At 51.3% G+C, this 70271-nt stretch overlaps 2 protein-coding genes across 5 annotated transcripts; one reads left to right on the top strand and one right to left on the bottom strand.

Annotated features, from left to right (window-relative positions):
• Positions 1 to 2016: 2016 nt before the first annotated feature.
• BNIP3 (BCL2 interacting protein 3) lies at positions 2017 to 13140 on the top strand. Its single transcript, XM_036923775.2, has 6 exons — positions 2017 to 2224; positions 8603 to 8753; positions 9170 to 9254; positions 10583 to 10689; positions 10762 to 10911; positions 12294 to 13140. The coding sequence occupies exons 1-6, from the start codon at positions 2179 to 2181 to the stop codon at positions 12337 to 12339; spliced, it is 585 nt and encodes a 194-aa protein (XP_036779670.1). The 5' UTR covers positions 2017 to 2178; the 3' UTR covers positions 12340 to 13140.
• A 7511-nt stretch (positions 13141 to 20651) lies between these two features.
• PPP2R2D (protein phosphatase 2 regulatory subunit Bdelta) lies at positions 20652 to 54752 on the bottom strand. 4 transcript variants are annotated; one of them, XM_036923733.2, is made up of 10 exons: positions 54306 to 54445; positions 54133 to 54225; positions 38861 to 38958; positions 35109 to 35274; positions 34595 to 34707; positions 31660 to 31837; positions 28619 to 28783; positions 26800 to 26969; positions 26636 to 26727; positions 20652 to 21191 (listed from the first exon to the last, which is right to left on the bottom strand). In XM_036923733.2, exons 1-10 carry the CDS (start codon positions 54310 to 54312, stop codon positions 20912 to 20914), a joined length of 1362 nt encoding a protein of 453 aa, XP_036779628.1. In that variant the 5' UTR covers positions 54313 to 54445; the 3' UTR covers positions 20652 to 20911. The 4 variants fall into 4 exon arrangements, with proteins under 4 accessions (XP_036779628.1, XP_036779620.2, XP_057362475.1 ...); XM_036923725.2 differs by lacking the exon at positions 38861 to 38958 and having other exon boundaries at positions 54306 to 54739; XM_057506492.1 differs by lacking the exons at positions 34595 to 34707; positions 35109 to 35274; positions 38861 to 38958 and having other exon boundaries at positions 54306 to 54752.
• Positions 54753 to 70271: the final 15519 nt, after the last annotated feature.

Raw genomic sequence — 70271 nt, 5'->3', positions numbered from 1 at the left:
TTCCTGTTAAGGAAGGACAATGAATGATTAATGTTTAATTGAATGATGATGATATCAAATTGATTTGGTACTTAGCAGTCTTATATACATTTAAAAGTGTTATGAAAACTTTGATTAAAATGACAATAATTACAGGATATCAGAAATAACATCTTTTGCAATTTTCACATTTCCAGTGCCAAACTTAGATGTATACTGAAGTGTGGATGAGTTTTTTAAGACTGCCGGGGGGTAAGGGAGCACAAAAGCCTGATGATCAAAGCCTGAAAACCAGCACTATTTTCTCAGGCAGAGAAGGGAGGTGTCAGGCCAGGAGGAGCAGACCTTCAGTCCCCAAATGTTCTTTCCCAGATCCCACTTGTGGCTCCTGGGGATGCTGCTGGGCAGGCTGCCCCCGACCAGTGAGGCCTCAGCCTCTCCCTTGCATGGGGTCCTCCAAGGGGTGGACCTTGCTGGGAGTTCCAGAGGGCTCCACACGGGGAGGGAAATCCATGCTTCAGGAAGAAAGAGTTTCATTTAAACATTTCCAGGTAACTGCCTATAGAGACTTTAGACGGCTTATACAATTTATAAGTTTTGGTAGTCTTAGCAGGCTGCAGGATGTGACAATACACAAAATTCAGTTGTATTTCTATATACTAGCAAGAAACAGATGACATTTAAAATAGTAATTACAACATTACAAATATGAAATTTAGGGGTACACTTGGCAAAAGATGTGCAAGCCCTGTACACTGAAAACTACTGAATGTAGCTGTGAGAAACTGGAGGACGCCCAAATAATGGAGAAATGCACTGTTTGTGGGTTGTTCAAAAGAAACCCACAGGCCCAACATGCGGTTGCTTCGGCGAGGCCAAGTCACCAGACAAGGCTTAATGCCGGACCCAACTGCCGGTTCAGCCTCCCCAGAAGGACAGTCAGTTATTGATAAGGTGATCTGTCACTCAAGGATATAAAATGAGAGATTCTCTTTGGCACCAGGACACGTGTGACGTCCTTTTCTTTAGCATCTCAGATCTTACGTAAATAAACGTAGCCCTTTTCTCTTCCTTGCCTGATGCCTTCGCACACAAGGAGACGGAAGACGGGACCCTGGCAGCTTGCTCCGGAAAGGCCCCCCTCCCACCCAGGGGCCCCGAGGCCTGGGACAGGCGCTGGAGAGAGGCGTGCTGGGGCCCCGCCCCGGGGTCTCTGCAGCGTCTGCGGGAAGCCGTTTCTGCTTCTTCCCTGCCGGTCAGGGCCAGGGATCCCTAAATGCTCAATGAACGAGAACCGAGGGTCACCCCGAACTGAAGCAGGGCGGCAGCTCTGCACCCCGCAGGAGCCGCAGGCCGTCCACTATTACCTGGGTTTGGCAAGGACCCAAAGGCCAGCAGGGAAGGGGGCTTAGCGGCACTGGGGGCTGCAGTGGGCGATGGGTCAGGGAGTGCTTGGCGTTCTCTGCTTGCTCCCCAGCTGGAAGCAGGGACGGAAATTGGGGAGCTGTCAGTCATTGGCCAAGTCCTGGCCATTCGGGGCTGAGGGTCACAGGGACGTCGTGTGGCTTCCTGGGCCAGGAGTTGGAGTCAGTGGTCTGCCGTCCTGCAGGTCCGACTTGCAGCAGGGCCCCCACCCCGGAACCCCCACGCTGGTCACCGCAGGTAGGCGGCCTGAATTCGTCTGGTCACTGAGGGTGAGGGCTCGGCCACCCGCCCTGGGGGGCCTGGCCGGCGCTGAGCAGCGGGAGTCCTGGGCTCTCGGACAGCGCCCGCCCCGTGCACGCGCGATCCCGCCCCGCGCTTCAACCTCAGCCGCCTGCAGGGCCCGCGCTCGCGCGCCCCCTCCGCGCGCCTCACCCCGCGCTCGCGCACCCCTCTCCGGAGCTACCCGCCCCGCGCACGCGCGCCCTGCTCCTCAGAGAGGAGGGCTCCTCCCGCCCCGCTCACGCGTCGCACGCGCCGCACGCACCCCGTGTCCCGCGCACGCGCAGGCCCCGCGGCCAATGGGCGACGCCGCCGCTTATCTGCCCGGCGTGCGCCGGCGCGCGTCAGTCGGTCGGGGCCCTGGGTTGTCGCTGCCGCGGGTGCTGGGCCCGCGCAGGTGCTCAGGTGGCCGTGCGTCCCCTCGGCGCGTCCGCGTCCTCCCCGACCCCGACCCGCGCTTCGGCCCGTCGGCCGCAGCGCCTACCCTCCGGTGCCATGTCGCAGAGCGGGACCCCCGGACTGCAGGAGGAGAACCTGCAGGGTGAGGCCGCGCGGAGAGCGGGGGAGGTGGGCGACGGGAGGGGCTGCGGACGGGGCGGGTGCCGGGGCCTCCGGGCGGCCGGGCAGGGGGAGGGCGGCGTGCCAGGGGAGGGTGCCGGGGGCCTCGGTCCGATGCCATGGGGCGGGTGCCGGGTCCTCCGGGCGGCCGGGCAGGGGGAGGGCGGCGTGCCGTGGGGAGGGTGCCGGGGGAAGCCAGGACGGGCAGGGCCTGGGCGGGGGAGCCGGAGCCCCCCGGGACGGCTGTCCGCTCGGCGGGGTCTGTGGGAGCAGCGCCTCAGCGGGAGGCGAGCCGGGCTGCGGGCTTGGCCAGGACCCCTACGAGCCCGGACGTTCCCCCCAGGAAGTCACACCTGCCTGAGTCCCAATCCCTTCTTCAGGGCCACGTTCTATTTAGTGGTTTGTAGTTCCGACCAGTGTTGGTTTTAGCGAGCAGGAGCCTGGTGTCGTGGGCTGAGCTGTGTGGGCTTTGATCTGAGGTCGCTAATGTAGGCGCGTGGGTGGTGGCGGTTAGGACCTCCTCAGGGAGGCGGGGGGGTGAAGGTGGCGCGGGTGGTACAGGGCACAAGTCCACGGCTGCTCTTTAAAGCGTAAGACTTGGACAGCCTAAAAAGTGGTGTTGGCATGTGATTTGTTTTTCCAGTTCATGTGCCGCTTGACCTACGGGTTAGTTCCAAAACAGTTGAGAATTGATTTGCGGGTTAAAAAGGTAGCGGGACCCTGTCCATCGGGCAGCCTCTTCGGACGGCCGGTGCTCCCGCGCGCACCACTGGCCCTCTGCCTCTGCGTCTCTGGAGCCCCTCTTGCAGCCGAGGAGACCAGGTCAGCCCCGCCGCGCGGCCCCGCCGCACAGTCAGCGGGCGACGCCTCGGGACCTGTCCCCCGGGACTTGCCTCAGGAGAGCCACCACCCAGGCCCGGCCTCTCCGGGCCCTGGGAGTTGGACGAGGACCCGGGTGGCCCTTGAGCTTTGTATTTTCTGAAGCAAGAGTTCAGCAAAACGAGCACGTGGATAAGCTTTGGACAGGACCCTCTAAACATCCGAGGGCGGGTGTTTGAGTTTAAGATTTAAAAAATTCTTATTATTCAGATAAATCTAGTGAGCTGCTAATTATTTTTCTTGTTCCTTGAATCAAGATTTCAGTAGGCAAGATGTAGTCCAGTGTATCATATAACATTCAAAAACTACAACCAGATTAATCCTTAATTTCTCCTTAACGTTCAACATGGACCCTTTGAAAGATGAGGAAGTAAATCTTCTCAAAGGGCTCAAGGGTGTCCTGTAAGCCGCCGTCAGCCTCCCTCTCCTGACTGTGGGGCTGCTTGTCCAGCGCCGTGCCCGCCGCTTCAGGCCCAGTCCCTGGGCGCTCTGAGTCCTGCGGGCTCAGGCAGCCGCTCCTGGCTGGCACCAAACTGCCGAGTCACCGACCGCGCAAAGGGACCATCGTGAATTTAAAGACTTTTCTCTTTTGCTTATTCTATAAAAAGATGTCGCACACTGAGTGGAAACTCACATTAAGGGCTCTCTGGGCCCTTCTCCTGAGTGTACGTGCTGTGGGGCGCTTGCTCACTGCCCAGCCGGAGGGTGGGAGGAGTCACTGGGGTCACGTGAGGCCGCACAGCTGCCCTGAGGAATGCGGAGCCGGGCATGGACTCCTGGCTGGGCAGCACATGCCCTGTCTGCTGTCTGATTTGATTACGTCTTGTTTACCTCAGAACCAAGGACTGAGAAAGCCTTGGTGAGCCAAACCCACAGCCATCAACAGACATGTTCCCCTGTGCTTCCGTCTCCGGGGTCAGCTGGCTTCCCCCAGAGTGAACAGCAAGGTTGTCGCCTCTCTGTCCTCTGGCCCACTCTGGTCAGAGCTGTTGGCCAGTAAGATACTGTACATGCTTTTTTTACCTTCAGATTCACAACTGATAAAATGCGGGAAGGAGGTGGAATTTTGTGAGGACGCTGTCGCGGTATCCTGGGCACAGGCCCAGTCCCCAGGAGGGCCCGTCCTGAGAGCACCAGTCCCACGATGCTCTGCCCCCCTCACTGCTGCCCGGCAGGATGCAGGCCAGGTGGCTTGTTGGCACAGGCAGCTCGCCAGGGGCTAAGGTGTAGGAAGGGAGACAGTTTGTCTCAGGGAGCAAAGCTGGAGGCTGCTGCATCTTGAGAGGGAAGGGGTGTCGACATCTGGATCCCAGCCCAGCCCTCCCACCGCACGTGGTCGCCATGAGGCCCAGAGGCCCACTGAAAAGTGGAAGTCAGGAAGGCCGCTGTCAATGGCTCTGGAAGGGGCTCTCCACGAAGAGCCTGTGGGTATCTGGCGCCTAGAGGACGAAGCCTGAGACAGGCAGGACGCTGTGCCCAGCGTGGCAAAGGAAGGGTGAGGTTGACCGGCCTTTTTTTAGGAACCTGAATTACCTACCCTGGTGACTTCATGTTCAAAGTCACTTGTCACTCAAGTCTCTTCTTTCTGCCCAATCTAACTTGAGAAGCTTTTAAAAATAATTTCTGAAAGCCCACCTCTCCCATGGAGGAAGCCCAAGTAGGGTGGTAGTTCCCTCCAGGCTGAGCAGCTGCTCTGCCTTAGGCTTGACCTCTGGGATGCTATGCCCCCTCCACCAGCCCTCTGTTGGGACTTTTGTCCATTGTTGTAGTGGCTGTTTGATGCCTGTCATTCCGCTGGCCAGTAGTTTTCAACCCTGGCTGCTTAACATTGTCTTATATAGCTTTCTCAAAATGCATGCCGGGTTTCACCCCAGCATGTTGTGGGTGGTGGGCCAGCCTGCTGCGAATAGGGAAGAGCCCCCTCGGGACAGCAGCCTTTGCTCTGGGAACACAGGCAGAGGGACAGGGATTCCCTGGGGCCCCTCCCAGTGGGGGCGGGAGCTGCAGTGGGCACTCCATGTCACCCACCTTGTTAGAGATCTAAGGGACTTGCTGTTAGCAGCGTAAATTATAAGTAAGTGGGGAAAGTGCAAGGAGAGGAGCTTGGAGTTGGTGTGCGGGCGCCTCAGCGGCATCGCCAGCCTGGATACCAAGTCACCAGTTATCTCTGACTCCGAGAAGTTTTCTAAGACTGTGAAGCAACCTTAATCTCCATCTCTCTCGCTTAAAAGGATAGGCGATCTTAATCATTGCAAGATAAGATTCATGGCACCCTTTCCTTCCTTTTCCAGGAAGTGTGCTTTCCCTACCCCGTTGCTGCAGGTCAATAATAAAACTCTTGTACTTAAGTAAATCATTCCCTAGAAGATATTGTGTGGACTCAAAGCTTTTGCTGTGGACCCCCCAGAATGGCGTTTTTTTCTTTCTCAAAGATGCTAGGGCTTTTTATGAGACCATTTTAAAAAGCAAATGCTTGTCTCCTTGGAGTCTTGAGTTGGCCCTTGTGCTGTAATAAAAACATACACACCTGAAACTAATGTGACATGTCAGTTATATGGCAGTTTGAAGAAGTGTGTTTGGTCTCTGTTCCTGATTCCCGACACAGCTCTGAAGCCCTTGGAATTAAGTGATAGGGCCTAGTTATTTGTAAGGAGCTCCTTTGGAACACACCTGAGCCCAGGCCAGCGAGTGACCAGGATGGGGCCTAGGAGCCTGAGGTGGGGTTGACCAGAGAGTGGGGGACTCAGTGTCTATGCCCAGAGAGGGGCTGCAGAGCAGGAGGGTGGCCCGGGGAGAAGCAGGGACGCTCCACCTGTTCCCCAGGCTGCCTGTGTGGCTCCAGTTGGCTGCTGCTGACTGGTAGGTATCCTCTGTGATAAATCAGTAAATGTATGTAAAGTGTTGAGTTGTGTGAGCTGTTGTAGTGAGTACTGACCTGGGGGTGTTACAAGCACCCCTGAACTTGTAGTCTGCCAGGCAGGAGGCTGGGTATCCCACTTGCAGTTGACATCTGTGTAGGGAAAGTCTTGCGGGACCCGACACCAACTCCAGGTAGTGTCAAGTCTGAATCGTTGAATGGTCATTCAGTGCTGACTGAATGGGTTATTGGTGTGGAAACTACCCCAGTATGTCATGTCAAAAGAGGTATCAGAAAAAAGACCCCACCACCCTAAGGCTCCATTTATATCAGATGCCACAGTGACCGGCGTGGCAGGATAGCTTAGTTGAGTGAACTGAGGCAGGCCCAGAGTCTGAATGATAGGTGGAGCCTGGAAGAAGGGAACTGGGCCCATCTCATGCCACGGGGCCAGAGCTGGCTTGCTGGTGGCTCAGCGGCACCGTGAGTCCCCGTGAAGGAGGGAGGGCCAGTGCAGGGCTCTCAGAGCTTCTGTGACGGTGCGTCAGGCCCAGGAGGATCAGCGCCCCTGGAAGCACGGCTGGCAGCCTGGGTGAAGACTCACGCGGAGGGCCCGGGAATGGTGGTGGGCTCCGAAGTTGGTGCAGAGGAGGAGTGGCCTGGGTGTTTGCCGTGAGCCCTGGACTCTCATACAGACTGGCGTTCCTGTGCCTCAGGGAGGTGCTCATGAGGGCCTGGGCAGCATGAAGCAACTTGAGAGGTTACAGAGAACAGTTGTGCTTTGAAACCCTGGGATTGTTTTGTTAGCAGCTAGCCAGGGGCTTGTGACTGCAAGTTTGTGTTCACTCCTGGGCCTCGGTGTGCATTCTCTGATTAACAAGGCATACTTGGCCACAGGCAGCTGTTGACGGGGGCCAGGACTGCCAGAAGAGATGCCTGCTGAGTGTGTGGGAGGGCAGGCAGCCTGCCGGGGCTCCAGGTAGCATGGACTGAGGAGTGGGCGCCTGTGCCCTACCACGTGGGGTTGTAGTGTTGTGTTGGCATAAGCAGAGAACAGCAGGGGGCTGATGACATTGCAATAAATCAGAATGACTGCAAGCCCCCGTCATGGGGCTTTTCTGGCATGTGGATTTTGTCTTCTGCCCTCTGCCCTCACCCTCCTTCCTGTGCCCATCCTCCATGTGCCACCAGAGTGCTCAGAAACAGATGTGTGCTGAGCAAGCTCGTTTCTGACAGGTGGTTGCATATCCATGTGGATGAACCTGACCCGTCTGTCACTCCCATGGGTCAAACCCAAGTCGACACGAGCATCCAGACAGCTCAGGTTGTGGAGAGGAATATGGTAGAATGCAAGCCCCATACCTAATGGGCTTCATGACCTCACAGGAAGAGGTTGGAAATCTGGAATAAAATCAAGAGTTTAGGTTCCTTGGGAGATGTTAAGAGTGAAATGGCAGGTCACAGTGAAAGTTATGTGTAACACATGCAGTGAGGGAAGGCTTGTGTCCTGGAATCTGAACTACAGGCAGGAGGGAAGTAGACAGCTCAATAGAAGGGGAGATTTTTGAATGGCTAATTAAAAAAGATGCTGTCCAAATGGGCAGTGATCATAGGAAAAATTGTTCCACCTCACTAGAAAACAGAAATGCAGAATAAATCGCACAAGATACCAGCACGGAATGGGTAAATTTAAAGACTGGTGAGAGGTGTGAAGAGACAAGACCACTTGTGTGCAGTGTGCCAGTGTGGCTGCGTTGGGGAGCGGAGGCCCTTTCTGGGAGCATTGAACATGCACGTTACCTTTAAATCCGTGAGCCCACGCCCACATGTCCGCCTGACAGAATGCGAGCACACAGCCGCCAGGGAACATGAGGAGAAGCTTCATAGAAGCCATCGTAGCTGCCCCGACCTGGAAGTAAGCCACACCTAAGAGAAGGGGCGAATGATGGTGCAGCCGCGTGGGGGGGCAGTCCGTGTGGGGGCAGCCGAGTACAGTGCTCAGCTACGAGGATGAACCCACAAAGCCCGTTACACATCACACTTTGGGGTGTGTAACAAATGTCAGTTTGTAGTTCCAGGAAGAAAGTGCTGAGCTCACTTCCTGTAAAGACTTGGCCAAACGAGTACTTGGGGGTGACCTGCTCCGGTTCATCATCTGATTTAGTCAGAAAGTACCTTTGTTCCTTTCACAGCACATTTGTCTGTTTCTGATGTAAGTAAATACAGAGCAGCTTTTACAGGTGAGCTTTATGGGGCCTCCAGGTCAGAATGATGCTGGTATGTGGAAACAGGTTGGTAAGAGAGGGTGTAAACCTCCATTTGATTTGTCAGTCCTCTAAGCTTTTGTTGACCCTCTTTATCCCCTAAGAGTTCAAAATGTCACCCTGATCAGTTAGGCTCTGCTGGCCCATCAGGTCAGCGGGCAGCAGCCCAGCCTCAGGAAGGCCGGGAGAGGCTCAGCCCTGGGCGCCCGCGTCAGGCACCGTCACACAGGCCCCGAGACAGTGCCGGGGTCGGGGTGCAGGCCCGGGGCACGGCCGTCATGTCCCAGGAAGGTGTGTCTTCCGTGTCGGGACCGGGCTCCGGGGCCGCGGGAACGTCCAGCTCTGCTCTCTCCCCCGCCAGGCTCTTGGGTCGAGCTGCACTTCAGCCACGGCTCGAACGGGAGCGGTGTCCCTGCCTCGGTCTCTCTCTATAATGGTGACCTGGAGAAAATACTGCTGGACGCCCAGCATGAATCTGGACGGAGCAGCTCCAAGAGCTCTCACTGTGACAGGTGGGCATGAAGGCGTGACAGCCCGTGTGCTGACGAGGTGTGTGGGCACCATCATGAATGCCCGAGAGCCACAGCCGGGCCAGGTGCAGGAGTGGCTTCTCAGCTTACGGGACGGCGGGCCCCTTGCCCTGGTGGGGGTAATGACTGGGCTTGGTGTGGGCAGGGGCCCTGCGTTTCTGCTCTGCCACCCCGGCTGGCTTGTCGAGCCACTGCACCTCATACTGCCAGCGAGTCATGGCCGAGTGGGTGCCCAGAGGTGCTCCTGGGGGCTGTGCCCCACCCAAGACTGCTGGGCTGGTTCCTGTTGAGCCCAGCTGTGAAGATGGGACGGTGTGCCCAGTCTGGTGCTGGGTGGAGGGAGGGCCAAGGGCAGGTGGGTCATGTGCCACGTGTCTCCTTCCTCCACCACTTCCCAGCCCGCCTCGCTCACAGACCCCACAGGATAATAACAGAGCTTCGGAGGCAGATTCCCACAGCGTCGGGGAGAAGAACAGTGTCCAGGTGAGCCGGAGCGGGTGTCCGTGAGCTGTGGACGCAGTTCAGGCTTTCCATGTAACTGAGTTTGGGGTTCGGGTGACTCTCGCCTCCTTTTAGACTGCGGGGTAAGGGCATCTATGCCATATGGCTTCATGGCACGGAGCTGGAATGGACTCAGGTTAGGGCTCCAACACGATGGGCCATCCCCGCTCCATAGGCCATCTGCGGACGTGGCAGGGTGGAAGGGGTGGCTAGGAGCAGACCGTGGTGGTCTGTCGGCCGGTGAGGTGGGCCCTCATGCCCAGGCTGTCGGGGACAGCCTGGCGTTTCCTACAGGCTCTGTGGGGCCCTCTGCCTTGTGGCGGCGCTGACTGTTTCCTCACGAGACACTGTAGCTCCTTCCAGAAACCAGCCCCGGGCATGCCAACTGGCATGTCGGGGGTTTAGTGTCAGGAGCTAACCTGGCTGGCTTTTCTCCAACATCTGCTCAGCCAGTTTTTAACGGGTCTTCTTCTGTGCCAGCATTGTGCCCCTTGGTGGGGCCACAAGCCAGAGCCTGGCCTGCGAGGACGGGTGCCTGGGTGCTGCCTCCCCGCCACCGTGGAGGAGCTCAAGGCAGCAGTGGCCACTCTCGCTTCATCCTGTCTGCTGGCCCCATGCAGAGGAAGTGTGTCCCTGGGTGCACATTAGGGTTGGGGTGACAGGAACAGGCGGTGCTTCCCCACCCACTTCAGCCTGTCTCGGGAAGCAGTCTTATGGTCAGTTCCCTGCAGGGGCACTAGGTGTCCTGCCACGCTCACCATGCAAACAAGGGGCCCCGTCAGCACACCGAGGCTTCTGGACCCCACGGGAGCCCCGAGCGGGCGCCACCCCAGCCCCGGGCAGCCGCACTCCTGGCATTTGGGGTCCACGGCCAGCTTGGGTATGCCCAGGCATATGGTTGGTTTTGGTGTACTGTTGTAAAGCATTTCCAGAATTTTAGTATTTCCCCCAAATTTTAAAAAAGGAATTAAATGCTCAAGTACAGAATCTTCTGAGTGCAAAGTAGAGAAAAACAACTATAATCCTACTTCTAAAGGCCCTTTGATGAATGTCTCACGTCATCTGAGAAATGCAGCGGAAATGGCGAGGGGCGCGGCGTCTGGCCTCTCCGGCCCGCTCGCGTGAGCGCCTTTCTCCGGGCCTGCCTGCCAGCCCTGGGGGCCTCCCCATCCACGCTTCCTCATGACGGGTGGGCGCACGCAGGCCTTTCGGGAAGCGGCGCCCCTGCCCCCTGGGGAGGAGGCCCGTGCGAGGCAGTGCACCCCGCCGCTCCCCGTGCTGGCTCACCTGCCCTCGCCTTGGCCCCGCAGTCCGAGGAAGACTACTTGGAGAGAAGGAAGGAGGTGGAGAGGATCCTGAAGAAGAACTCGGACTGGATCTGGGACTGGTCGAGCCGGCCGGAAAATGTGCCCCCCAAGTGAGTGCCGCGGCCCAGGGCCCCCACCCCGCCGCAGGCAGTGCGGCCGCGCTCACTGCGTCTCTTCCCCAGGGAGTTCCTCTTCAGACACCCGAGGCGCGCCACCGCCCTGAGCATGAGGAACACGAGCGTCATGAAGAAGGGCGGCATCTTCTCGGCTGAGTTCCTGAAGGTGTTCCTCCCGTCCCTGCTGCTCTCCCACCTCCTGGCCATTGGACTGGGGTGAGTGGGGGCCCGCTGGACTGGGGTGCGCGGGCCTCGGGGCCCGACCCCGTAAGCCTCAGCCTCGGTCATGTCCTGTGAGGTGTTTCCTGCAACATGCTGTGGCTCATGCAGCATGAGCCTGCCCAGGTGCTCCCCATCCTGGTCAGGAGGCTCCTGCCATGGGTGGGGCGGGTGGCCTCCTGCCTCTGTGCCGCCCCTCCTGGGGGACAGGGCGCTTGCTTGCTCAGCAGTGACACAGTGACAAGGCCTGCAGTCCCCAGGGTGCGCTCCACCCCCACCCGTGGCCTCTATAGTCTTGGCCACAGCGGCTGTCAGGGTGGGCTTCCGGTCAGGAGGACTCCCCTTGGGGGCACTGAGGGAATCAGGGTGGAAATGCCCTGGTGCCCAGCCTCCCCTTTGCCCAGATCAAACATGGAACATGGAAGGTAGAAGTTCATGGGTCTTGCAAGGTTAATAATGCCCACCTCCAGCCCTGTAGGGGGGAGCACGGGGCTGCCCTCCCTGACGCCAGCCGTGGACTGTAATTCTTCCTCCCATGGAAGGTGCTCCCTGGGTGGGCCAGAGCTCCGAGGTACATGGCAGTGTCCCTCTGCTCTGGCTCCTGGCCAGTGCTTTTCAGGGTTAGGGCTCACCCAGGGCATTTGTAGATGGTGGTTTCTGGAGCTTTCTCCAGAACCAGCAAGTCAGATCCTGGGGGCAGGACCCAGTGACCTGCATCTTCAGCCTCCATCCCTGGATAGGCTCTGCCGTCAGCCCTTGACCAGTGTCCCTGCCCTGCACCCTTCCTAACAGACTTGGAAAAGGCCTCCAGGGGCCTCCATCGCTGTCGGGATGGAAGCTCCCACAGCAGGCCTGCAGGCTCGTTTCTGCCCCCTCCCCGCAGGCCTGCTGCTCCTGGGGCCCTTTCCTGGGGTCACACCTTCCTCCTGCCCCTCTTCAGGCATCAGCTCGGGCCTCTGGGTTCTAGGTGCCCCTCTCGCCACCCCCCAGCTTAGACGGCTGTGCGCAGGGGCTTCATGGCCCAGCAGCGGCCTTCGTGAGGCTGGTGGTGCACTTACTATGGTGTCACCTACCCTGGGGCAGCTCCCCCAGCCATTCTCCTCAGCATTTCTGGCCGGCTGGTCCCTGTGTGTTATGGCAGTGAGGACACTGCACTGTCACGGCACTGTGGGACTCGTTCCAAATGACATTCCTGTGAAACACATTGATGAAGAGTAAAACTGACTTAATGGGAGTCCACTGATATCTTCATCACAAAGTTTTTTAAAACAGGTGTACGATGGCCAGTCCCCCGTGTAAGGTATGACCCCAGCCAGCTGCCCTGGCTCAGCTGGTGCCCCAGGAGCTCACATTAACTGCCAATCGCTTTTTCTGTTAAGGATCTATATTGGAAGGCGCCTGACCACCTCCACCAGTACCTTCTGAGGAAGAACTGGAATCTGGCATTTTTCGCCTGCGGGGCTTAGCGGAGCTTGCAGCGCACCTGGCCAGGGAGCTGTCCCGGTCCTGGGGCGGTGCACCGTTTGTGTGTGCTCTGTAAATGCTGTGTTCCTAACTTAGTAAAATGAAAGAGAAGACACTAAAATCATGCTGATCTATACTCATACCTATGGGATCAATGAATAAGCATGCCATACTGATTAATATCTACTGTAATAATTTGGTAGTAAATTTCCTTTGGATATTAAAATATCTTAAGTATAAATAATTTTAACATACTAGTCATAATGAATGTAGTATTTTAAGAAAAACTGTCTGTAACCTTAATTCAGAAGCACTTCCTATTTCAGAAGAATGATGCTGACAGTAAAATGATCCATAGGAGGTTGTCCCCAGTACATGCTGTGGCCTTACATTCACACCACTGTAGGGCGGACGGTGACGTGGGTGCAGGTCGTCTAGAGACTGTGCTGAACTCTGCCAGTTCTTTGTTACGTGATACATGGAACCCACGGCACAATACGGACTCTGCTGTGCCGCTGAGCCCCGAGTTGCAGGGCAGTGACCTCCGTGCTCCCCGGCAGTCGGGAGCCACCGTGGCCGGGCAGCCCACCCAGGGCGCCCACCGGGCTCACTCCTGCGTCACCTGTCACTCGAGACCGCTGGGTTTCATCCATGCTGTGTGCTCACGTTTTGTGTGCTCTTAGAAGCAGCTTCATTAAACAAATTGGTAGCTATTTTGAAAGACTGGAGACAGAAAAAAATAAATCTTTGCCAAATCCTTCAGAGATGACTGCATTTACATATGGTTCAAAATGACTACACCAGGACTCTTCATCTTCCCTGCAGCACGGCTTTTCAGGGCTGCCACTTGGTGCACCATGTGTGCGTGCGTGTTTCACTCTTCCACGCTGAATTCTTATGTTAAAATAAATGTCACATTTTAATTTTTTAGAACATTTGTTTATATTGAAACAATTATCTTGTAAGTAGTGGCTTCCAGCCCTTCTCTTTGGAGGCAGCTGGTTGAATGGCACTGAATTGACGTTATTTACCCGCTAAAAAAGACAACCTGTGAGGTCAGGTGGAATCACCCTGCCCAAGCAAAGCCCCCTTGGTTCTTCGCGGAGGTGTCTGTCCGTCATCAGAGATGAAGGGCCTCGCTCCTCTACTGCTTCTGGCTGGAGCGTCACGACCACGGGGGCCACACTCAGCATGTCTGGGCAGAGTCAAGTGTCTGCAGGACGAGCAGCGGCCCCTGAAGGGGCCCCTCCAGCCATCCAAGCCATCGCGCAGGCGACTGGGCGGCGCTCTTCATCAGTGGCCCCGGCTGGACTCTTGAGACTCGCTGTCAGGAGAGGGCTTCCCGTCAGTGAGGGGAAGGCCAAGACTCAGGTTTTCTAGAGGTTTCTACATAAGACTGGTATTACAGTGGCCGTTTTATTAATATGAAATAATTCACTTAAAATACATATTTTTTTCTTTCAGTAGGATAATAGCAGTATAGTAATCAAGCTTTTCAAATAGCCCATTTTGCTGTTAATAGGAATAATGCCATTTTACTCACTGAAGAGCAAGTTGACAAAGGAACATAATCCAAACAGTTTTGGTCATAAAGATGAAACTTGGCTGCTCCTTTTAAATGCAGTTTCCTGACCCAATGCTCTAACCGCAGAGTCTGACTTTGCAAATGGGGATATGACCCTTGTACCCTGCTAGAAGGAATGTGTGTTCAAAAGAAAAGTACCTTAAAAAGCCATACCTGCCTGCTCCAGGTGGCCATGTCTAGAAATTTACCCTGAAGAATAAACCTTAGAGTAGAAAATGTGTATGTGCAGGAACATACCTAGTGTTTGTAATAGTCATATATTAAGTACAAGACATTTGACCTACACAGAGGCTGGGTAAGCTTGGGGCTTCCACATAAGGGAGCACCACACAGGTTCCTCAAAACAAGAACCACAGGAGTGTCCAAGGCGCGGAAGTACTGGTACTAAAGCTTAGGGATAGTGTGGAGCCGGGCAGTTCCACGCCGCCAGGAGAGGCATGCCCGGGTCCCTCCCCTGGCCCCCGACTGCTCGTCATGCTGGGCCACTTGCCTGGCCTTGATTGCCAGTGACTCCTGTCCCAGGCTGTGAGGAAGTCCCCCTTGTGCAGAGACCTACCTGGGGAGGGCGCGTTGGTTACGCAGGTGGGGCGGTCTCTCTCAGATGGAGATCCTCTGGTGAAAGGCAAGCTGCCCCAGTTGACACCATTAAGAGGAGATGAGCTGAACCTCTGACCCCAAGGTGCAGGCTGGCGAACAAAGTGTTTGAAAAATAAATACATGGCATGTCGTTTATGCAAAAAAGCCCAAAGGAAATAGGAAACTTCATTTAGGCAGCAATAGGGGTGAATGCGGCAGAAAGTGGTGGCTGCCTGCAGGCAGTGCAGGTCACACTTCTTGTGACTCAACAGCAGCAATACTCCACGTTCAATGCCAAAATCAATTAAAAATGAACACCTGGGGGATCCCTGTGGTGGAACACAAGGGAGCCCCGTCAGGACGTGACCGAAGCAGAACTGAGGGAAGGCGAGGACCGAGGGTCACAGCACGCGGGCTGCGCACGCGAGGCTCGTGAGGGCGAGCCTGGGCATACGGTTGCCGCTGGGCCTGGTGCTCCTGAAGGCACGGGTGGGTGTGCACGTGCATGCTGCGCACAGTGAGGGTGTGTGGCACGGAGAGCCAGGTCTGGGGGACAGTGAGCATGTGGCCCATGGTGGACTTGAGCTGGAGGTGTTCACGATGCACCGTTTTAAATGCAGAGACAATAGAAAAATAGAGGTGTGTGTGTATACCTTTATTTCCTAAACACATTCTTTAAAAAATATATTCCTAAAAATTAAGGAAAATGTTTTTCAGCTCTGTTCAGTGAAAGGACATAGGAACAATGACACGTCAATAGCCATGAGCCAGACCAACGTTCCAGATCCTGGTTTCTAACGCCATTCTCGGGGACCCAGGGCTCCTCGGGATACGGGCCAACTGCAGGGCAGGGTGGTGCTCATCTGTGGTACGGGGACGGGGTGCTCAAGAGATGCCGGCAAGGTGGAAGGACACAGAAGCCAACCAAAGGAACTCACAGTGGCGCGAACCAGGACAATGGGGACAGTCACAGTAGGAATGGCTCTTCACCCCTAGACAAAGGCAGGTCCCCACCAGGCCACACTGACAGAAACCCAGTATTATGTAAGGGATGACAGAATGAGTCACCACCAGGCAACACAACTGCTGAATCAAGTGGTGGGGTTCTGACGGGGAGTGCAGGCTCACTGTCTCCCCACAGAAGTCACTACAGAAAGGGCGAGGAGAGCCCGGAAGAAAACCCAGGCACGTATGGCCGGTTAACCCAAAAGGGCCAGGAAAGAACAATGGGGAAAGGGCCGTCTCAACAAGGAGAGCTGGGAAGGTGACCCCTACCTCACACCACACACACAAGGATTAACTCAAAACAGGCTGAAGATTGAATGTAAGACCTGAAACCTTAAGAACAGAAAACAGGTGGTGAGCTCCTTGACACGGGTCTTGTTGACGACTTTTGAACCCAATGCCAGAGCAACACAAACCCATGTGAACAAGCAGGATCACATCAGGGCAGGAAGCTACCCAGCAAAGGAAGCCAACCGAGTGGGAGGGCATCTACTGAACAGGGTAGCACATTTGCAAATGGTGTACCCATTACGGGGCTACCATACAGGATCCACAGAGAACCCTACAGCTCAACAGCAAAACCCCCTAACAGTCTGACTGAAAAAGAGGAGATCTGGACAGATATTTTCCCAAAGAAAACATAAATCCCCATGTTCACCACAGCATTATTGACAATAGCCAGGATGTGGAAACAGCCTGAGTGTCCGTGGATGGACAAATCATGAAGATGTGACACACAGTGAATATTACTCAGCCATAAAAAATGAAATCTTGCCATTTTTGACAACATGGATGGACCTAGAGGGCATTATGCTAAATGAAATAAGTCTAACAGACACTGTAGGATCTCACTTTGATGTGGAATCTAAAGACAAAACAAGCTCACAGAGACAGAAGAGACAGGTGGTACCAGAGGCAGGGGTGGGGCAGTGGGAGTGGGCGCAGGGAGTCCACAGCCAAGAGGATGGTATGTGTGGCATGGCCACTGAGCTAGAAACACTGTGCTGCGTATTTAAAAGCTGCTGAGAGTTAATCAGAATTCTAAGTTCTCAACACAAGAAATTTTTGACAGATGGTAGTGATCACAATATATTCAAATATGGAATCGTGTTATACACCCAATATATAATGTATGTCAGTCTGAGCTACACACACACAAGAACCACCATTTCTATTAAGAACCATAGTTATACCACATGTAGACCTCAGATTTTAGAGAACAAATTTTCCTGTGAAAGGTAGGTAGCTCTTGGAGTCAATGTGTTTCACCCTGTGGAACACATTTCTGAAAGATGCCCCAAGGTTTCAAAAGGCAGTTTTCTAAATGAACTCTGAGGCAAACGAGTGCACTGTCTTGGGACACAGTCATCTTGAAAGTTGCCGTAAACCCGACGGAGCCTCCCAGCTGAGGGGAGGGATGCAGGGACCCCCCGCCAACCCTGCGCAGAGCTGGCGTCCCCCCAGAGTCTTGGCCCAGCCACCTCCCCGTGCCGCCTGGTGGGGCAGCCACGCCACACACCTGTGCAGTCCTTCTCACCTCGGGAGGGGCCTGGGCTCTGCGTCCCTGCAGATGCACCAGCATCCCGCATCCGTTTGAGCTGCTAGTATGGGAGGAGCGCCCCGAGGGTGCCGGGCAAAGGGCTACAAAGCCCAAGGCCTGAGACTTGCCAAACCGAAGATTATCCCACTACCAGAAACACCTTCAAACCACCAGATGGAAAACAAAAACCGAGGAAGCCACCTCCAGTTACTCACCCAGACACCGACGGTGATCTCTGGAGAAATCACGGGTTTCGGTTCCTCACTGTGCCTTCAACCAGCAGCGGAGTGAAGAGTAACAGGACGCCGCCTGGGGGCGAGTGCTGGAGTGGCCGCAGAGGCCTGCTGGGGACACGCGGCCAAGCCTGCCAGCTCCGTGCTTCAAAGCCCGAGCCAGGTCCACTGGCCACATGTGACCTCGGCCAGCCCGCTGCCCAGGCCCTGCTCGGCATGACTGCCCCTGCCTCAGACACGCAGCTCGGGGGCTCTGCCTTCAGTGGCACCACATGTGGAGGGGGAGCGGCCAGGCAGGAGGCAAGCCTCAAGCAGCCCCAGGCCCAGACGACACCAAGCTCCACACGCTCATTTCTTTCCCTCCTCACAACTCCGAGGACACTGCGCTTGCTAGACTATCAAGGTCAAGCTCCGGGGTGTGCAAGTGGCCCCTGCACCTGGACGCACCTGCTCTGTCATCTCTGCAGGTTCAGATCCAGACCCACCACCATGGCCGTGCTGTGTCCACCTGGGGCCTGCCACGCTGGCTTCAGGGTGGTGCTCAGCCCAGTGCCTGCATGCCTGCACCGAGCACCCGGTGCCAGGGGCTGTTGCCATCCATGCCAGTCAGACCCCACTGCTCCCTATGGTCAGGCCTGTGTGCGTGGCAGGGAGGCGGGTGCTGCCCTTTACCGGAATCTGGTCTGCACCCAGCGACAAAGCCTGCAGGACCACACGCACAGAGAAGCCCAAGGGGGTCATGTGCTCAGCTTCCTGGGTGGCCTCCAACCTGCACACAAGCCCCTTTGCACCAAGGATGGGACCCAAGGGAAGTGTAGTCCAGCCTGGCCAGGCAGGTCTGAGCCGACCACACAAACGGGCCTCCCCCCGTGGGCAGCAGGCAGACCCCTGAAGTTCTGCCTCTGGCCCCTCCCAGCCCCATGCCTTCGTGCCGGCTGCCTCTCCACCTATGCCCAAAGGCCGGGCCCTGGTTACCGTGGCAGCTCATGCCCATACTTTCCGGGACTCTCCTGGCAGGAGGACAGTTCATGATGGACATGTTCCCTCCCTGTTAACACCCTCCCTGGGATCCTGGAGCAGAACCCTGCCCTCAGACCAGGGCTGAGCACAGCCCGGTGTCCTACGGGCAGCAGGCACCAGTGTCCCTTCACCCACAGAGCCCCGGCCCACTGTTGGCCTCCCGCTCCTGACCTCGGTGCCACCATCCTGCTGGTGACGCTGAGGCTGCTAGTCTGTGGACATGTTTGCAAGACAGTCAAGTGCCAATTCTGACATTCTGCCCAACTGCTTTATGCAGTCTTGCAGACAATTCCTTGTACAAATGCAATGCTAGCAACACAGGGCCCTCTGCTCAGCCCAGCCAGGAACTGGACACACCACGCTGGCCAGGTGACAGCTCTGGGATGGCCTCTGGCCGTGGAGAGCATGGTGGTGTTGTGGCCGTATGTAGGTAGAACAGACGGAGAACGACATTCACCACGCTGCCCCGTCACTAATGCCCCTGATCCATTATGATGCTTTTTAGTCTTGTACTGGCTTACAGAAGCTCAACTTTTCTTTAAGAAAATCGCAGTCTAAATCCACATGTAAACAAAGCTGGTCTTAAGAGCGTTGAAGCTTCAAGTAATTCTAAGGAGCACAGACTTCTAAGAATGAGAACAGTTCACAGAATTGACCTTCAGGAGCAAGTAAATTTCTCAAACCAGAGAAAAGGGGAAAGGTTTAGAACCTTTTAGAAGAAAAATGACAGGCATTTCATGAATATAAACAAGAAACAGAAATCTGGAAACCAAAGGACTGTCACCCATTGGAAAGGAAAAAGGCTTCAGTGGAATCAGAAGTATAAAGGGAAGAGAGCTGGGGGAGGCCACGCAGCCTCCTAAGGGGGAGCTTCGCACTCTCCACTGCCCTGGGCCGTACCTCCGAGGAGCGTCAAGGCCGGAACGGGACTCGAGTGCCAGCTGACGATGCCACCAGGGACTCTGCACCCAGAGCCGCAGCCGCCGCCCCGCAGCGCCTACCTTCTGCTCTGTCCCCTCCGAGATGCACCAGACTGGTTTTCTATTTGACAGGACATTTTTTAAAGGAAAGATGGAAAAAGTTGTCCAAATACACAGTGCAAATCCAGATACACATTTAAAATTTATTAAACTTTTGGTCAAAATAGTTGACTATATACAATCCCATTTCACTACGACTTTTTTCTGAAGGACTAGGATTGAATAATACTTAAAGCAACTCTCTTCCACATCTCAGATTCATAAATTTGTGTCACAACCAATGAACAGTGTAAGAATTATTTTTGAATTCAAATAAATTAAGACTCTCAATTTCTAACTTAATGTGAACTGAAGTGGCACACTGTTTCAGGGCGATGAGTGAGAACATTTTGTTCTTAGGTATCCATCGTCTCGGACACCAAAGTCCACCTGGCCTCGGGGGGCAGGGCGGAAGGCCGGCCTGTGGAGCACACCCGGCAGGCGCTGGCCGCTCGGCGCTGCTACGCCTCTGTATTCCTTATTTGGCAAACCCTGACTTCTGGTACCAAAGATACTACTTTTAAAATAAACCACCAAGATGCTGTGCATTACATATTTAAAATAATTTAATTTTGCTGGCTGAAATACAAGATGAAATTCAGCATGCATATATAGGACTTCTGCAATTTTTAAAAAGTACACCCCCCTCGACATACTTTTAAAAAGGGTTTAGAAAGAATGTTGTTTCCAATTGCAGTGACTTTGAGGTGTACTTTAAACCGGGCGCTAACTTAGAGCACATGCTGTTGAACCCTCTTCCCTGACACTGTCTCCCCCAAGGTGGGCACTTAGGGCTTCCCCGGCCTTACCTGGTATGTCAGGGGCAGTGTCCACAGCAGCGGAGAAGTCCCAAGAGTCTGGGAGAGACGTTCAGAGTCTGAAGTACTGCACACCGTCTACCTTTTGGGTCACAAAGGACTTCTCTCAAATTGTTCCAAAGCATAATTATACCTGATATTTTTATATGCAGTTAAAGCAAACAAAGGCAACACTTTGGATTTAAAGACTTCCCAGTGTGTTGCTTTTATCAAGTGGTTGCACAGAACGCACGATGCTTGACGCAGTGGGGGCACTAAAGCTGCCTTGGGTCTGCTCTGGCCAAATCTACTCGTCCACGGTGAGCCCTGGGGCTGAACGCAAGGCCAAAGGGAGGGCAGAGAGTCACGCAGCACGTGCACCAGGGCCCAAGGATGAACGCAAAGGAGGGAAAGAGCTGGACAAAGAGATGGCATATATGACAACTGTTCTCTTGGGTGGTAGTTTTTGGTCTATGAATTGCAAAGGAAGGCTCAGACTTAAGTAAATCCATTTATTTGAGTAACGGCCTTTATTGAGCACTGTCCATCAGTTCTGATTTGAGTGGGCTTCTCGTGTGAGCGGCGACACATGTGGCTCACCTGGCAGAGAAAGCGGCCCCTCTGGGCTGCATGGGGGCCAGCCTCCCACCCATGGAGGACGCACAGTGCGTCCCCCGCGGCATGGAGGGGAGCGCCTTCCATTTGGCAGGAGGCAGTGAGCTTACTTTGTGAGACCAGACACAGTGCCCCTGTGTAGCCTAGTTGACTTTGTCCTGGAATATGTACAAGTTATTGGTGGCGGCTACAGCAATGACGCTCTCCGAGGGGTGCCAGGCTGGGTGGAGGATCTTCTTATTGAAGTCCAGACTGTCCACACTAATCTCGTCTTTCTTCCTCTTGCCGCCCGTACATACTTTCCGAGGCTTTAAGCTGGCTCGAGGCTTGCTGTTCTCTCTGGAAGCTTCCAGGGTGACATCCCTCCGTGTATTTCTGTCAAACATCCTGAAGAAGTTGTTGTAAGACCCAGTCATGATCGCACTGTTCAAAACAAGAAGACACGTCTAAGCAGAAAGGCACTCAACCCCATCCACAGCATCAGGGCCCCCACGGGACTCACAGTGTGGACACTGTCCCGTACCCTCCACAGCATAACCAAAGTACATGTAGAAATGAGACAAATAATAATGGTCAGGAGAGAAATACAGTGAGAATTTCTTTTTGAACTTCATATATACAAAATTATGTTGGTAAAATGTTTGTTTGTTTTTTACCACAAAAAACCTCTACACATTCGTCTGTCCTAGTCATAAGTAACAGTGTATTTTCAAGTCTTAACCTCTGTACTTTGTCAATGATTCAAAGCTAATCTCCACATATTCATGTTCAACAGGTATCAGTCAAGATTTGTCGTCATATCTTCACTCCGGTAATCAAAGAATGCTTTTTAATTTATTCTAATTTCAAAAAGATTTTTCTCATGAAACAAGAGGTACACAAAGACTCGGGGTATCTCAAACACTGGGGTAAGTATGGGAGGAAAGCAGGACCCCATTTCCCAATACGTCCAGATGCTGCAATACTGTCTGTACCTTATTTCTTCAGGATTAGATCTCATGGCTTTTTCTGCAGCAAAAATTCCACTGAAACACGTCATCATGACACATATCTGCTATACAGGTAAAAAAAAAACCTCTGGTCTTTTCTACAAAGATGAGAGGAAAACAGCTGAATGAAAGAAAATGTAGCCATGACTTGACCCACAGCTTCAGAATGAGTCCAGCTCTCGATCTTTGGTCTGAGAGCTTCTGACCGGGTAAGAGCCTTCTTCTCCCCCAGTTTCCCAACTGGACACGCACATCCTCCCTATGTGTCCGTCACTGCCTGGTTAGGACGATACTCCAGGCACCACGGAAAGCTCTGTGCTTTATTTCCACGATTCAGGGATGACCCCGGCTGTGTGCAAATACTTCCGTGTCTGGTCAACCACATCTAAAGCTTCGCACCAGAAAAAAAGATAAAACTCAGAAAAGAAAAACTGCCCACAGCTACCCTTCCTCACTTGGGTGCGGGGGCTCACCCCCAGGGACCTAGCAGCGCGGGGGCTGGAGACCGACTGCGTTAAGTGAACCCAAGCGAGGCTGCGCCTGCGTCCTGCCTGGCTGAGGGCCACGTGTAGGCGGGGGTCCCGGAACAGTCTCTGCACAGAATACAGTGTCCACAGAGGGACAAGCAACGGCTGTCATCTGAAGCTGACATCTACCATATGAAAACTCGACTGTATGAGCAACGACTACTCAGACCAGAGCCCAGGAAGACTTTTCCAGGAAGGAGTACTTTATTATCACCATTGGTTAGAACTGCGGTGCATGGCAGAAATAAAAGCAGACCAGTTTCCAGTTTTATTACTACTTTGGAAATCTTGACAATGCCTGTATGGGAGCGGGTATTTCCACCAGCCTACTGTTCCACACCCCATAAACTGGAACCTTCCAGAGAACGTGGCCAGGTGGCAATACCACTGAACGCTGCTGAAGTGGACACACGCAGACAGCTACGCGCATCTGTGCTGGACAGCATGGGGCGCAGCACAGCGGAGCCGCCCGGCAGCGCAGTCCCTCCTTCACCCCACCCCTCAGTAGAAGCTTCCAGGCAAGAAGTAGGGAAATGTTCACAAGGGTGAATGAACAAGTAACTTTACAGGAAAGCTTTCAGAGGCTCCTGGGGGAGGATGGTTTACAGGTATTTTGCAGTATTTCAGATAAGCCAAAGGCATAAGGGATAATACAATGAATATCCACGTGCCCATAAGCAACTCTGACCAATAAGGTCCCCCCCCTGCTAGGGCAACTGCTTATTATGTGTATCATTGCTATACAAGTTCATATTCTGAATGGTTACATATTCTTAGAAACAAAATGTCACATATTCTAAATGTCCGATGAGTCATCAAACCACATGTATTCTTCCCCAGTTTGCTTTCTCTGCTCATTATCTTTGTGAGACCACCCATGTGATTACATGTACAGCTGACCCTGGAACAGCAGGGCTTTAACTGTGCAGGTCCACTTACACACTGGTTTTTCCAACAAATGTATTGGGAATTTTTTTCTGAGATTTGTGACATTTTGGAACATTTTCCCTAGCTTACTTTATTACTAGAATACAGTATATAATAGACTACAAAATGTGTGTTAATCTACTGCTTATGCTACTGATAAGGCTTCAGGACAACGGTAGCTAAGTTTTTGTGGATTTTCAACCACATGTTGAAAGGGCATTGTTCAAGGGCAAACTGGTTTAATTCACTGGCTGTCCACTGTTGTTCACTATTTCACCTTATGAAGAGACAATACCCATCTGTTCAACTAACAACACAGGCTGTTTCAGGTGTTCGCTGGGTCATGTTTCTGAATGTAATTTGTATGCAAGAGACAGTCCAGCTCACCTTGCTATTACCAGCGTCTCAAAGCACGGCCGTGGCCAAGGCCGTCAGCCCCCACACCTCCACCCTGACACTCCCATCACTCTGATGGGCACAGATGGCAGTGGGGTGGCGTGGCACCTATCCCTCCAATCTGATGACTTATGAGGCCGAGCATTTTTATTCCCTTTTCCCCGGCTGTCGACCCAAGTCCTGAGCTGACCGCCACCCTCCTGCTAACTTAGAGCGCTCTACACAGTTAGGGTATTTGTCTTAATTCATGAGTTCCACTCACTGCTTCCTTTCATATGCAGACATTTAAATGTTAGCACAGTTGAATTTGTGTTTTCCCTCATCGCTCGGGTTCTGGCGGCCTTGTTGTTCAGTGAGTCCTGTGGTCCCCAGAGAGCACCCGCTGTGTGGGGTGAGGGAGGGCTCCCGCTGTGATCGCCTGCACAGACCACCGGTCGGGACAGATCCACACAGGCCTGCCGCATGGACGTCCCTTGAGCCCCGCTCACATCCTCACGGACTGCTCTGCTTGCCGTCTCCCTGGGGTCCCAGACTCCTCTTCTGGGGTCCCATTTGTTCTCCCTGGAAAGGCATCACTGAGTGAATCCCTCTAGATCTCACTTTCATGAGTTTCCTGTTATGGCAAATTCGGTTTTCCACCTGGAAGCACCTGGATCCCTCGCACATTCTTCCAAGCCCGCGTATCTGCACGCGTGGCCCCAGGCTGACAGCAGCTTTCCCCATAGCGCGCAAAAGGCTGGGGGATGGGGTCACAGTGAGCTGCACGGCGCTGCTACCTTCTGGCTCTAGGGCTGCGCTGACAAGGCTGCTCTCAGTCACCCTTTCTCTGAAGGCAAAAGCTTTTCCCCCTGGCTGCTTCTAAGGTCCTCCCTTGGCTTCGGGTGCCCTCCAGCTCCACTACAGTGCACACGTGGACTTCTGGGCATTCACTCTCATCAGTCAGAGGGTTTCCGGCAATTACCAAAATTTGCTTCTCCACAGCCCCTACTTCTGGAGACTCCTCCCCTCTGAATGTGTGGTGCCCCCGCCCCTGTCCTTGTGCTTCTTGACCTTCCACACTTCTGCTCTCTGGCTCTCTCAGCTGCATGCTGCATCAGGAGAGCTGATCTTAAAATCTTTCTGATCTTTGCCAGTTCACCAATTCAAGTTCTCTTTGGCTGCACTGGCTCTCCTACTAAATTCATACAGTGAATTATGTTGTACAAAAAAAGTGTTCCATTTTTCAGTTCTAGAAGACGTGTGATTCTTTCCCAAATATCCTAGGTCATTTTTGACAGTCCTGTGTTCTTTCTCAAGTTTCTGCTCCTTCCTTTAATCCAACAATATTTCCATCACTCTTTTTATATTCTGTACGATTTAAATATCTCAGTTCTCAGAGGTTAAGTCCCATTGCTGTTTCTGCTGACTTTTCATGCTGGCTTTCTTCCATGGTTTCCTCCATTTCCCCACTTGGCGGCTCTTACCTGTGAGCTCATGTTTAGCTGATTTCCATCTGGGGAAACCGTGAGCTGGTCCGCCATGGGTGTGGGCACCTTGAATGTTCTCAGAGGGCCTCATGAGCGTGAGTCTTGAGTTCTCTCAACCTGGCCCTGTCTTGGGGCTGTGTTCACAACAGTTCAAGTGCAGTTGTTTACCACTTTCTGTGTGAGCCGAGGGTCCCCCAAAGCTTAGTCTGTGGCAGCTGTGGTACAGCCCCCACTACTTGCATGGCATCTGCCCAGGTCTGTGTCACTCCAGCAGAAACTGGCGCCAGCATGAAGCTCATGGCTTTGCTGTGCCGTGGGGAACAAAGTTCTGCCTCTGATACAGGTGCCCCCATCGTCAACCAGCATCCAGAGATGCTAGGAGGTAGACTGTCAGCTTGTGAGCAGAGTGAAGGCCCAGACCTGGATACTGTGGCTCTCCCAGACGCCCAGAGCACTGACACCTGGTGGAATTTGATGCCTGAGTTAGCTCTTCCAGATCATGCGACCAGTGCGGACACAAACCCCACATCCCTGTGGGAGAGGGCAGTCTTATGGCAATAAATCCGGGGACTTTGATCCACTCAAGCCCTGAGGCCTCAGACAGACAAATCTCCCCGGAGACTTTGAATGCAGATGGGTGCCTTTTCCATGAAGGTCCAGTTTCAACTGCCCACCTCGTGTGGCTCTGAGGTCATGACCACTCCTGTGCTGCTACTCCTGAGGTGTGGCTGCTATACCAGCTGACCCCCCAGGCCAGCCGAGGGCTTCAGGGTTTCTTGACCATTCTGGCTTCCGCTTGTCTTCACTGCTGGCTGTGGTGAAATGTCCCTTCCTTATTTGTGAGCTCAACCATGCATGTGAAAAGATGTATGGTGTTGCAGCCATGACCCGCAGATGCCGCAGGCCCTTGGTGGCGAAGCCGCCTCTTCAGTTACGTCACAGGCGAGCCCTGTGCTACGTGAAGTTCTACTAAAGACAAAGCGAATGCTTTCCTTCCAGCAACTGCAATGTTAAGTTTTTTGTGTAATATTAAAGACATAACTCTTAGCAGTGTCTGCATTACCATCTTTAAGGAATGTGCAAAGGATAAATCATGAGTGTATCAGAACATCATGAATTAAATCAGCATCTCAGACCAGCCATCTCCACTTTTTGTCCAAGCATGACTGAGGGTATTTTCCAGAAAAGGCAGAACGTGGCCAGTCCACATACTTAACAGTAAGCAACTTCCTCACTTCCTTCCTTTTCACCCATCTTGGAAATAAAGTGAATTATCATTCACTAAACACTTTCAAACCAGCCAGTATGAACCTACTTCCACGCTTACTCTCTAATCAATGGATTATATGTAACACAAGGCCCGACGTCCTACTTCACCTTGACCCTATCACCATCACACACGTGGCCCAGAAAGCAGGTTCACCAGCAACCTCCTCTGCAGCTCTGGCCCTAGTCGGCCTCCGAGTGCCCCGCGCTGGCCTCTGCTCTGGCAGCCTCCCAGGAGTGGGAGGGGCCTCGGGAGAGCCCGCCTGCTTGGGCTGCTCCCCACGACACCGCCTTACCTATCTGAGCCATTCCAGCAGCACTCGAACTTGTCAAAGATGCAGTCGTTTTCGTACAGAGAACAAAGCTTGCTTCGCAAGTATTCATGGACCTTAAAGAAACCACAGGACAGTTAGGAAGCATCCCAGGCAGGCATGGCCCCGCCCCCAGGCGGCGGCCTCACCTGGTGGGTCTCCACAGGCCGGCTCTCCATGTTGAGGTCCCATACCTTCACCGACAGGTAGTCTCGGGTCATCATGTACCGACCACTGTGACTGAATTTTACGTCTGAGATGGAGGAGATTATTTCTGAGAAGAAGGATCTACTGCTGGGGTCTTCAGGTTCTTCAAAAACTAAAAAACACAACATTTCAGCTTCTGTTTAAAAAATCAAAGAACAAATCACGTTAAAGTAGGACTTTGGCCCTCCCAAGACCCCAGAGGGGCACAACCTCCATGCTACTCAAGCCTCCCCCAATCCTCTTTCTGATCTCTGTATGTTTTCTGGCCTCTGAGTTCTGTGCTTCAGAGGCTTAGGAGACACTGAGTGCCACTTACTGACGGGTGACAAGGGACAGCATCAGAAGCACAGGTCCATGACCTTAGCCTGGGACCCAGCACCTCCACAGATGGGGCTCTGAGCTGCAACCTGGAGCAGCTCAGGACACTGGTGTGGGTCCTGATGGAGGACCCCGGCATTACACCGAGACTGCCTCTGCACAAAGTCTATGCATCTTCATAGCACCTGGTGCCAACAGGCTGTGGCCCACCCTGGCCTGTCTGCCTCATTTTAACAACCAGCACATCTCACCTCCAAAGCCAGCTGGGAAAGGGTTTTGTCCCCGCTGTTCAACAGCCAGGATCCCCCTGGGCAGACTTGCCTGCCACTTTCAGAAAGGCTCTGAACGTCCTCAGCAAGCCTGTCTTTTTCCTGAAGTCGTTCCCTTCTCAGCAATAACTTGACGGCCCTCTGCGCTCAGCCAGCCCACCAAGTCCCCTAGCACATGGTCACACCTGCACTCAAGAAACTTTAGGCCAGGAAGTCTGTACTTCTCTCAGTTTAAGCTGCTTTAGCTTTTATTTATTTTAAATGTGGAAACCTGCACGTTTCTTAATTATGCATCTGAAATTAATTTTAAGCAAACTGGTAGCAATACCAAGCTCTTTGCTGACAAAACTACTCTCAGCATCTAAAGCGCTTACTGAAGACACGGGACAGGCCGTCCAGGACTCCTCCTTCACTGCAGGGCTCTCCAAGGGTGACAGAGCCCTTACACCTCATTTTAACCTCAATGCACGACGAAGGCCCTGAGAACTGGTCAGCAAGTCTGCTGCCTCGCACTTTCTCTGGGAGACTCTCAACAGACTGCCCACCCTGAAGGAGGATGTCACGGGGCTGGGGATCCATGGCTCAGTTGGACAGGGTCGCCCGTCTGTTGCAGGGAGTGCCCAGCATGGGTGTTCCCCCATGTGACACGCATGCTACCGGCTTCCCGTGAGGTTGGGCCTGTTCTTCACAGCTAACACTGCAACAAAACCACGGCTTCCTCACTTACAGGGACTCCAAGGCTCAGGGATGAAAGCTCAGGCTTTCCCCTGAGAGAAGTGCTTCAAGTCTAGCAAAGCTCCCTGGGAACACCACCATTCCAATGGTTGAGAACAGCCGTGAGTGAAATGCGCTCAGGCAGCCTCAGCTGAAACCTAACACAGAGGGGAGAGGCAACACATTGCTCTCAGTGGACCCAGCCAGGGAGCCCCAGGATGAAGCGCTGGGATTCCACGCAGGACACGCCTGGGGGTGGCCCTGTGGGAAGCAGGACCCACGTTCCACTTCTCATCAGCAATGGCCTCCAGCAGGGCTGCAACCAGGACTGAAACAAGCAAGGCAGGGTTGTATGTGGGCCCCGGTCTAGGGGTGACAGAGGCAGCCTCCAACTCTGCAGGCGGTCTTGTGTTTGGAGAACAGAGGTTGGAATGAGGCGTCTTTAAGCCACAGGACTTACACTTGGAGTGCCTGTCGCACAGGGCCGAGGAGCGCGTGTCACACAGCCGGACGGTCCCCTTGCTGCTGCTGTGGACGAACACGTTACACTGGTGCGGGTGGAACTCGGCTGCAGTGATCACCTCCGTCAGCTCTTCCATGTTGGCAGGCTTGATGTCCACAATGTCTGGAGGTGCACAGTTAAGGCAGAGTGCTCGGTGGGTTTTAAGTCCATAGCCAAGCAAACAGCAGGTGAGATAACCCCCACTGGGCCTCAGAACCTACATGCACAGGAGGCAGCGCGCAGGGCATGTCAGGGGAGCACGCCCATGAGCAGATGTTACCGCACTGACTGGAGCCTAGTGATGAGCCTGCACAGACCCAAGGCCTGCTTTCACCTGCAGCTGCTCCTAATGCTCTACGAAAAGGCTTTCACAGCAGGCGCTGCATACTCAGTGAGCCAGATGAGGGGCAAGCTCCCACCTGCATCCAAGTCCCGCACTTACACCCGCAATCACACACAAGAACTGCCAAGATCCTGCTTCTCCAAGTATCTGCCATCAAGAGATTGTTCTACATAGAACAGTGTTACCATATTAAGTGGCCAAATACAGAGATCAACTTCAGGAACAAGAGCAGACTTTGGCTTTGGGCCAAGATAGAACAGCAGGACCCAGACAAACCTTTCCAAGACAACCAAGAAGGTGACATAATAGCTCAGGTCACAGGGTGTCAGATGTGGGCGGGGACCCCAGAGGGCCACTGCGCAGGGCGGAGGACCCACGGCCAATGTCCAGAGAAGAGCTCCCAGCAGGTTCTGGGGGACAGGTCAGTGCAAGCCCAGGAGGAGACTGCTGGGCTGGGGAGGAACCGCCTGCAGCAGAGAGAGCAGCACCCCAGCTCGCGAGCTCCCCGAAGGGCCCAGCTGGGTCTGGGCTGAAGCCGAGGCCAAGGAGCCCGGGGCATGCTGGGGGATGGCTGGCAGAGCGGGCAGACGGGACAGGCAGGTGGCCACACACACAGGGGAAGCACAGACCTGTGTCTCTCATGGGAGCCGGTCACGGGCATTTTGGAAGTGTTAACAGATACAAGTATAGAAGCATGTATGTCTTACAACCTCAGGCACAGGAAGGCCATCTGAAGCATCATCAGGTGACAAATGTTTAAAAAGCAGTGAAAGATAGGACTACAGGAGCCCTTTATGTATGGTTGTCACAAATCATTCAGGAGAAAACTGAGCTTCCAACAGGAGGAAAAGTATAATTAACAAATCACACAGAAGTGGATGTTAAATTAATAGAAGTCCAACTCGGCAGTAATGAAAGAAACCAAGAACTGTCTTACTTTGGCTTCACTGAATTACTTTTTAAAAAAGCCAACGGTCTACTGAGAACGAGGGTGCACAGACACAAGGGACACCCCATCTCTCAGTCTGCACGAAGACCTGTGCTGCACAGCTCTGATCCAGCGGGAGTCCCAGGGGCCAAGCCCGAGGGCGTCAGAGTGCAGGAGCACAGCCCTCCGTGTGGCCGGGGCTTGCCGTGACGAACCGAGAGGGACCTACCGCTCCGGAGAGGGGCACATGTAATAAAGGGCGTGTGAGTGACTTCTGCGGCTCTAAATCTGTATTCCCACAGATGGGGGAAAGTGGCCCTGTCAGACTAAGGTGAGGCTCCCGCAGGGCTCGCTGCTGTCCGCCAGGCGGGGTGCCGAGCTCTTTGCACCCACCACCTGTGTGAGCTTTCACACGGTCCAGGAGGCACATTTCAGGGCCTCCATCTGAGGGAAGGAGAAAGGCTCAGAGACCGAGTGACTTGATGCCAAGGTCATCAGGCTGCACTCAGGCCTCCTGACCCTCCCTAGCGCTGGCAACTTCACTGTCACTGGGAAGGGCATGAGCCCACATTTTAAAATGGCTTGGACAGGTCTGCCTCAAACCACCCGCAGATAATTGCTTGTTTCCAAAGGGTAGGCCTCGGAGCGGAGAATCTTCCTTTGAAATCTGAATTTTGCTCAAAAGGGTCATGTGTTCCCAGAAGGAAGAATGATTAAACACATACGGGCTTAAGGAGAACAAGAGAAAAAACAGGGGCCAAGGGTATGACCTTGTAATTTGGGAAGTTTTGCCAAGTCAAAGCAAGAGGAACAGGGTGGGCACTGGCAGTCGGTCCCACAGAGCTGCTGTGTGCAGAGACACCCACACGGTGGGCTGCCGAGGCAGGTGTGCCCCTGCCAGTGCCACTCGGGCATGAGCACTGCTACCCACTTTTTCACACGTGAGGAGCCAGGCTGATAAGCACATGAGGTGAAGACCAAGTGCTGAGAAAGGAGTGTAAAATGCTGGGATTGAAGAAGCCATGCACACCCCACTCCCCGAGATTCCACGCCTTACGGGGGTGGTGAGCGTGGGCCCTGCCCCGCTGAGCCTCAGCGCCAGGGCCAGCAGCCGCAGCTCCCGAGTGCGGGGCCTCTGCCTGAAGCCGCGGGGTGCGTACGCATCACTGGGCTCTCATCTGCTAGAAATCAGTGACTTGTAAACACGATTAGCCAGAAAGATTTAGATATTCATCTTGAAAACAAGAGTGCCATTTTATCATTCAAAAGAGATGAATTTTTTACTATTTCTGAAAAATAGCTCATCCCCTAAAACAGAATTCTTACATGATCGGTCACTTCTCAGGCTGGGTAATAAAACGTCCTAACGAAGTCACTATTTTCTCTTCTATTATCTACATCAAATTTAGGAAGAACCAACCAAAAAAAACAGGCAATGTTGAACTTTCAAATACACACTACTTAAAATGGCCTCCAATTCAACCACAGAGGCAGTGGACTTGAGGTCTTTCCCATTTATAGAGAACAGAAAAGACAGACTTTTTTTCCCCAAAGACAGAAAGAAGTCTCTAGTTTTAGGAACAAACACTTTAGATCATAGAGAACTTATATCACCAGCTGCTGTGTAGCAAACCAAGATTGAGATACAGGAGTATAAATGCACTTGCGGATTATATCTGAGGAACAATCCTACAAAAAATGCCGAGATCTCCATCTGATGAAGGATACTAAAACTTCTATCTGTGATTTCTAAATGCCATAGATTAATTCTCAGGTCATCTGCAGAAAGGTATGTTTCATGATCACTATTCACCGAAATGGAATTTATATGATATGTGTGAGCATTTGCAAAAATTCGTCGTGGACTTGCTTCTACCATAAGGTCCATGGGCTTCAATACTGGGACCTAAAAATGGAAGGAAATAGGAAGTCAAAACAACGACCACAGCACACAAAATTATTTACAGTAGGTAACAAAAAGGAACGAACTATACCACAGCCAAGTAACAGCTCTGTGCAGGTGATACCCAAACAGCCAAGCATGGAGCCTTGCAGAGGCCTCACGCGGCCTCACGCTGCCTCACGCGGCTCCCTCAGCTCCGAGCCATCCTGCCATCCCGCCCAGCAGCTATCATGGGGGCTGATGCTTTCTTGTTGAAGAGGAGATTAAACTAGCAGTTAACAAACTGCCTCTGGGGCACCGCTGCCCATGGGTGCGGCTTCACTCCACTCCCTTTGTCAAGGTGACCACACCAGTTCCCTGACAGCAATCTTCACGGTGGGACCTGGCTACGGGCCTCCTACTTCCCCTGAACTGGCGCCTGCCTCTCCTGGAGGGGGAAGGGATGGAGGGCTCAGAAGGGGCCCTGGGGAGCTGGGAGATGCCATTTCTTGATCTGGTGCTGGTGACATGGGCGTGCCCAGTCTGGGGACACTCATGGGGCCGTTCACTTATGAGGCAGAGGCACTTCTTTGTATGTATACTTCAATAAAAGACTAAAAAAAAGGGGGCACAAAAACCCCACCTCTGTGTGGTCAGGGACGGCTCCCTGGGGTCGGGACATCTACACTGGTGTAAACAGCATCAAGGAGTTAGCCGGGGCGGGAGGAAGGGCCTGGCCCTCGCACACATGGAAGCCAGAGGCAGGGCACAGTCTGAGGACATGTCCACAAGTGAGAGGAAGGAAGGAAGGAAGGCCCAGCGTCACTGGCATTTGGCAGGAAGCAAGCAGAAGCTTTCAAATCAAAACCAAAAATTAATAATAGTATTCTTTTTGTAAAAACCAAAAGGGACGCCTGGAAAGGCTAAAGAATCTCTCCACTTAAGTCTTTCCCAGCCAAAGTTCTGTAAAAATGAAACGAGGGGAAAATACTTCCCTTATTTTGCCCCAGTCAAGTGCTAAGCACACACTGCATTCACTGGAGAGGGAAGGGCCAGTTCTACGGGGTGTCAAGGAAGACTGCGTCCCTATGCGGGAGTGGAGGAAGGGATGGCGGCAGAAGTGCCCGGCCTGCCCTGCAAGGCCCCGCCCCATCCACGACCACCTACAGTTTAAAATGAGAAGCTCCTGAGCTGGTGGCTGTAAAGCCAGAGTTCCTCTAGCAGTGGTTACTTAGAAGCTATTAGCAACTGCTGGGCGCAAAGTGGCAGCATCTGGACCAGACACCTTGGTTCGGATGAGGGTCTATAAATTAGGTTTGAGCAACTACACAGCATTCTCAGCCTCATACCCCTGGAAATATGGTGGCACTGATAACCTAAGAGGCCACAGGATGCCGTGGTCGCCCCTTGCCCAACTGCATGCCACTGCTATCCTAACTGCTGGAGCCTTGCCTCCACGGACGGGCTGCGGCTGTGTCCTGCATGCCCCCTCCCGACTCCTGCTGGCACCTGACCTGCGCCCTGCACAGGACCACTGAAGGAACGGCATGAAAGCAGACCAGTGTCCGGGGGGCAGGGACACTGCCATATCGGCCTTCTCTGTAGTGCCTCGCTGCTACCTGTGCACGGGCTCACTAACCAGATCTTCACCTGGTAGGCAGCATTTTAACAAGTTTTAAGCCCAGTTAAAAAGCAAACCAGGTTAGTTTTCAGTTGCACCAGGGAGCTGTCCAGGGGGTGCTGAGCTATCCTGAGCGTAGCCCCTGCTTCTGGGGCCTCCACAGCACTGCCTGGTGCCCCCTACCGGACTGTGTCTCAGCTTGGTTCAAGTTTGTGTAACCTCCCGTACCACATCCCACTGATGGGGTACACCTACAGGCCAATTATAAGACACTAAGATTTTAAGGGTCACTTTATTTCATAAATGTTAAAATGTGAAAAAACCCAGGTATCAACCTGGTCATTTCATCTTGTACTAAGGCACACCAGAGGGAGTGAAGAATTTACTAATTAAGAAAAGAAGTGATGAACTCACAGATTCCAAGAAGGCACTAGTGGTCACCAAAGGGGAGGGGGTGGGGAGGGAGGGAGAAGGGGATTAAGGGGCATTATGATGAGCGCACATAATGCAGGGGGGGCACGGGGAAGACAGTGTAGCACAGAGAAGACAAGTAGTGACTCTATAGTATCTTACTATGCTGATGGACAGTGACTGCTCATGTGAAACCTTCATAAGATTGTGTATCGACATCTTAAAAAAAAAAAAAATAGAAGTAATGACGTTCATGGACTGGTAGGCAGAGAATCCCGAACACAGAGACCGGCCTTAGCTAGCTCAGGAAATTCAATGGAAAACTGCAAACGCACTTTAGGGGCCCACTGAATCCCCTTCAACTGGAGACCTAGGCTATTGCAACTCTAGGGGCCAATTCTGAGTTTCAGCTGGACTTCTGCCCTACCGATATACGATTCTGAACCTTCAAAGTGAAAGACAGTTGATACATTTAAAAAGATTCCTGTTGTGGAATTAAATCTAGTCTTTTCTTTAGGATTACTATATTTTCTGAAGATAATGTGTGACTTTTTACTTTTGTGAAAACACGAGGAATTTTTAACACATATACATAAAAATGATGACTGTTATTACAAATAACCTTCATGAATGAAGAGGGCAGACCTCACAACATATCACGTAACGCCATTCTCTGAACCGCTGACTTTGGCATTGTTCCTGATTAATTTTTGCACAGCATTGGATAGTGTGAGTAAACTACCGCGTACCCGCAGTGCTGTAATTCTGAACGGGTCCCGAAGCCGTCCATCTTCGTCTTTCAGGTTATAGCCTTCTGCTCTTTTATCCCGTTCACTTATTTTCCATAACTTAATCGTTTTATCTGGAAATAAAAACCCCATGCTCCATATTAAAAGAAAAACTTCATCATGTGCGACTATTAGTTGAGTGTTGTATTAGAAAACTCTGTTCTTCTATGTTTATAAGCTAGAGGTCTTTGAACATTACTATTTCCAATTATAATTATGGATGAACTCTTTATTTCCTACAGTAAGATGTAGAAACATATGCAGAGTTAAGTGACGTAATATTGGGAGGTTTGGGTGTGTGCGTACTCCAAGTTTTCAACCTATCACCTGCTACCTAGCTAACAGCTTACCCTCCCTTCAATGTTTGAAGCATAAACAACTTGTAGAAAGGGTTAAAATACAAAGGAACCCACACACAGAAAATTAAAAACCAAATCCTAAAGTAAATACAGCCACTTAAAAAAAAAGCTCTTACCATTTGTAGAGAGTAGAAAATGAGCAGCATTCTGTTGTGGTAACCACCTAATTTTATTAATTTTTTCTTCAATTTCTAGACTTTTCAAATAGTCAAACTCTGGTTCATGACTTTGAAAGGTACTGTAAACATTATATTCTCCCCTAGAATGAGGGCGGCTTTTATTCTGCAAGGAAACATGAAGCTGTTTCAATGAACAAAGTACAGCGCAGAGAAGAATTTAGTATCACAAGACCACATGCATTTTTAAGTTAAAACAAAGTCAAATAGATGACACTCAGAATAAATTTACTTGAAAAAAGAAAAAAGATGACTTCTCAGCCCTTCTGTCCTCCTACGCATCCACTCCAGAGCAGGGACTGCCGGGTTCGCCGGCCACACGCAGCATGAGCCGTTCCTGCATGGATGCCCTGGCCCTTGCCCTGGTGGGCTGCTTCTGTACTGCACAGGCAGAGGGGAGGAGTTCTGGGAGACCATAGGGCCCAGAGATGTGGAAATACTGGCAACTCGGCCCTGTGGGGAGGCTGTGGGCTGGCCCAGGCCCTCCAGGAGCAGGTCCGAGGGCTGGGCACTGCAGTCACTGTGACAGCCGGCCAACGCCACCACGCCTGAGCAAACCCAGGAGGCAGGCTGCTGAACGGCAGTGTCATACCGTCAACACCACACAGCCGTTACCATGAACGAACCCACAGGCGCAAAGACACAAGGCTGCATGGGGGAGGCACGTCACGGGAAGATACCCATAGTAAACTGCCTCTCATGCAAATTTTTAACACACACAAGACTAATTCTATACACTGTCATGAAAACAGGAAATCATGCCTGGGAAAATATATGCCACTTTCAAAATGAAAACCAACCCTGGGAAGGAAGGAGGACAACCCGAGACCTGGTAGTAGAGTGGGCAGGTAAGATGGGGGGCTCCGCCCTGTCCCCCAGTCCCCGGCCTTCTCTTCTTTTATGAAGGAATATGAAGCCACTAGCAGGACCTGGAAATCCGCTATGGGATTTCCCAGGTGTGTTCTGTGTCGTGGTCAATGCTGTTTGCACTGGTCTCCTTCCATACCACCCTACCCTCGCTACGAAAAAGGGTAACACACCAACAGATACTTTTAACTCACAAATGAACAAAATGAAGCTGAACTATTTGAAAGAAGTGTGTGTGGAGCTGGCTCCGTGCCTTCAAATGTTACACACCAAAGAGAGAGCAGGGAGTCAGGAGAGCGAGACGCCCATGTCTGAGAGCTGCCTACCCTTCCCGGGACCCTGGTGTCCTCCCCAAGGATGGGGCAGACCCTCCTGGGGCTGCACCACCTGCCTTTCTGCCACCACCCCAAACAAGTCCACCACTAAGCCCCTCTTGTCCAACACCAAGGGAGCCAGGCTGGCCTTGGAGGGGCCCTAAGCAGCAAGTGATCTTCATGCCCCGTCCAGGGAGAGGCGAGGACAGGCAAGGTGACAGGACTGGACTCTGAGGCAAACTTGCCAGGACACCGGGGCTTTGGCGACTAGATTCCCAGCAGGACAGCGGACAGCCCAAGCCCCGGAGCATGATCAGAGAGGAGGAAGGTGGAGAGCTTCTGCTTGCAGGCATGCAGACGAACTACATAAATAGGGCTCTGCACAGGGGCTGGAGTCCCAGGGCACAGCGCCCTGCAAATAAATGAGCGCCCTGGAAAGAGGCCTTTGCTGCTGAAGAGGAACAAGGCTGCACAGTCCCCGTGCTAACTGTGCTTCCTGCCTCCTGCCTAGGCAGACCTTCCAGGGCTCCCTACATCCTGCACCTTCCCTGACTGGCAGGGCACAGCTTTACCCTTCAGCAATCCTCTACGCTTCATGGGCTCCGAAATGCACACACGGGCACCCCTGAAGTCTCCTGCGGCCTCTGAGAGTGGGCCGGCTCCACCACAGTGGCTTCTCCTGCTGTGGCACCACTGCCTGGGTCCCTGCTTGTGGGTGACAACACAGTAAGCTCACACTTTCATTCTCACTGGAAGGATGCCAGTCCAGGGAGGATTATACAAAGCAAACACTGAAGTATCTTAAAAGCAGATGGAATATGAAAGCTGTTCTTATATTAACCAAAATAAGAAGATGATGATGGAAAGAAAAGTCACCCAGGACTTACTAAGTGGCAGCTGGTCAGGTTTATCAATTAAGCCACTTTAGGGACCTGCCATTGTATGAATTTGTTGCTTCCCACGACAAAGACTTAACACATCTTAACTAAACACATAAGGTAACAGGTTCTCAAAACAGTAAAATACCCAACACACTTCATAACAAGATGCTTTGATTTTATTACAATTTAGTTCACAGTTGAAGCTAGTCTTTTTTAGGTATAAACAATGACCCACAAAAATAAGAAAAATTTCCTTTTCTATAAGGACATTATTGAAAGGAGGTAAAAATGAACTTCTTAAACTTAAGATGCTTATGACTAAGCAAACTGTTAAATAATCCTTCTGCTGATAGTGACACTCAAATACCACTTGTGTTGAAAAGGGTCAAGTACATTGTTCTGTTAAGGTGGCACTGCGACAATCTGCCTCTGGGACTGGAATGCAGAATCCCGAACTCAGCAAACTGAGGATTCAGGAGATTAATGACAATACTCACAATATTCACAAAAGATTTCTCACCATCCCAAATCAAGAGAAAACAGGTATTTAAAAATGTTAATTTACATGGACATAATAAAAATTAGAGCTGCACCAGGTATACGTTAATGACAGATGGGGGCGCCCTATGAACCCCTTCCCCTTCACCCGAGCGACCCTCCCCTTCTATCAGGGCGCAGGGCTCGCCTCCTACCGATGCCCCTCGTGCCCCAGCTCTGGTGGCAGGGCCTACTCATTGCTTCACACAGGGTCTGATGGATGGCCTCTATACCCAAGTTTTACCACAAAAATTTAGAGAGTAGAATTTGGAGATAAAAATGTAACTTCCCACTGATATGCCAGGAAACAGAAAAGGAAGGGCGGGGCCCCGTTCGACCCTACCGGGAAACAGCGGGACAGAGACTCTGGGGAGGCCCCAGGCCCAGCCGCATGCCGCGCTCGCCTGGCGCATCTGCATCAGCCTGCGCGAAGAGCTGAGGGGGCTCCCCAGAGACAGACGGGGGTGGGGGGCAAGTCCCCATTCTACTTCCCTCCTACTGTTTAGGCACAGCTCCTGCGAGGGCGTTTCTCTCCCGTCAGCTCCAGAAAGGGGGATGGCCTGAGAACTAGTGCTCCCGAGTGGGACCCACCCAGAGACCCCTCCAAGGCCAAGTTCTAAGGGCTCCTTCCTCCTGGCGGAGGGGCTGGAGGAGGCGGTGCTGCTCACCTCTGATGGGAAGGGAGAGGGCGGGGCCCGGGCTGCCGGGGGCACGTGCGGCCAGGGCAGGGGCCAGCACCCCCTCAGGCTTGTTAAGTGATTTCCACAGACAGCACTTCATTTTACAGGAAGGACAGAAGCAAATGCACAAGGCCCCCACCCATCTTTCTTTTGGTCCCCTCACAGCCTGCGGGTGGCGCAAGGACTCGACCCCCAAGGTGAGGGTGCTGGGGCCTAACGGGCTCGGCAGTGCACTGCAGCACAGGGCTCGCCCACTCGAGCTAAGTTTTGAAAGAAGATTCTATGCAATTAATGTGATACAACTGAATCTAAATGAAATCAGACACTGAGAAAATAATTGTGCCTCCTTCCTTCTAAGTGATGTGAGAGGGGCCTAATGATTCCGTTTGGTTTGTGGATTGTAAATTACTGACCTCTTGTTCCCGCTGAAAAATAACAACTCTGCCGCCCTTGTCTCCTGTTGCAAGAAGATCACCAGAGTGATTAAATTCAACAGTTGAGATGATGTCAGCTGTCAACAAAATACAGAAGCAATTTACCAGATTATGATTTTGAGGAGTCACAATGAGTATCAAAAATCAATAAGAAGGATCAAAGAAAGACAAAACAAAACTCTCTCCCTGGATAAAGCAAAGTTTTCCCAGGAAACTTCTAATCACCAAGCAGATGCTTCTTGGTTCTGGCACCCAGAGCCCATGAGCACACATCGATTTACACGTTTTGCTCAACTGATCTAATGCTGGGTCCCTGGCACACCAGGGCTGTCTTAATATAAAGATACAGGGTAGAAATTTTGAAAATTAATTTTTTGAAATGAAAAAAGAAAAGAAAGGAAAAAAATCGATCCAAGAAGAAAGACGGCCACCTAATTTTATAGGGTACACCTATTCACTTCCTGTTGGCTTCTGTATAGACAGGCAACTTCCACTACACTGTCTGGATAAAGTCACTGCCAGTGATAATGATGACATCATGACCGAGGGAGACACTGCTGGTCAGACCCCTGAGATTTCCAATACTATCAACCCAAAGGACTTGGACACTGGCTCACAAGGGGCGAAAAACCAAACAAGGGCTGGAAAAGGCCTTAGGTGTCCTGCATCCGGTACTTTGATTAGAGGCTGACCAACACTGACCACTGCATCAACAGAAAGGTCCCATGATGGACTCTTGAGGAAGAGAGGTTTTCTCTAGCTCGGGGGCACTGACTGCTTACTGGACAAGGACAGAGGCCTAGCTCTGCCCCTCCAGGGACCGGCAGTAGCTTGTCCCGTGGCCACAACTGGACTCTTAGCCCTAGTCAGCTGCCCCTGAAAAATGGCATCTCTGGCTACTCGCAGGAAGGGCTGGATCACACAAACCCACTCCTGCTGCTCAGGGACCAACTCAAAGGGCACGTCCTATCAACAAGTGAGAACGACCACTCTGCACATGCCAGGGCCACGGTCCCACTGATGTCAGGAGTGTTCAAAGACGAACACTGCTAAATGGCTATTATAAACAATCTACCCACTAATAAGAAACTGACCCCAAAGTTGAAACTTCTTTAAAAACTCCCCCCAAAGCAACCTTAATATAATACAATTAAAGGTATGTACAAATATGAATCAAGTAATTGTTAACCTATGGCTTTCTGCAAAACAGGTCCTTCCTCACTGGCACTGCTTACTTACCTTAAATACATGCTAAGTTATAATGCCTGGATTTCTTTCTCTCTCTCCTTACTTTTAAATCTTCAGTTAAACTTGGGGAAAGGATTAGGCTTCTTGTTAGAAGTGTCACTTTTTAAATTTAGTTACTCAGAATAACCCAATTTATTTAAATGAAACTAAAATATTCTGCATTGGACTAAAAGGGACTAAATCTATGTCATTTATACTCAGGGGTTATAGAATGTTATATAATTAATGATATTTAGCTCTGTCAGTGATTTTTGAACTTAATTAAAATGGACTGAATCTTTTAAAAGAACAAGTCCCATGACTGCCAGTGGTGAGAAATTATTTTCATTAAGGTATGTAAATATGTATGAACCTAAAATCAGAAATACCCTCTACAGAGTTTAGAAGAGCTCTAAAATAGAAAAAAATACACAAACTAAATTCTAACAAAATTACAAAACCAGTAAAATTTAAATTGCCAATAAGAATTTAATCTGATGGGTAGTATGTCACACAACCAGGCTAATGCTGAGCGCTTGAACACAGCACTGACCACGGCACAAGCCACTGTTCAGAATCACTTCGCGCTGCACGGTGACGCGCCTCTGCCTCTGCTCCTGTGGCCAGGGAGCCCTGCGCACATACTGACGGCGCCTCCGGGCGCTGGCTCTCCACACAGCAAGCAAGGCTCCTTGGGACACATGAACAGCCGCACCTGGGAGGCTCTGCTGTCAGGGAGCCAACTGACCGATGCAGAGCTTGCTGGCTAAGTGTTTGCTTAGGTCGCAGTCAAGACCTCTATGCAGCCTCTGAGAGTCCATCTCAGACTTCCAGGCCAGGGTGGGCGTGTGCTTGTGCTTGACCTCCCTTCCACCCCCACCAAAAGTACCATAAGGAGACAAAAAAGGCAAGTGTGAACAGGCCCGGACAAACATTGATACTGGCAAGGGGCAAGAGGAGTGGGGACTGCATGGTGACAAGCTCAGCATGCACAGGGGCCCAGGTCTCCATGAGCTGGGGGCCTTGGCCAGGTTCTGAACAGGGTGCTGGGCATGGAAATCACAGGAACTCTGAAGAAGCACAGGGCCCCCAAGCTGTGGAGCACACAGCTGTGTCCACTTCCTCCTCCCAAATGCTGGCCTCCAGGAGTGACTCATTCTCACCATCCTGGGGGTTCCTCTCCCAAACGGTAAAGCCCAGGGGAAAAGGCCTCAAGATTCAAACACTTGGGAATTGACCACCCACAGGGACACCTCCAGCAGAAAAGCCCACCTGCTCACAGAACTGCCTATGGGCTTCAGAGCGGCTCTATCTTAAACAGGAACCGATGGCTCAGGATCTGCAGATGGGCGAGAAAAACGCTAAAACAAAATGACTCAGAGGAAAGAGACCAAGCAACAAAATGTCAAAGAAAAGCGACCAGCTTGCTCAGGTAGCCAACGCTGCCAACAGGAGTTCTGCAACCCATGCTGGCCTAGTGCCTGCGAGGTGCTGGTGCTACTCTAATCCCACTCGACCCCTGCGTGAAGCGAGTGCGCGTCACAGCAGCCTCTGAGGCAGCGCTCCTGTCAGCGTGTCTGACGGAGAGGCGAGTGCTGAGGCACTGTGACCAGCTGGCCCAGGGTGGCAGCCCGAGGCAGGAAAGGGGGTAAGATACCACGACACCAAGCAGAGTCCATAAGACAAGTGGCATGCGCTGAGAAAAGAAAAACAAGTGCTCTCTGAAATTCAAATGTAATAGTAATGATTTAAAACTCAAGGCCTCTTCAAAGGGTGGAGCAAAGAGACAGATAGATGACAGGAAAGAGAGACAGTCGGAGGACCAGGTTAGGTGTCCTGTCATCCTGTCAGCCAATTAACAAGGTTCAGGAAGACAGCAGAGAAAAGGAAGGGCAAAACCCATCCATGGCATAAGACAAGCGTCTCCTGGAGTAGAAGCACATGTGCTCCCAGGCTGATGGGGCTCAAGTAGGCCCCAGGAGCAACAAAGGGAGATTCTAAAATAGCCCAGAGAAAGCAAACAGGTCCCATACAAAGGAATCAGATGGCATAAGAAGGGATGAAGGAAGGAAAATGGTGGAATACTAAACATCCTCAAAATTCTGAGAAAAAATAATTTCCAAAGTATAATTCTATATCTAGCCAGATTTCCACTCAGGTTTGGGGGATGAGTGAAGATGTTTTCAAACATGTGAACAGCGAAACAACAAAATTCTCTTCTCAGAAAACCTCTGAAGATGCAATATGGCAAAAAGCTAAAAAGCCAAAGGAAAGGAAGATGAGTATGCAACATCCCAACAACAGGAAAGAAAGCCCCAAGACAGAGCAGCAGCCCCAGAGCAGGAGACCCACCAGGAGAGGTCGTCTGGGGGAAGAAGGGCTAGGGCCGCCTGCTGGGTTTGGGACGGTCATGCTAGTGTCCCACAGATCTGCTAAAGAGTGTTTAAAAAAATAGCATCATGGACACAAGAACTAAGCATGTGTAAAAATCAGGCAATCATGAGTACTAGGTGAAATGAAAGCTTGTAATGAAAAAGAAAGCCTGGACTTTAGTTCAGTAAAGAAAAATATTTACAGTCAATGTAATACTGACATAGCCAAGATTTGTCATAGAATTACAAATTCTACTTGTATAGAATTATACAAATTCTACTAAAAAAGTATACAAATTTATATAGAATTGTACAGAATTATACAAATTCTCTCAACTCCTTTTTTTTTGCACAGATGGGTATGTACAGGTGGAAGGTGCAGTTAGTAAAAAAGCAAAATTAGTTACCCTGACAGAAGTCAGCGCCTACTGTTCAAAATCAGGAACTCCGAAGTCAGGAGGAGAAGATATCATTCAGGGTCTGCTCAGGATGCTCGCAGCCAGGAGGGCAGGTGAGAGGGAAAGGTCCTGAGCTGAGGTCACTGTGGGCAGGGGAGCAGGAATGAAGAGACGTGGGGGGAGGCAGAGTGGCTGTGCCAGGGAGATGCAGCCCACGGGGCTTTTAAAGATGGGCTCTATGAAGTCACGTCCAAGTGCCCCTGGGCACAAAGAAGCAGTGAGGAAGGAACGGATGAGGCAGAAGAGAGGACAGGGTCAGAAGACAGGCAGGGAACGGATGCGGAGCCAGAGCACAGGTCAGGGCAAGGGGCTGCTGAAAGACAGGAGCAAGGACAAAGGCTTTGGGGAGGAGGTTAGGGGTGTGCGAGGCATGGAGGAGGCAGGCTGGGAGCTTGGGCTTGACAGGGGAGAGCTCAGCACACTGTGTCCACTTGCATGAGGCAGGAGAGAAGACTCAGAGGCTAGCAGTGAAGGGAGGGGTTCCAGGCGACCTGGAAGAACAGAAGAGGAAGTCCCACTCCAGATGCACAGCAACCAAAAACACACATCACTAAAGCACTTGTAAGAATGTCACAAAAGAAATCGTAGATGCACAAACTGAAGGACACTGACACGGTGGAATACAACACAGTAATGAGAACAATTACTACACAGAACCAGTGGATTCGTCTCATGAAGAAAATACCGAGTACTTGGTTTGATCCCATTTATATCAAGTTCAAAAATAAAATGGGGATCTAATCCACAACGGTAACAGCTGGGGTGGTGGAAGAGGCCCCAGGTGCTGGCAAGGTGCTCTCTCTTTGATCTGAGTCACTGCACGACATGGAAAGAAGCGTCCTGCACACCCGGGATGTGCACTCTCCGTAGGCACATCACCCTTCCCTGGTCAAGCACGCCATTCAGCTACATCCTGTCTCCTCGCGACCATCTCCCCTGCGTTCTCACCCCACCTGGCCCTGTGCCTCCCCCAGTCTCTGCTACAACACAGCCTCTTGGTTGCTCCACAATTTGACAGTCCCGGAGCTTCTCCAAAGCCTCTCCTGCAATCACCTCCCCGATTTCCAAGGGTGCTCCCAGACCACCTCTCCTCAACACCTTTTCCTCTCCCCAGACTTCAGCACCCCAGCCACCCATTTCACTTTTCATTCTGGATTCTCCTTGTTTCACTTAAGAACAGAGGTGCCCAGAACAGCCGGTCCATATACTCCCGTCACACTGCAGAGCTGGCATGCCCGCCCTTCCCCTGTGGCACTGGGAGGAGCCACTGCCTCCAGAAAGGACCAACTAGAGCAGAAGGCTCCGTCCCCGTGCCCCCCGGGACTCTGCTCCTGGGCAGGCCTCACGCTCTGCAGCACCGGCCCTTTCCTCAGCTCACAGGTTAGTTCCATTTTCAAACAAAAATGTTCTCTCTCATCTTAAAAACAAAAAGGCTGCCCTCCCCATACCCTTACAGCCACGGCCACATTTCTCTGTCCTGTCTGCACGTCCTTTCCTCAGCTTTCTTCATCTCTATGGACTTGTAAGGACGGGACCGAGGGTGTGGCCGCTCATCTCATGCTCCCTCAGAGCAGCACGACACTGCAGGGACTCAAACAGCGACACAGAGCACAGTCCAGTGACAAGAGGCTTTCTGTAAAGAGACTAAAAAAGCCCACGAGTTCATTGTATATCCAGATTAAGGAGTACCAGCTACCCTCCGAGGACAAAAAGTCTCATAGGATGTCAGATAAATTAGCCAATATCCACTTGTTAAGTATGATGACATATTTACATAAAAAAGGCATTCTACTAGCAAACATAAATGTGTATCACTGTAAGGTGTGTGTATACACACAACATCTACATTTCATTTCTGTCTCTTTAAAGCAAGCAGATCACCGAAGTCAAGAGTTGTCCACTCAGAAACCAGACTTGCACAGACAGAAGTGACCGTGAGCCTCCGCCAAGTGTGGCAGATGGGACCACCTCTAAGGGCATCACAGGGCTCTTGACTAGAGACTCTGTGACCCAGACACACCTAGAACGGAGCTTCTCCCAACGCCGACTAGACTGGATGAAACGTGACAGAATGGGAAAGTCTGAATAGCATTTCCTAGTGAAGCTTTCACTGCTCTGCTCTGGGCACCCAGGACGGCAGAGACCCCACAGAAGCGGGTACACTGTGAACACTCTAGCACCGTAACTAGCTTTGAAACACCGCCGCCAACAGCCCAGCCGGTAACTGCTCCTGCTGGAAGGGGCTTCAACGCCCGTGCACCAGTGCCTAGGTAGGGGTGCCTAACCACTCTGTGGGCTCTCCTCTCTCGGTCTGCAGTAACCTGGGCACCTATGTGCTCTAAGGAAAGGGCATCTCATTATTTTTTTGGATGCACCTTGCCTATGGGAGGAGTATTTTAAACCTTAAGATTTCCCACCTTGACTCACCACATTATGATCAACTGTACAGGGTTGTTTTTAAGGAATTTTCAAACATGAGTGAGAGCCTCAACAGCAGGTGTTCATACCTAACAGCAAGGGGAACACTCCGCTGTTGAGGTGTTTGTTATAAAGCTAGTCTTTGCCGTTTCTAAACTGGCCTCTTCTCATTATTATTACCAAAAACAATGCATCTGTGGCATGGAACATTAAACAATACAAAAGTGTGTAGAATAAAAGCCAAAGCCCTCTCTTTAGGCAAATCGGACTCCTCAGCCCCTGCAAGGGTGTTCACCCTGCCCATTCCCCACTGGGCCATTGGCTTCCAGACTGTACATTTACAACCACACTGTTTTACAAGGATCTCCACTCCCATATGCCAAACTGCCCTCCAAAAAATACAGTACTCTTTCCAGAACTGTAAAGCAAAAATAAAATCTCATTGTTTTAACTGAAATTTTTTGCTATTAAAGCCATTTCTTTGATGATTTATGTTAACCTTTTTACTCATCCCTTTTAAAAAATATTTGATAACACACCTATAGACTGGTTAAAAGGTTAAAATGAGGATCTCATTTGTTTCTATTTCACTTGCATTTTCTTAGTTATTATCAGGGAACTTGCTACCTTTGAGGGTATGACTCACAGAGACTTCACAATTTTTAAAAACACTTCCACGTGCCAATTGCACAAAATTCAGAAAAAGATAAACATGTCCTGTGTATTCATACAACAGCACTCCTGTTTTAGCTGTGGTTTTCTTATCTCTGGAGAGCTAGATAAAAAAGGCTAAGGTCTGTTCCATGCTTTGAGCACGCCTAAAATCCTTGCCAAGACTTCTCCGAGTTCTACACAATCTCCTGCTTTCATGGTTGCACCTGCCTCTGAGCTCTGAACCCGTTACTATTTAAGCCCAACTCACGACCCTCTTCTTGTCCCACTCATTGACCTTCTCCTACACCATTATTAAAATATGTGTCTCAGCCTTTTCTCTGTTTCCAGTGGCAGCCACAGCAACAAAAAATCCACTTGTAAAAGACACAAACGGCAAGTAGACGTAACTGAACTCTGGGTAAGTATGTATGGAACGGGCAGAATTAAAATTCAAGGTCAAAAATAAAAAATATTCAAAAAAATTGTTTCATAATGTATAAAAAACTTTTAAAAACTCATTTTCAAAAAGCTCAGTAAAAAAAATGGGCAAATGACATGATCCAACAATTCACAGAATAGAAAGTCAATAAAAAAAAATCTTAATTCTATAACTGATCAGGAAATGCAAATCCCAACATTAGATGTGTCATTAAAATAGCTAAAATTAAAAAGACTAATGTTCTCAGCACAAGTGGGGAAAAGGGAAGTTTTGGGAAAGATATTAGCTGGCACTGTTTTTTGGGGGGTAATTTGACAGATCAAAAGGCAAATGTGAGCGGGCTTGACAGTGCGTCTGCTCCACAGCCATGGAAACGACTGTACTGCACAGACGGCGGGCCCAACTCTGCCGCAGCACCTGTTGTAACAGCAATAACTGCAAACTACTGACATAGGACTAGTTAAATAATGAGGTGATCTGTACGATGAAACACTATGCAGCCATCGAAGAGGATCAAACAGAGGTACGCCAGATGCAGCATGGTTAAAAACACTGAAGTATGGGCTCTGGGCTGAAATTCTGACCAGCACCCACCAGCTACATGACCTTGGGCAAGTGACTTCCCCTTCCTGAGACTCAATTTTTTCACTTGTAAAATGAAAGCAATAGTAGGACTTACATCTCAGGAGGTCTGGCAAGGGTCCAATGGGCTCAAGTATGTGCGCAGCTCAGCAGAAAGTGTGGGTCCCTGTAAGATCTCAGATCCCATACTAGTGATGCAAAAGGGCCAAGGGGCAAAACAGTATTTATAACTGGATTCACATTTTGTAAGGAATAAAAAAACTACTTATACACAAACTAAATTTTAAAATAAAAATAAATAAACTCACAGAAAATGGTCTAAAAACATACACACACTGTTAAGAGTAGTTACCTGTGGGGGGATTCCAGGACAGCAACAGAATGAAGAGGAACTTTCACTTATACTCTTCACATTTAAACCATTTAATTTTCTTTAATAATGAAAGATCTGCTTTTGTATTTTGAGACAAAATAAAATCCAGCAAAGATGAGAGGGGACAGTTAATCTTGAAATCTGCTTTGTTATTCCTACAGCTAATAACTTGCTTGAAAGCAACAGTTCTCAAAGTGTGCTCTCTGGGACCCTGGGGGGGCCCCAAGAACCTTTCAGAGGTGCCAGAGGTCAGAGCCACTGTCATAATAATACTAACACATCATGCACCAGTTTTCCCTTTAGTCACTTGCACAGATGAGCAAGGACAGGGGTGGCTGAAACCGCGGGCACCTCAGCACACATGGCAGTTACACTGAACTGTACAGCAGTCAACCGTATTCACACCGTGTACATGCAGAAGAAAGGGAAGGAAAAACCAGTGTGACTTAGAAATGTCCTTGCTGAACAAACCACTCATGCTCAACCCCAACCCTTCCTACATGTCTTTTTAACTCCCTTGCGGGTGAAGTGGGCACCGTGCATAAGGCACAGACCCTGTGTCCCCCAGGACAGCCACGCATGCAGCTGTCTGCGTGACAGGTAAACCAGCCGCTTTTCTCTGGGAGCACCATTCTCAGCTGAAAGAACAACTGAACACTATGGTTACTCAGACTTCGGTGTCTGGCAGAAATTTTCTTGAGGAGGAACAAAGTGAGCCTCTCACCTAACAGAAAACTTTGTTGCCAAGGATAAAATCCAAGCTTTTAAGAGAACATCAGAATTTTGAAAAACATATCTATCACTACTAACTTGACAGCCTCCCACTTTAAGGCTTTTCTGATGAGATCAATGGTAATATCAACAAATACGGTTTTCTTTGATCCTGTGTAATGAAATATATCAACAAGTAGAAAATCTGAATAACTCAGTGTAGCAGTGTTTCCAAATGACTAAGGTGTGATGTTACTCAATCATGCACATGAGCAAGAGATGCATTCTAAATACAAAACTGAACCACAGATTTTAATGTACTGGGATAAAAAGTTCATTGATATGGTTGCAGGTTCCAAAGTGTAACTAAACTTGAAAAAGCCACCTTGTGTCTAGTTTTGTTGTCAAATTAAAGAATATCCACAATTGTATGAAAAGGCCATTAAAACATTCCCCTCTCCTAAGTACAGGTAAGTGTGAGGCCAAATTTTCACGTGAACAATTTCAACAGTTTGAATGCAGAAGTGTGTCTGAGAATCCCGCTGTCTTCTATTAAACCATACACTTAAAGGGTCTGCAAAGTGGACAACAATGCCACTCTTCACTAAACCTTTTGTTTTGGGAAAACTGTTTTTCATTTAATATGTTAACATGTAAATAGATTATTTTTAAAGTGAAATATTTTAAGCTCTTCTGTTCTGTTATAGTTTCAAATATAGAAAATACTGATAAGGTAACACCCCTCCACACAAAGCTCTTGCTTCTGAGAACCACTGGTTCAGCAGGGGGCGGGCAACGACCACTTGAGAGCCAAAGTGGTCCCTGCTGTCCCTTCAGAGTGGCTGGCCCGCTGCCACACCCGAGCACTCCCGGGTCTACAGCTGCTTTCCTCCTACAAAGGCAGAGTGGAGCTTGGAAGCTGCAACAGACACAGTCTGGCCTGCAAAGAATAAAATATTTACTATTTGCCCCTTACAAAAAGTGTGCAGACCTCTGATTTAGGGTAAGCCCGTTTTTCTAGCCTCTTTTACCGTAGTAACCTCCTCACTGGCATTTATTCTTACCCCGCCACCACTCAGTCTCCAAAGGCCAGAGTGACCTTCCTAAAAAAGGTAAAGTTGACCTCATTCCTCTGCTTAGAATCTTACTATCCCAACTCAAAGTCCTCAGCAAGGTAATCCAGTCTTTTATTCACCATCGCCTGCCTCTCATTCTGGGCCACTCCCCTCTCTGCCAGACAAACTAGTACTCGTTTACCAGAATGCACCATGTTCTCTCCCATCTCCACGCCAAGCCCCTCCATCAGAACATTCTTCTTGTTTCCCTTCCTTCCTCTTCCCACACCCTGCCTTCCTCCCCTTCACTCCTCACCCAAGTCTGGATACTGGGCACTTATATCACCATCCCGTGACATGACCTGCCCTCGGGATGGTGCAAACTCCTGTTTGCTAGTCAGTCCCTGTCCAAACAAAGGACTGCCTGAGGCAGGAAAGGGGTTTCTCTATGCCAGTAGCCAGCACTAGGAGCTCTTAGGGACACTGTTGTGAGCTTTCCAGATAAACTAAGCTGAAAGCCAGCACCAAACACCCTTTTCTTAAATTGCCTCTCTGAAGCCATGCAGGGAAAGTCATTCTCTTATGCAAGAGGCCCCTTCAGACGCCAGCATTTTAGCAGCTATCAGTTACTGTGCACCTGTTTACAGAGCTTTCCCTGCATCATCTGGAATCTTCCTAACAACATGTAATGGTCACAGGGAATAGTACCCGTCTTACAGAAGAGGAAACAAAAGTAACCTGTCAAGTTAACACAAAGCCAGTGAAAGGGTTAAAATGGGGATTTGTCCCAAATGCCCTTCTATCCTGATTAACATCAAGTTGAAGAGACAAGCCTAAACCATGTGATAAAACTGGAGAATGGCAAGCAAGATACAGCCAACTGCTACACACCCAGACCCTAAATGAAAGGAAAGGTCAGATTCTAGGACTCAATACTTGATGTTAAGAATGGCTGGGCAGTGATTCATGAAATAAGTGGGATCTGAGATGGATTCAGAAGATAGGCAGGGCATAGTGGACAGAAAGAAAACAAAAAGAATAGTCTAAGTTGGGAAATATGAGCAAAGATATGGGGATGGGAAGAGTCACTGAATAATAACAGAAAAACCAAGTGGTCAGGCCCAATGGAAGGGATCTGGGGTGAATGGAGAGACTCACGGGGGAGGTCAGGAAAAAACCAAGAAACTGCTATTTTTATGTTTAAATATAGCTACAACCAAAGCCAAATAACCTTAAAATGCCTGAGAGTTAATTAACAGTTGCATCTAACATTTGAACCACACTTTACAGATTATAAAAGTATTGCACATTGAGTTTAACAAAAAAATCTTACGATGTAATTTCTAGATAAGCAAGCTGAAATTCAAAAAGGGACTTGAGAACTGATAAATAAATGGCAGGCAGGAACTAAACCCAGAACTTCCCATCAAAACAACTGACTTAAAATCAAGTATGATTTAATACTACCATATGTCCTATAAATTTTTATCTGATTATGTAACTAAGATCAGCCCAGTTTCTTGAACAGGCAGCTAATTTCAGGGACATTACAATGTAGCTGTGCGCAGTGAGCTTAATACATTCATCTTAAAATTACACCTATCTATTTCCTGAAGGAGAATCTCCCCAAGAAGCTCTTCCTGTAAATTAAAGTGCAAGGATGTTACAAACCGTTTTCTTGTTTGACAGCTTTCCCCAGACAATAGGTTTCTAAAGGCCTTTTTCAATGGAGCAGGATAAGTATTAAGTGGGAATTCTACAACAGAATGTAGACAGCAGATTGGGTTCAACTAACCAAACACTATATCCCTTCTTGACTCAAAGTAAGCAATGATAAATACTAGAGGCTCAATTTCTATACACAGAAATCAATCACAATACTCTAAAAATAGTGACTATGACTGAAAAATTTTGCATCACAAATACTGGTTTCATTGACTCTAAGGAGCCGTTTCCCCCATTTTATTTACCATTTTTGAAATCAGATTATCTCTTATAGCCTATGAAACACAGTAACTTCCTGGAATTGATGACAGAGTTCCCTTAATGTTTGTTACCTTTCCCCAAGTGATTTGTTTTTCTGTCATAATGTCTGTGGAAGCCCTTTAGAAAGGCTCTCTCTACAAGACTACACAGATACCCATATTACTTATACTATCTCGGACTCAAGCTTGAGTTAAGCAGATGAGCCTTTATTTTTTTAGTATTACTTCTTTAGGAAAAGATTAATGTCTAATTTAATGCAATAAACCAGATCATGGATAAAGAAACTGATTAAAACAAAATCACCCTGTAATAATAATAAATCAAGACACTTAAAACTACCAATGATGAAAGGAACCAGACAAAAAGCTATATAAAACCAGGCAATAGTTAATTACAACTCCCCGCTCCAACCCCTCCCCATAGTTTCTGGGGAAAAGCAATTAATGTACACAGGCAGCAAGACCTCCAGCTCCCCTGCAAGAGACCAACTACAATCCACCGAGTTACTGTACCTGGCAGGCAGTTGTGTGTCATGTGACACCTGCAAAGGACATCCATTCAGTGAAAGCGGTCCAAGGAAAGGTGATAGGGACTGGGTGATAGGGACCCACATGAAAATCTGCACAGACATTTAACAACTTCCAAGCAGCAGGTACTGTTCAGAGTGTAAAGTGTTCAGAGGCATAAGCTAACCAACAACGGGTCAATTCCTTCTGGCAGCCTCTGCCTGGTTCTACCATTTTGACTCTAAGCATAAAAGCTCACCTAGCCCCCCTTTGGAGTGATGACTGCGGCCACAGGCAGCTTGCTTCAGGGGAAGGAGAGGCAAGCCACCAGTGGCTGTCACTCATGCGCCTTGTCACTAGCAGAGTAATTACTAATTTCCTTCAAGCCCATTCTACTGCTCACAGGGAGATGGGGAATCCTTGAAATCACCATGCTGACCTGGCCCAAAAGCAAAACCTATGTTCTTTGGGGGTGAAAAAATCTAACACAGTACATTTTCTTCAGGAGTTACCATCCAAGCCCCCAAAAACTACTAGTTTTAAAAGCAAAAGGAAATCATAAGCCTCTCTCCACAGTACTCAATCCTCAATCTTCAAAATCGAGGGAGCCCAGCTAAGCCGCGGCACTCCTCCTCGTGCTCAGTGGGCTCTGTCCCCACTCAGGTGAGGGCCCAGCCTCAATCTCAGGCACTCAGTGGCCATCACCGAGGAGGAAGGCCAGTCCAAAGTGCAGTGCAGACTAGAACTTTCACGAACAAACGCCTCATAAACCACCAATCGGAAATAAATTTTACTACACCTTAAGTTCTACAGTCTATAACCAGTGCACAGTAACCTCCCTGAAACGTCTCATGTCTGTTACCTCTTATGAACATTTCTTTATGAAGGTTGAGTCTGGGCATGACCAGCTTCTGGACCAGCCTCTTTATTCTCATTGCTGAGCACTAATCGCTAACACTTACATTGCCCTTTATCATCATCAACTTCTTCGGTAGAATACAGTTCAAACTAATATTTGCACAACCATCTGACAAAATGATGAAGAGCTATAAATGTGTTAAGTCCAGTTAATTATAAGGCCTAAGCATATGTGGATTAAGATAGAAAGCTTTGAGTACACACAATCAAAAAAACATGTGGGTAATTACCGCAAAGCAATTTTAAGAAAGATAACTCAGAATACCACACTTTTGATATGTTCCAAATTTTACTGTAGAGGTTTGAAACTACCCAACGTTCGATTCAGTTTAATTCAGAAAACAACATATTTCTGTCAGGACTTGCCTTTAGGAAAGAATACCACTTTCAAACTTCAACATCGCACTTAAAATATACCATATTAGACTTAACTCATTTTAATTTATCCATCTTGTCAACAACTTCTTAAAGAAAACTGAAAGAAACCAGGAGCTGACAGAGGCACTCAGTCCTCCCACCTCCCTGCCCTTAAACAGGTTTTGCTTTACTCATCAAAATTTTGAGTAAGTGGAGCTGTCACTCACTTGGCACATGCAAAGTGAAAAAAAGTAAAACATCTTAAATAAACATAGAAGAAACAATCAATAAACTAGGTCATATAAAATCTCAAAGAACATACATCTTTACAAAAATTTCTTAAGAGCACTGTTTCACTTGCTTAATAATCTGGGCACTGTTTGTCCCATGGGCCAAGGAGTTCCCCATGTCACACGGCCAGGGAGAGGTGCAGGAGGTGGGTGCAAAGGTCACCGGCAGGGCCAAGACTGAGGAAAGATGACAAGATCCCTGACCAGAGGCTGTGAGTTAGTTGGGTCAAGAAAGATGTACCTCAAGTAAAGACAAAAAAGCATTATTATGATAAGTTTAAAGGTTCACAATGTTCAGTAAGATGGTTGGACAAAAAAAGTCACCATCTGGCTCCGAATCTAGAATACTAATTAAACTTCTGAGTAAGAATCAGCTCTACATTCAATTATGATTACGGGAAAGAATGCAAGCTTTATTTTTTTTACTCGAAGATGACGTGCAGCTTTGTGGGAAGCTGGGGCAGGACAGAGTCCCGAGCCCGCCGCCTACCACCTTAGAACTTGGCGCCTTGGCGCATTTAAGGCAATAATGAAGGAAAAGACCAAACGCAAGCTTCAAGAGGAAAGAGTTAAGTCTGGAGACTTAAAAATACGCGACTAGAGAAACAGACAATGAAACTGAAGAGTTCCAGAACCTTACAAAGGGCCCGCAAGGATCAGGCGGTCCAACCCCGTCTAACGACCGCACAGGTGCCTAGACGACCCGGCCCCGCGCGGCGTCCCACCCCCGGCGGCTCCGCGGGGACGGCGGTTTGCGGTGTGAGCCCCCGTCTCAGCAGAGACTCACGGAGCTGCGCCCAACGCGGGCGGTAGCCCCGGCCCCGGGAGGCCCCGCGCTCGCAGGCGCGGTGACCTTGGGCCCTTACGGAAGCCGGCCCGGCCCGCCAGGTGCGCGCGGAGCTCACCTTCCGCCACGTCCTCGTCCACGGCCCCCTTGACCTGCGAGAAGCACCACTGCAAGTCGTTGCCGACCACCGGGCAGCCGCCGCCTCCGGCTCCTGCGAACACACCGGCGCGTCAGGCCCGCGCCCCGGCCCCGCCCGGCCCCGCGCCCGGCCCCGCCCGCGCGGGCACTCACCTGCCATGCCGGCCTGCCGGCGGCCGGGCGCACGGGCGCCGACGGCGGCGGACCAAGGCGGCGGCCGCGCGCTGCTGCCGCCCAGCACCTCAGCCCGGCCGCCGCCGCCGACGCCGGGGAGGGATTTTTTTTCCCCTTTTCAAAATGGCGCCCAATGTCCGCCGCCCCGCTCGATGACGTCATCCCCCTCCGCCTCCCGGGGGCGACGGGCGGGGGCGAGGCCGCCTGGAGGCCGCTGCGCGGGGCGGGGCGTCGGGAGGCTGCGGGGGCTGCCGGGGGCTGCGGTCTCGCCGACTGCGCCTGCGCGATCCGCTCGTGCCGATCCGCACCCCGCGCCCCGCCCCCGGCCAGGCCCTGGCTCGGAGCCTACTCTGCGCAGGGCGGCTGCGGGACCCGACCAGATGCTCCCTCGTAGACCAGCCGCGAGGCCGTCCCCGGCCGGCCTCCTCTCTGGGGTCACGGGAGGGCTCGAGGCGGCCCTAGGCCAATAGGAGCGCGGTCCTTTGGCGGGGTAGCCAATGGAGGGTGCGCTTGGCGGCGGAAGGGTGGAGCGTCCGGCCCGGGCCGCGCCTGGAACGTGCGCCCCTGGCCAACTTGCCCAGCTGTCCAAAGCCACCTCCTCAGAGTGAGCCCCAAGGAATCCGTGCCCACCCTTAATGGCGGCCCTGCCCAGCGCTCCTGTTGTCCCCCAGGTTGCCAGTTGAGGGGTCCCCTGAGCCTCTGCATACAGTCTGAGGGAAACTTGGTGTCGCGCTGCTGTTCTTTCGTTCATGGATGTTTTTCCTGTGGCATACGGAGAGGTCATCCGTTTATAGGTTTCGTGTGTCGGAAATCATAACTGAACGATATTGTGAAGATGACAGTGACCGTATCGAATGGCTAGCAGATGATTATTCCAAATGGGGAACATTTGTCCACTTGTTAGCTCCAGTACGTGCCGCACGTTGTCCACAGTCGAGGGGATGCGGTGGTGCCCAGAGCAGACATGTCTGCCCTCGGGAGCTCACGTCTCAGGGAGACACACAAAACCAGGGGGTGGGGATCAAACTGGAATAAGTCAGACGGAGCTGGATGGAAAAACGGCGCCGGGGAGGCGGGACAGGGAGTGTAGCGGGAGGGTTGCAGTTCTAAACAGGGTAACGAGCAGACCTTGAGAGATGAGAGAGCAAGCCACGTGGACAGCTGGGGGAGGCTGTGGGGTGGGTTGGACACCAGGCACGATGGGAGGCCGTGGGGCCATGAGCCAAGGAGGCTTTCTCTGCTGAGAAGGGTCTGTGTGGACCTAAGTGTCAAACCAGGGGGCCTAGTGAGGTCATGGGGTCATCAACGCAACCAGACGAGCGTTCGGAGGTCACAGGTGTAGTGCGGGGAGAGGAGTGGAGGACCAGTCAGGGTTCACAGGTGCGCGTTCAGAGGCACAGCCCTGGACTACAGGTACAGTGGACGCGGTGTGAAAGTAAGAAGGGGCTTGAGAACAAGTGCCGTCTGGCCATCAGAGTGCCGGGAGAAGGCCGATTCCTGGCTCCCGGGCGGTGTGGGTGTGGCCCACGGAAAAGTTGGTCGTGACCTTGTGGAACTGTTGCAAAGACATTTGCATATTCAAGTCTGGGGCACACAGGGAAGTCGGAACCCGGAGGCATAAATCTGGGAAAGAGCAGGAAGAGCCACTTCCGACCAGGAGACACTGCGTGCGCTCACCGCAGGAGGGAGGGTGGATGGGGCAAAGGACCAGGCAGAGGGCCCCGAAGAGGGCAGGGGAGGTGCAGCCCGTAAGGCGGGCTTCTGGAGAGCCCGGAGCGTGTGGAATCCTGAGCCCGGCAAAGACGGGAGGAAGCGGCAGGCTGTCAGACGCTGCAGTGATGTGCGCAGAGGATGAGACATTTCGTTGCAACATTTCAGATGCCATTGCTGACCTGGACAAGAACAATTGCTGCGAAATGGACAGGGCAAACCTGTTTTGAGAGGGTTTAAGAGAAAGTGGGAGGGAAAGAAATGGAGGCAGTAAGTAATGACAACGTATTTCTGTGAAGAGGAGCGAGAAATGGGGCTGTAATCTCCTTTTTTAAACATGTGGATTTAGCCAGTCTGTGCCCCTGCACAGCTGAAAAGCCTAGTTAACTGTTAGACTCTCTCATATGCAATTGCTTTACTGTTTGTTAAAGATAAGTCTTTTGAAGTGATGGCAAGATTAGTTTTAGTTCTGATGGTATTCTTTGGTTAATTAGTACCATTAAATTAAAATTAAAAAACAACAAAGATAACACAAAAGTAAACTCCCTGAAAGTAGCTGCCTTCCGTGGGTCTCACTGTGCATCAGCTGATCAGCAGGAGACTTTTAACCATCCTGTTTCATGACGCTAAAGAAGTTTAAGTATCTCAGTGAGTCGCTCTGGTCTTGAATTGGTGTTTACAAGTCCCTGGGTGTAACAAGGCAATTTTCTTGTTGTATTATTTTTAGATCTCATGGCCAAATTGTGAAATGCCTGATGTGTATTAGAATCTAGCTTACTGCATTAATACAAGAGAATGTTATTCAGTAATAAAAATGAACTACTGATACAGACAGTATTTGTAGATGACTTTTTGAGAAACTATGCTGAATGAAAGGAGCCATTCACAAGAGTACACGCTGTATGATTGCATTTGTATTGTGATAGTTAGTCTTATATATCAACTCTACTAGGGTATGCTGTCCAGTTGTTTAATCAAAGATGAATCTAGGTTTTGCTATAAAGGTATATTATAGATGCGTTAACTTAAAGCAAAGGAGATTACCCTTGATAATGTGGATGGGCCTCATCCAATCAGTTGAAGACTTTATGAACAAATAACGGGTTCTCACAGAAGAAATTCTGCCTCAAGGCTAAAATACCAACTGTTACCTGAGTTTCCAAGCTGCCATACTGATTTCAGACTTGCTGTTCCCCGCACAGTCATGTAACCCAATTTCTTAAAATGACTCTCTCAATATACACAAATATATCCATTTGGCTCTGTTTCTCTGGAGAACCCTGAAGTTCTAAGCCAGGCTAAATGACCTTGCAGTGGTGGGGGAAATCGGTTGTGGGGCAGGGAGGGTATTGACTGGGAGAGAGCAAGAGAGAACTTTCTGGGGTGATGGAAATGTTCCATATCTTGTTGGAGAAGTTGTTACACAGGTGTATACAGTTGTCAAAATTCATTGAACTACACACTGAAAGTGGGTTCCTTTTATTGCATGTGAGTTATATCTCAAAAAACTGCTTTTTAAATGGGGGGGATCTAGTAACCACAATGTTGCTCATGTGATTGTATAGTAATGATACCAAAATAAAAAGAGAAAAAAGAACTGATTTTTAAAAAGCTTAACTTACTGTATATCTAATTTTTCCCCAGGCCTAAAGAGGACTTTGTATCTTAAAAGTTTGAAAAAAATCACAGAAGAATGTACTTAATTGTTCTTCCCTGCATATCTCAGTTTTTTTTAAAATTTCTTTGATTTACTTAAATTTCAATGACTACTTACCATTTACACTACTAAATGTGGATTGTTTTCAAGTTCACATTTAGTAAGTAGCTCAGAGTTATCATAGATACATAGATATACCCTAGTGGTAGGGGGTACAAACTTCTACCCTAAAGAACACCAGATTTAGAAACTTGTCCAGGTAAGGGGGTCCTGATCTACCCTTCCTGTGAGATGCTTGGGCTGGCCAGGTGGGCTGGAGAGAGCAGCCACAGAAGCCACAGAAGCCATCCAGGGTGTGGGTCCTTTGGGCCATTCATCCCGCCAAGCCATGCTGGGAGCTGTGGCAGAGTCAGAGTGCAGCTGACCCTCAACATACTGGACTCCTTGAAGCCTTGGGAGGTCACAGCCATCCTGGGCAAACATGTAGAGGGCCTGCCTCTTCTGAGGATGAGGCAGAGGGACAGCCCATGTGGGCAGATAGGCGTTGGGGGAGCGCTCAGCTGCCAGGAGAACTTGAGGGTGCTTCTGAGACTCAGAGTAGCCCGGTCCCTGGCTGCCGGTCTCTCGGAGCTAGGGATTAAGTGTAACAAGGTCCCTGAGGGGAAGGGGGGACCTCAGGACTGCTCAGGACTCTATATCCTAAATGCTTAGACAGACAGTTATGATTAAAATGAATTCTTACTGCTATGGGGTGTTTGGGTGCACAATGATGTATTTCTATATGGAGACAACACAAATTGAATGGGTATATTTTTGTAAATAGCTTCCCAGTTAATTAATGATAAGTAATGGGAAACCAACTCTCAAGGAAAAAAGAAGCTCCGATCTGCGGTGTCTGCCCATTCCTATAAAGCACCCACACAGCCACCAGGGTCCAGCTGCCCATGTGATGTGGCTGAACACAGAGCTGGGCGCCATCTGCAGTGGGCACTCAGCTCTTCCCCGCACACCCTCATCCTGGCACCTGGAGGGCACCTTGCTGACCTGGGCATCACGGCTGCATGGTGCAGAGTCCCACCTTAGACACCACACTGTGAGTGTGAGCACAGACCTTGGGGCCAGACAGGCTCTGTGAGCTTCACCTCGTGGACCCTCGATTTTCTTGTCTCGGAAGTGGGTCCTCATCATGTGGCTCCCATGGCTGTGGGGGGCACTCCCAACACATCAGTACTGTCACCGTTGGTCTTGTCAGTAATCACTGAATGTCAGGGACACAGGCAAAGGCTGAGATAGTTTCAGATAGAGCAGGGACAAGAGACAAGGGACCCAAACAAATGGGGAGATTTGGAGCAACTGGCAGTTGAGCAAGAAAGGAAGTTCCTCCCACTTCCAGGAGGACCCAGGGAACTCCCATCACGTGGAGGTGTGGCTTCAGTGTGTGACTAAGTGTGCTGGGGCCCCATGCCACTCCTTCTAAGGATGGGGATGCTGACTCTCTCTGCACCTAGACAGGCTCAGATGCTCTCGTACCGATAAGGTCATGGGCTTCTAATCACTGGTGTTTTCATAACACAAACTTTCGTTCCACTCATCTTTTGAAACTGGTGGCAGAAGGTCTCATCTGAGGTAATTAGCACCTGCTTTTCCCCAGGAATGGTGGGCAGTGGGTGGTGGCCAGAGACTGAGGTCCATAAAAAAACAGCGAAGGGTTAAAAGGCAGGACATCACATCTTGCCATGTGGCATGAGAGCCCTTTGGTTTGGGGATGGGAAGCTGAATCCCAAAGGGAGCCGCTTGGCAGGTCACAGACAGCCTTTGAGGGCTGAGCCCCTGGGGCAGAGGGTCCTGGCTCCTGCGCCACCCAGGTGCTCTTTCCTCAGCCTCCCAGGTGCGGGTGAGGGTGCCCTAGGGGCAGCAGTGCTGTGGACTGTGAGGCGGGAGGTGGCTTTATGGAGTGTCCCGCCCTTCCAGGGCCGCGTCCCCGTGCACTGGGCCAGGCTGTGTGCCGTGGCACCCTAGTGGGCACAGGAGGCAGCTGTTGCCCTGGGCCCTGGCCTGGGGTGGGGATGTCTTTGTCCACAGTGGCACAAGGCTAGCTTTTCCTTTGGGTCTGTCTTTGTATTTTGAAAATTCTTTTCTTTTCAAAGAGTTTGTTTTACAGAATCCACACGGAAGGCTCTGCAGCTTTCCACTTAGGCGGGAGGGCTGTGTTGTGTAAAAATTAAATGCGTGTTTAAATTACTGCATTCTATGCCCATTAGCCTGCTTTGCTTTCCTTCCTTTGAGGGCCTGACAGGTGTCAAGGCCTGGAGAGGCCTGGAGGGGCCCTGCCCACTCATCTGAGGGGAGGACAGGGCAGAGCAAAGAGGCGGGGGCTGCTATCTGTGAGGGGCTCCTGGGTCTTCGGGGTGAGCACAAGTGCCGCCGAGGCCCCAGGACTCAGAGCTCTGACCAGGGGCCAGGAGCAGGCGGCTGCCCTCTTTTGGGGTCCTGTGTCTGCTGCTCTACGTGTGGCTCCTCAGGTCAGGGGAGGGGTGGAGGTGAGCCTGTGGGGCTGGCGGAGCTGCCATCCTCTGCTTGCAAGTCCACGCAGGGCGGAGGGGTCTCCCCACCACCGGGGGCCCCCCCGAGCCATCCCACTGAGCTGGGCTCTCGGGCCCCAGGGCACGGCTGCTTTTCTGGAGTGAGTTCCAGGCTGCTGGGGAGGCAGGGCCCGACCGTGCCTATTCCTCCGGGTGGAGGGGGTGGGAAGTTCCTGGGGGCTCCAGGGAAAGGCTCCTGTCACTTGAGAGGTGCTGCTACACCGCTGTGGGCAAGGCCGCACTCCACCCAGATGCAGGGCTGAAACCCAGCCCTTGGGAGAGGAGCCTAAGCCCGCGGGCGAACGGCCTGCTGGCAGAGCTGGCCCGCTGCTGGACTGCCCGCGGCTCTTGCCTCCAGGTGCTCAGCTGAAATCACGTCTGCAAAGACCCTTTTCCCAAATATGGTCATGTCCACAGGCTCCAGGGATAAGGACAGAGATGCCGCTTTGGGGGCTCCCTGTCACACCGTTGTGGCCAGGCCAAGGTGCTCCTGCACCCTGCTGAGAGTGAGCGTGTCTCTGTTTGGAGGATGCTGTGTTCAGTGGGCACGAGGCCGTGCTCCCCAGGCCGATGGGAGAGTGAAAATCAGCACATTCTGGAAGGTTTAGCTGTGCCTGGGCATGGGGTGCCCTGAGCCACCACACGTGTGCCTCCTGTCAGGGACACAGTAGCAGTGCACGTAGGTCACAGAATCTTTGGCTTTGGGGCACCGCAGATGCTCCTAGAGCTCTGCCCATCACTGGCAGTTCAGAGGTCATCGAAGTAGCCTGTGACTGGACCCCTCCTCTGAGCGTGGCCTCCCTCTTGTGTCCCACAACATCCTGCTCTGGAGCTAGGGTTCAATGCACTCTGCTCTCGTGGTTCTGCAGCTCTCCCAGGATGTCAGAAGCAATGGTTCATGGGTGGAGACTCTTCCTGGGAGCTCAGCACACCTAGGGAGCCCCCACACCCCGCTGGTCGGTCCCCCAGTAGGCACATGTGCCCCCTCTTGCTTTCCTCTGGCCCTGCTGCAATGTCACTTCATTTCTAGTGCAGAAGCATGGACACAGGGAGGGGACAGAGGGCCATGCCTGGGTCCTACCTGAGGCCACTTACAGGGACCAAGCCCCTTCGATGCCCATGTGGCAGGTCAGGCAGGGAGGCGTCTCCAGCACAGAGGAGGCACAGGGATTTCCTACCCAGCCCTTTGCATTTTAGGAACAACAGAAGAAGGTTGTGGGCCTCGAGATGATCAGACCCCACATCTCTACATCTCTGGATGTCCGTGAACACCTGGGTCTAGGAGAGATCTGCGTGTACCCTTGGGGAAGATCTTTCCTCTCTAAATTCATTATTCACTATTGACCTGCACCTGTGTATTTCTCTGTATTTTGGAACACTGTTGGCTATTTGGTGTTTCTTAGTTTTAAATCCTGTAATTAAGAGTGAGAAAAACACTTGCCCAATTTTTTAAAAGAAATAATTTACAGATAGGGATAACTTCCTTTCAAAAACAAAAATATTAGCATCACAATATTCCACAGCATGGCTTTATTCTGTAAGTTATAAAAAAGAAGGCAGATATAAAGCTGTTAGTGGAGGGATGGGAACTGAAGGCATACAATTCAGAAAGTCTTGTAATTTTCCTTCACTGGGAGCCAATTTGAATTTAAATTATGTGCAGTAAATGTCAAGCCTCCCCCCATTTATCTTAGTAGCTCAGGGATTCTTTATATTGAAAAAGGATCTTTGTACTTCAAAAGCTCCTTGACAATATGAGTCTCCTCATCTCCTCACGGGAGAGGGTGTCAGCTTGATTGATCAGAGAGGACTCAGATGCTGCCGCGCACTCCTTCCTGGGGGAACGGGCTGCCCACCCAGCCCAGGCCCGGGCACACCTTCTGTCTTCTGGCCTCAGCTCACAGCGACCTTCACCTTGGGAGACCGTTCTGAAGGGCCCTCTACCATTAACACTTTGCTTTCTGCCCTTGCTGAGAGCAGGCTTCAGAGCCAGGCCATCATTAAGGTGCAGAACACCCATTAACTGGAGCTTTCACAGTCAGGAGCATCTACTGGGTCTCGTGCCCACAGATGAAAACATATGGAGTTCCAGGATCAACGGAAAGCCCAAGATGCAGGAACGTGCCCTTTCCTACCTGACCCAAGACTGGTGCTAGTTCAGGGCAGCATTTTAGTCTGAACTCTAACAAGTCCCACATGGGGCTGTGAACCCGGGGGTTGTAGACACTGTGGTGGAGGCTCCTGGGAGTAACCCTGAGAATGAGTGTGCCACTGGGAGGAGCAGGTGCCCAGGTATCTCCATTCCAGGGCCAGGTGCCCTGAGGGCTCAGCCCTGAGTGGGTGCTGTTGTCAGCATGTCCCTTCCAGGGGCGCAGGGCAGGGAGCTCTCACTCAAGGTCACAAGGTTCCAACTCCCGCTCTGCTCCTCCAGCCGGAGGACCTGGAGCGGTTTCCAGCCTGAGTTTCTTCCTCTCCTTGACAGGCAGGAGCACCTGTCCCAGCTCCACCCAACACGCTGCGCTATGCGGTCAGCAGGAAGGATGCACAAAATCTCTGAAAACTGTCACATGTGTCTAACTGTGAGCTATTTTTATTACTGAACTTTAGAGAGGTGGGAAATCAGGTTCCAGCCTCTAGCCCTTACTGTCAATGTGGCAGTACCGACGGGAAGTGCCCCAGGTGGGCTCTGGCTGCCCGGCCAGCTGGCCACAGCGCTGGCTGGGATGGGGAAGCGCGCTGGCATCTTTCTTTGTCAGCCTGCTGCCCTCTGCTGGCCAAGCTGGGGGAAGCAGGTGGCATGGCGGGGAGTGGTGAGGGGTGTGACTCCAGGTGGTGGTTGTCACTCTGTGCCCATAAAAGCATCCTGGAGATGGAAAGCCTATCCAAGTTAATACCCTGGGCTATTGGCATCTGCGGATGTGTGTGTTTAAGGGGACCCCCAGGATCTTTGGGGTGGGGGCCACTTGCAAGGCTCCAACTGCTAGGTTGGTGAGTCCTTGGTAGGGCACCAGCAAATTCAGGTCCTTTGCTCTCTGCATCTGAAGTAGGGGGAGGTGACCGTTAGTACACATGTTAGCCACAGAGTCACCCTAAAACGCTTGGCCCTGAGTTCTTGTGATGGTGAGGACCAGGCCTGGCCTGGGCTGCACGGTTCACCTGTGCACCTCTGAGACCTCACCTGTGCTGAGCCATCCAGGCAAAGCAGGGACCGAGCGCTCCTCCATCACAGGTGTCTGTGCACCATGCCTGTGGCTGGCCCTGTGGGGGGCGCATGGCATCTGTTCGGGACCGCATGGCCAACGTCTTGTAAAGTGAGTTTGATGTTTTGGTGAATGTGATATAAATCTTGGAAGGAAAGGCATCCTTTGATTTATTTTTATTTCAATTTAAAAATCAAGTCTAGAGTCCAAGTGAAGACGGGAGCTGTCCTGCTCATATTGAAGCTTAGGGTTTGGACTAGAGCGTTGGAACTGAGCCATGACCATTTCCTGGGCAGGTGGCATTGCTCTCCATGAGCCCTGAGCTGCCCCAGGCCACCAGAGCAAAAGGCATGGCCAGGGAATGTCTTCTTTGAGGCCCATTGGGGCTGGTTCTGTTCCCCTGCCCCATCTCTCTCTAGGGAGCCAGTGATACAGGCTGGTCCCTTCTCTGGATGGCCACGGAGCACAGCTGGAACCTGGTGTTTATCAGAGCACTGCCTTGTGGGACAAAGCAAATGAGCCATTTGCACTGTTGATAAGAATCAAGGTTTTCAATATGACATATATAGATGTAAACCTAAGAGGTTAAATGGAAACCTTAAATTATATCATTATGAGTGCGGTCTTACACACACACACACACACACACACACACACACATACACACTTCCTGGCTCTGTCCATGAAAGCGGCCTTGAAGCCATGACTCTTGAATGGCCGGAGCACCTCTGTGCTTGCATCTTGGTTTTCAGGTATCAGTCTCCGCTACAAGGAAGTGGGGCTCACCCAGATCTGGGCCAGAGAGGTTCCCAGATAAGCCCATGGAACAACAAAGGTAGGAGTCAAGTGCTCTGAGAGGCACAGGAAGAAGATCTCTTGCTAGAGATAGAGGCTGGTGCTGATCCACCATCTCCACGTGCCACCTGCTGTCCCCAGAAGGGTGTCAAGTCAGGGAGCATCAGCGCGGGGGCGCCCAAGGACCCGGTGCCATTGTGCTGGGGCTGCCGGGGACTGCCCCAGAGGTGCCGCGCCAGCGTCCAGGCCCACCTTCCGTTGCCTCCTGAGCCCCTGGGTGGGCATGGGGAACCCCGGACAAACTCAGGTCCCTAGTTGTATCTTGAATGTGCCCTCAACCAGCACAGGCCCAATAAGGTGTGACAGTGCCCACCATGTAGAGTTTAATCTTTAAAGAATCTAGTTTAGAAAAGCAATTTTTCTTTTTTAAAAAAAGATGGTTTGATTAAATCTAACTTGCTACTTCAATAGCCTGCAACTTTTCCAGATTAAAAGAAAGCTGAAGTAGCAAAGGGGACCAAAGGGTGGCCCTGAGAGTAAAGGGGCCAGTGAGGAGGAGGGCAAGAGCCCTGGGTGCCGTGGGGTGGGGGGCTCAGTGGGCAGGAGGTGGCAGGTCTGATTGGAATGAGGAGGGTCCTGGCAGAGAGGGGTAAGAAAAAGGGCATCGTTGGAGCAGCAATGTGGGGAGAGGTGCCTCATGAGACTTGCCCCCAGCACTAATTCTGGAATATAACTTTAAAAATCAATTTAAAAGAGGGGATAGTAACTAAGAGTAACTCAGTAAGTGTTTAAAAGAGTGGACTTCTGCTTGCTAAAGGACATCTACAAAGACCCTACAGCTCACATCATGCTCAGTGGACAACTAGATGCTTTCCCCCAAGGTCAGGAACAAGGTGAGGATGTCCCCTCTCACCACTCCTCTTCAACACAGGCTGGAAGTCCTGGCTACTGCAGTAAGCCAAGAAAAGGAAATAAAGGTATACAAATCGGGAAGGAGGAAGCAAAACTGCCTTTCTTCACAGATTGCATGGCTATGTGTACAGAGTCTAAAACAGCGGGCAAAAACCTCCTGGAACTAATAAGCAATTATAGCCAGGTCCCCAGGATACAAGGTTAACATACTTAAGTCATTGGTTTACTGTATACCAGCAATGAACAAACGGGATTTGCGATTAAAGATAAAACACTGTTTATGTTAGCATCACAAAGAAATATTTAGGTATAAATCTAACAAAATACGTACAAGAGCTATATGAGGAAAATGACAAAACTCTGATGAAAGAAATCAAAGAAGAATGAAATAAATGGTGAAATGTGTTCATGGATAGAAGAGTCAATATTGTCAAAAGGTCAGTTCTTCCCAACTTGGTCTGTAAGAGCCAACCCCACCCAGTCCAAGTCCCAGCAGGTTAGTTTGTAGATATCAACAAACTGCCTCTCAAATTTACACGGAGAGGCAAAGCTTCCAGAATAGCCAACACAACATTGAAGAAGAATAGAGTAGGACTGACACTATCCAACTTCCCTGTAAAGCTGCAGTGATCAAGACAGTGCAGTATCAGTGAGAGGATAGACACATAGATCAATGGAACAGAATAGAGAGCCCAGAAACAGACTCACATAAGGGGAGTCAACTGGCCTTTGACAGAGGAGCAAAGGCAATCGCTGGAGAAAAGACAGTCTCTTCAAGAAACAGTGCCAGAACAACGGGACACCGATGAGCAAAAATGAATCTGGACACAGACATTTCCCCCTTTACAAAATATAACTCAAAATGAATCAGTCCTAAATGTAAAATGCAAAACTGTAGAGCTTCTAGAAAATATCATAGGAGAAAATCTAGGTGACTTTTGGTTTGCAGATGAGTTTTTAGATCAGCACCAGGTATCACCCATGAAAGACAATGTGTGAGTTGGGTTTCAGCAGAATAAAAATAACTTCTTTGTGAAGAGTGCTACTAAGAGAATAAAAAGACAAGTCACAGACTGGGAGAAAATATTTGCAAAGGACTTGAGTCTGAAATAAAGCGAAGCCTGGGGAAGCTGGGCAGGTTGGTATCTTATGTCCTGTGGCTGCTGGAACAAGTTACCACAATCTTGGTGGCTTAGAACAACAGGAAAGTGTTCTCTCACAGATCTGGAGGCTAGAGTCTAAAATCGGTATCACTGAGACAAAAATCAAGGTGTCCCCAGGCCAAGCTCCCTCTGGAGGCTGAGGGGACATACGTTCCCCGCCTTTCCCAGCCTCAGGGGCTGCTGGCCGCCCACGGCTCACGTCAGCATCGCTTGTCAGCCTGCCTTCACGCGACCTCTCCCTGTGTGTCTCCCTCTCCAACAGGGACACTAGTGATGGCATCTGGGGACCATCCGGACAATCTGGGGTCATCTCACCTCAAGATCCTTAGCTTAATCACACCTTTTTCCAAATAAGGCCACGTTCACAGGTCCCTGAGCGGAGGACCTGGACGTGTATCTTTGGGAGCTGTCAGGGTTCCCAGTTGGCACTGGGCAGGGCTAATGCTGGGGGAACATGAGAGACCCAGACTCCCAGGGGAAGGCAAGGAGATGCAGCCGCCCCTGACTGAGTTCAAGAGTTCCGGTTAAGCCTGGAAAGAAGGCGCTGTGCTCAACGGGGAGGCAGACCCAGGAGCATCTGATGCCACGTTGCTGTTCAGTGTGCACTGCAAGGCCCCCCTTGGTGCTTTCTGACAGGCTGCAGGGAAAATGTTACACTGTGCTTCTCTTTTGGATGTCAGCCCTGTTTCTTTGCTGCATTTCTTCTACATGCAGTGTGGGACTATGACAGACGTCTCAATGATGAGGAAACCTTCATCTGAAAAGTCACAAAACAGGAGGAGAATGAGGGTGAGCTCCAGCCGTGCGGCCAGTTGCGGGGGCTCCAGAACACAGGTGTGACCCAGTAGGACCCTCTGGTGCTGAGGCCCCCTTGGCCAACCAGGGCTGAAAAGGAAGGAGCTGATGGGTTCATGCGGCCGAAGCTCGGAAGGCAGGGATGGCTGGGCTCTGCCTGGGCTCTGTGACCACCTCCTAATGCCAGCGAAGGTGGAATCAGGATGCCCGCCCCATTCCCAAACATCAGCTCAGCCCCTGCTGTGCTCTGAGCCTGAGCTCTGCCCGGGAGACCACGGGTGGGAAGGGTCTCCCAGCCCAGCAGCAGTGCTCCAGGACGTCCTGGGAAGGCTTGTTGTGTAAGGAGGCTGACAGACTCCCGAGGCAGAAATCAAACCCCCGTCCCTCTGCCTGTGTGTTGGTGCGCAGGCTGGGGGTCCTGGCCAGGGCGTCTGTGCCCCTCGGGCCCCAGCATAGGGTAATACAAAACATTAGGTTAGGCTGTTTATTAAGGAGGCAACCAAACACATGAGCTCAGCCACAGGAATGTTTGCAAATCAAACTTCACGTGGTCTAAAAGGACTGACATAATGTCAGAATGGTTGCCTATACATTCAATAAAATAAACTTATATAGTCTAGATCATTCTGAAGCTGTACAAACATGTGGGCCCTTATGGATCTAATTTCCTTTCCAAAAAGCTTTTCTTCTGTGGACCCCTGGGATCCCCTCCTACTGGTGAGGAGACAGGCCTGGCAAGACAAAGCCCCTTCCCCATGGTCCCAGGGCTGAGCCTGACATCTACTGCTCCTGCGTCTCCTCCCCTCCCAGCTGACCACCCTCTCCCCTCTGCCTCTCCTGGGGTGGGCTGTGGGCCCACGGGGAGGGAGGCTGGGGCAGGGTCTGCAGTCCTAGCCACAGGACCGGAGGGTAGCCAGGAAGAGGGGAGGGGTGGCCGTGACTGGAGCAGCGAGCGCATGTCTCCTCTGATGGGAAGTGAGACCCACCTCCATGCCCTTCAACTCCTCACCTGGGCCTGGAGCCCAGGTCCCTGCCCAGAACTGACCGCCCCTGAGCCCAGGACCCCTGTTCTTGGGAGCTGTGCTCCCTGAGCCAGCCCCTTCTGAAGGCTTTGCCACTGCACATCCTGGATCCTCAAAGCCACTTGGGGAGAGAGTCCCCCATCGCAGACCCTGGGACTGGTGGGGGAAGGGACGGCATCACTGACTGTCAAGGTCCCCAGTGGAACCGAGCCACAGCCTCTGCTGAAGGTCTTGTGCTGACGCCAGTTGCTGCCAGGATGCAGGGAGCTACTCGGGGTGGAGGGTGACCGTGGAGTCTGCAGGCCTGGGGCTGGGGCTGTGCCTACAGCCCAGGATAGAGACACAGCCTTGAATCTGTTGCTGGGCCTTCCCCCCCAGAGGGGCAAAACATGCACAGTCGGGCAGCCTCCCAAAGGGGTGGGGGGCACAGCCTCTGGCTCATTTTTCCAAGTCCAGTTGGAGGGTGGGGGCCTGACCTCCTCAGCTCCACCACTTTATCCTGTGGGCCAGACCTCCTTTTGGGGCATCGTGCAGACCAGCCCTAGGTCACCTAGGCTCCTGGCGCCCTGGGAGAAATGCCCTCCCTGCCTGAAGGGCTTGGCGCCCCCTTCTCCCCACGGGGGAGAGCCCCAGCCTGAGCAGCCGGAGGCTGGCTGCTGCCTGAGCAGGATGTGGGGTGCGGGCCTCTGGGCGCAAATACGTAAAATGAGAAGGAAGCTGCAGAAGGTGCCACATGGATCAGGAAGCCATGGGTGAGCGTAAACAGGTAATGCTCATTTTTGCTGGACTTGTGTTCATTTGTTTGCAGGAGAATGAGAATGTCTAAAATGAGACAGTGTTGCTGACAGTGATCAGGCCTTCCAGGTTCTGTTTTCCGGGATTGTGTCCCTTCTCTGTCTTTTCCGTCTTATTTAACTTTCCCTGTTTTAGAGACGTGGAAACTTAGGGCTTTGCCTGCTTCCTTAGGAAGAAGAAAAAGAACCCAAAGAAAATGCCCATTTCTCATGAGTCCCATGAGCGCCACATGGCCCCCGGGCAACAGGTGGTGCCTGTCACGAAGGAGGCACTCGGTTTTCACTGCGGCTGGCTTAGGATCTGTCTCTGGGGGGCCTGGGGGGTCTTCAAAAGCTTTGCAGACATAGGTTTAGAACTTTTCTTCCATTTTTGTGTCACAGATGAAGTCTGGTAAATTGAAAGGAGAGAAGTTTAAGTTTCCAAATCATTGATTAATTCAGGTCTGGACCTTTCCAGGGATCCCCTGGTTCTGCAGTGTTGCCAGGAGGAGCCCCACGGAGGGCCTGGGCCCCTACAGCCCAGCAGAAGAGCCAGTCTACCATCTCTAGGACAAAGAGCATCTGGTTGCCCTTCCTTTAGATGGCTAGCACACCGAGGGGAGCGACCCCATTCCCCAGCACCAAGGAAACTGGACGGGGACACCTATAAGGTGCTTTCATTAGAGGAGGGTGGTTGGGGAGTTAAGGTCCCATCCAGCCCGTTTGCTTTAGCCTGGTGGAGGAGGTCAGAGCCTCAGATCTGAATACAGCACTGAGCCTGGCTAGGGCACCTCATTTCCCACCCTTGGCCCAGGCCTCCCTGGATGGGGAGGTGGCCAGGGTACAGGAAGAGAGGGCCAGGGAACAGGGAGAGAGGGCCAGGGTGCAGGGGCAGTTGGCCAGGTCATGGGAAGAGATGGCCAGGGTGCAGGGGGCCCTCCTTATTCAAATAAAGCTTCCCAGCGGGGATGGCAAACCAAACTGGGTGCCCTGGACTCGATCCACTGGGATTTGCCCGTGTGGGAGCTGGCTAGCTTCCTGCCAGCGTGTGGGCTGTGTGCTGCCACGGGCTAGCTCATCCCCCTTTCTGGTTGAAGGTTGGTCACATTCCCAGGGAGAGTCCCATGGGCAGCCTTCCTAGCCATGCAAATGGGGTAGCCAGGAAGGGGACCCCCAAGGCTGAGCAAGCTGCCCCCCTGGATTCCCTGGTAGCAGGGCCACCTTTGCACAAAGGCCAAGAGCCTCTTGGGAGGACAGGGATCCCTTTCTTCATGAGGTTCCACATTCAGGAGCTTCTCTGATGGGTTGTGAGGGCCCCTATTTAGCTCCCCAGGCA

Source organism: Manis pentadactyla, chromosome 8, assembly GCF_030020395.1.
Source record: "Manis pentadactyla isolate mManPen7 chromosome 8, mManPen7.hap1, whole genome shotgun sequence".
Lineage (NCBI taxonomy): Eukaryota > Metazoa > Chordata > Mammalia > Pholidota > Manidae > Manis > Manis pentadactyla.
The sequence above is the reverse complement of the archived record's forward strand: the minus strand, read 5'-3'. Positions and strand labels throughout refer to the sequence as shown.

Coding starts and splice junctions, on each gene's coding strand:
- BNIP3 (XM_036923775.2), top strand. CDS start 2,179: ATGTCGCAGAGCGGGACCCCCGGACTGCAGGAGGAGAACCTGCAGG. Junction 8,754..9,169: donor AAGAGCTCTCACTGTGACAG/GTGGGCATGAAG, acceptor ACCACTTCCCAG/CCCGCCTCGCTCACAGACCC. Junction 10,690..10,761: donor CCGGAAAATGTGCCCCCCAA/GTGAGTGCCGCG, acceptor TCTCTTCCCCAG/GGAGTTCCTCTTCAGACACC.
- PPP2R2D (XM_036923725.2), bottom strand. CDS start 54,488: ATGACGTCATCGAGCGGGGCGGCGGACATTGGGCGCCATTTTGAAAAG. Junction 34,708..35,108: donor TTTTCTACTCTCTACAAATG/GTAAGAGCTTTT, acceptor TTTTATTTCCAG/ATAAAACGATTAAGTTATGG. Junction 26,970..28,618: donor GTGCGACAGGCACTCCAAGT/GTAAGTCCTGTG, acceptor TGTGTTTTTTAG/TTTTTGAAGAACCTGAAGAC.